Consider the following 72,089-nt stretch of genomic DNA (forward strand, 5'->3'; position numbering starts at 1 on the left):
CTGACAGTTTTTTTGTCTTGAAATCTTTCAAATGAAGTTCATCCAAATAACTATTCATTTGCCTTACTTTTAATTCTTAGCCTCTATTTATTAATAAAATGTTGTCAATACCGACATAGAAAATAAAGGCCCATAATAGGAGCAAATTTTATCTTTTATTGAAATGAAGAAAAAGCAGATTCAGCATGGATAATTAATAGCTCATTCTCTCGCTCTCTCTCGCGCAGAATGCAAAATTATAGAAATCCTTGGCATTTACACTAAGAATCCATTACCAGGTTAGGCCTGGTACAGGGAGTTAAGGCAAGATTTAGTATATTTGGATTTTTTTCCTATGTACTGTATCATATATTTGAAACAGTTTGTTTCTCAATTATTTCTTATTTTTTATGTATTTTTTTCATTATTTTAAACTTAGAGTCTGATTGATTAGTCATAGTTTTGGAATGTCTTTAGAGTTTCTAAACGTAATTAATAGTATTGACCTCTAGCTAAGCCTATCAGACAAAACTAGTCTTTCACATCTGACTAGACCTTCATGCATTCCACTAGAGGAGGTCTAGGACAATGATAAAAATGACAGCTCCTCTGACGAGCTCAGCCCCTGGACATGTCCTGATGAGACAATGATGAAGAACATAAAGAAATTGTCAGGGCTTCATGTGGTGACTCACACAAGCACATGTGAACAAGAGCAGAAGGTGGTGTCAGAGTCTGCAGAGGAGGACCAGAGACCACTGGATGCTCAACAATCTGACCTGCTGGGCCCAAGTACTGTATGTCACACAGCACCAGTGAACAGAAGCAGAAGCAGGGATAGGTAACGCAGCATGGTTAGCTCAAATACTTTATAAGTTTTTGTTTCAATACAAAAGTTGTATTCAAACCAGTTCCTAAACAACTGAAATATAAACCATTCTGGGCATTCATGTGCACCTTTCCTTAATAGTAATTATTGTAATCAATATTTCCAAAGAAGTGAAATGACCTCACAAGGGTTTAAACCATATACATTTGCAGGGTGGTTTGTTTACTTTCTTTCTGTCCCACCTATATTCATAATACAACATTAATATCTTATTTTTTGTTCTCCTGAAGAGTAATCTCACCACCTCCCGTAATGAGTTTGTACGTTCTCCCCGTGACTGTGTGTGTTTCCTCCGGGTGCTCTAGTTTCCTTCCACAGTCCAAAGACGTACGGCTTGGTAGGTTAATTGGTCATTGTAAACTGTCCCATGATTAGGCTAGGATTACGTCGGGGATTGCTGGGTGGCACAGTTCGAAGGGCCTATTCCATGCTGTATCTCAAGAAATAAACAGAAATAAATAATAATATTTTAATCAGAATTAAAGCCCGATCTGAATTCTGAATAAAATGAAATTAAACTTTGCATTTTCAGTCAATCTCATACTGCTTCAGTTTGTTTTTATGCTGTGTCCTGATTCTAGATGCATTTATGCTACAATTAAAGCATCAGTGTGAAGTGAAACCACTGAAGACTATGGCAACAGTGGTGTACAGCATTAATTTGGTTTTATTGTTACTACAGCTTAAACCCAGTAAACACAGTATCTTTTTCACACAATTCTTTTCTATTTAACATAAAATGTGCTTGTTTTATGTCCTATTTACAGATTACAATATAGAGCAAGCTACTGTTAAAGTTATAATAATGTCAGGTCAATATGTACAATATACACTCAGTGGCCATTGCATTAGGTACCTTGTGTACCTAATAAAATGGCTACTGAGTTTATGTTCATGGTCTGCTGCTGTAGCCCAAACACTTCAAGGTTTGATGTGCTGTGTGTTCAGAGATACTCACCACTGTTCTAACTCATTCAAGTTACTGTCAGCTTGAACTTGTCTGACCATTCTCTTCAGAAGGCTCTCATTAACAAGATATTTTTTCCCCCAAAGAACAGCCACTCACTGGATTATTTTTGCACTATTCTCTGTGAACTCTGGAGAATGTTATGCATGAAAATTCCAGAAAGTCAATAGTTTATGAGATACTGTAATCACCCCAGCTGGCACAAACAATCATCCCACGGTCAAAGTCACTTAGATCATATTTCTTCTCTATTCTACTGTTTGACCTGAACAACAAATGAACCTCTTAACCATGTCTGCATGCTTTTATGCACTAAGTTGCTGCCACATGATTGACTGATTACATATGTATTTGCATTGACAAGCAGATGTACGGGTGTACTTAATAAAGTAGACACTGAATGTTTCTTTAATGAGGGAACAGGTTGCAGGTCAAATGTTAATAATGACCTAAATCATACTCACTGTGGTTGATAGTTCCATAGAGAAATGCCAATGATACTTCAACACCTGACCTTCTATTGTGTCATTGGACTCACCAATGTGCAGAATTTAAGAGGCAGATGTAATCTTAGTGTCATGCCAGTCAGAGCTAACATCCAAACAGATCGGATAATTAAACTGAAAGTAGGTGCGAGTGGCATACTTCTATTCATTCGAACAGAACCACCAAGCTCGATTGAAAAGATAAATGTACGTAGGTGATCGTGTGGGCACAGGAGCAGTGGTCGGGGTGGGCAAGCATGGGAGTTATCCTGGATTGATGGTTTCAACTAATTAGATTTAACCACAGTTCAAAGCAAGAGATAATATGTGAATTGGCCTTATCTCATATGAGGTGGTCTACAGGGAAGAAGTCATTTCTTTGACACAGTGCTGTCAGGAAAACAACCTCTTCCTCAATATCGCAAAAACAAAGGAGTTGGTTGTGGATTACAGGAAGAATGGAGACAGGCTAACCCTTATTGACATCAATGGATCTGGTGTTGAGAGGGTAAACAGCTTCAAGTTCCTCAGCATCCACATCACTGAGGACCTCACGTGGTCTGTACACATCAGCTGTGTGGTGACAAAGGCGCAACAGGACCTCTTTGACCTCAGATGGTTGAGGAGGTTTGGTATGGGCCCCCAAATCCTAAAAAACTTCTACGGGGGCACAGTTGAGAGCATCCTGATTGGCTGCATCATTGCCTGATATGGGAACTGTGCCCTCCTTAATCGCAGGACTCTGCAGAGAGTGGTGTGGGCAGCCCAGCACATCTGAAATTGTGAACTTCCCATGATTCAGGATATTTAGGAGGACAGGTGTAGAAAAAGGGCCCGTAGGATCATTGGGGACCCAAGACGTCCCAACCACAGTCTATTCCAGCTGCTACCATCCGGGAAACAGTACCACAGCATAAAAGCCAGGACCAACAGGCTGTGGGACAGGTTCTTCCAACAAGCCATCAGACTGATGAACTCACGCTGATTTGAGTGTACTCTATATTGGGTTGAATGTTCTATTTATTATAAATTACTATGATTGCACATTGCCGATTTAGATGGAGACGTAACGTAAAGATTTTTACTCCTCATGTACGTGAACGATGTAAGAAATAAAGTTAATTCAATTCAAGAATGCTAGCTGGATTTGGATTGTCGTAGACAGTCCCCACTCACCTATCTGTCTGTACTCACTTAGGTATCCTATTCCGACTTCTGTCAGGGGAAGGGATTAACAGGTAGACCAAGGAAAATAATTAAAGCAGGCTTGAAATGCAACGTTCAACGGACTCCTAGGAATCAGTGGCCCATCACCATTCTATGTGGAGAATAAGCATTTTGCATAGTATTGAGACCCTCGAGTCCATGCGTTGGCAATATACAGAGACTTGAGTAAACAGAGGAAGAAGTACACCACCTCACAAACTGATGACCATCTGCCCCATCAAGTGTCTCACATCCCATCAGTGGATGAGTTTGCGGTTCCCTTGTTATCTTTATTAATTACCTAAGAGCCAACAAAATGGAGCAGAAGCAAGTCATCCTCCATCCTGAAGAGGAAAGAACAAATGCTGATGTCCAAGCAAACTGGTATCTTATTCCAACCTCACTAGACCCAGGAGGCATACTGCAATGTCTCTAATGGAATATACCATGGCACTACCTACTGGGATTCCTTGACAGTCTTTGACAGGAGACAATACTGGGGTCAGAGCATCACTTTTCAACAACACTTTGTTGCACTTTTCAAATCCAATTTTAACTGAGGTAGATTTACAACTAATGAATGTATTTAAAATTACTTTGAAAAGTCAGACATTTAAAAGGGAGTACAGTAACGTCAATACAATAAAACATTTAAACATATATGCACATTTTTCTATATAAAAAGAAACCTAGTATTACAGAGCAGATTTTTTTCTCTCCTGCAGCACAACTTTTGGCATCAGGTATATGTCCTGTGAACTCAGAGAGCAAAACAGTGGTTCTTTATGGGTTACACAGAATTGTTAACTTGTGCTCCTGGCATATAATATTGTTCCATGAAGCAAATAAGATGGTAAAATCTACCTTACATACTTGAATTAAGTAACAGTACTTCTACTAATAACATAAACTAAAATATCTAAAATTAGGCATTTTTACAATTCATTACTAGAGGCAATGTGCTACATTCCAACCTATTTTGGTCTGATATCCAGAGAGCACAATGTAGTCAGATGTTTTAGTTTTATTTCTTACTTGCTTCAAAAGATTCCTCAAGTCTACTATTTCATCCACACAAGCAGGATTTCCCAATTGTTAAGCATTTCAATTCCAATCCCCATCTCCACCCCTATCCAGACATGTCAGTCCATGGCCTCCCCTACTGTCATGATGAGGCCACTTTCAGGTTGGAGAAGCAACACCTCATATTCCATCTGGGTAGCCTCCAACTGGATGGCATGAAAATCCATTTCTATAATTTTCAGTAATTTCTCCCCTCTCCCCCTTCTCTCTTTTTCCATTTCTCATTCTGGCTCCCCTTTAACCCCTTCTCTTCTCTGCCTGTTACCTGCCTATCACCACCCCCTGCTGCAGCTTCTCCTTCCCTTTCTTCCATGGTCTATTCTTCTCTCCTCTCAGATTCCTTCCTCTTCAGTGCCTATCATCTCCCAACTTCTCACTTCATCCTCACTCCCCCACCCACCTACCCACCCCCTCACCTGGCTTCACTTATCATCTTCAAGCATGTTCTTCTTCACTTCCCTCACCTTCTTATTTTGGCTTCTTCCCCTTCCTTTCCAGTCTCAATAAAGGGTCTTGAACAAAAACATCGACTCTATTTCTTTCCATAGGTGGTGCCTGATATGCGAAGTTCCTCCAACATTTTGTATGTGTTACTCTGGATTGCTGGCTTGTGCAGAATCTCTTGTGTTTATCAGTTTTACTACTTACAAGGTTGTCTTCATCAGTTGAATTTGCTTCGATATTCTTTTACTTCTCTTGAATTTAATTCATAAGGAACAAGCAATGGTTTAGTAAATATTAATGTAGCAAGAGTAACTACAGGTACATATCGTACACAGAATGCTGAAAGCAATCCATAAATCTAAACTCTCAGTCCTCTCAGTTCAGGTTTCTCTTTTCTGGGAGCAACAGCTTAGAATATTCAAAGGCAGATGAAGGTGGTTGATAGATTTTATGTGGTTTCCTGTCATTGGTGACACTCCAGTTCTATTTGTAAGCATCTGCAGGGTTTTGATTGAGTATACCATGTGACAGATTGTGCAAAGCAATGTGTAGAAATAGCTACAGTAGGAGGTTATGTCATCTGTTCCATGGTTTACAGATTTTTGCATTTCAATAGCAGTTTCCAGAGACCATGAGACCAATTTTTTGACCTTCTTTCATCAAAATGGCATTATGTAATAGTAAAATTTAATTTTAGTAATGACTCATTTAGTAATGAACAACTAAAGAATTTCAACTGAATGTTATACAAAACATATAGGATTGGTTATATACATTCATATGGCAAACTGATCAATATAGGATTGACACATTTAGTTTTTAACCCCATCCTTTTAGAGCTCAGATTACTCAAATATTTGCATGCACACAATTCTGCAATTCAAGAAAATTGTTACAATGTATAATATATTTTCTGCAAATATCAAATATTCCTTTGAGATTTTCTTTTTGTTTCTACCACCCTGTGGAAATTGTGAAAACTGAAGACTGTCTAAACTTTAATGAGAGCTGACTTCCAGCAATAATTCTCTCCTGGAGGTTATTTTAACAGTGTAGCATGTTAAACAGTTATTGAAAATAAGTCCCAACTTGTGTTAAGAAGACTTTAAAAATCTGCAAACCCATAATTTTGCCAAAGTTACTCCCTGAGGAGAGTCATGCTCTTTAAATATTTTAAAAATTATCATCTTTAATTTCAGGTTTTTCCCCAATATTTTATCGCCAATTTATCTTATTATAAGAAATAATATGATACAACGTGGGGAAAAAAAGAACTGTCTTGCTTTGGGTGTAACTTCAAAGCTAATAATTTTTTGGATATATTGGATCTTCTGTTCATTTTTTATAAAGAACTATCAGCTTGGAAACTGCTGTATGTATACATCACAGTGAGCATATAATACAAATAAATATTAAAATCCAATTAGGAACAATTTTTCAAAAATCAAAGCATTCATTAAAATTTTCTGTTAAACAGTAACTTTGCAAGGACACTAATTCAGTTGCTAGGGAATAATTAAACCTATTATTTCTTCAATTACTAGGAAAAAAAGTAATTTGTTGAATAATTTTCTTATCATTTTCAATCCCTCAGGTTGCCATACAAGTTGATGGGGTTGTTAAGAAGTCATATGATGTGCTGGCTTTCATTAGTCGGGGGGTTAAGTTCAAAAGAGCTGTGAAGTTATGTTAAAGCTCTATAAAAATCTAGTTAGGCCACACTTTCAGTACTGTATTTAGTTCTGGTCACTTCATTATAAGGAAGGATGTGAAAGCTTTAGGGAGGGTTCAGAGGGAATTTACTAGGATGCTGCCAAGATTAAAAGGCATGTCTTATGAGGGAAATTTGAGCAAGCTAGGGCTTTTGTCTTTTATGAGAGACAACTTGATGGAAGTGTACAAGATTGAGTGGTATAGACAGAGTGGACAACCAGAGCAAACTCCCCTCAATAATAAGTGTACTGTTTTAGATACTGTTGGGGGGAAGGACAACCTACCAGGGAGAAGCCACAGCAGCTGGGTTTCTCGTAGTGAGACTGGTTCTGTGGCTCAAAACAGAAGGGGAGGGGGGAAGGAAGAGTACAGTAGAGATAGGGGATTCTGTAGTTAGAGCAGCAGACAGGAGATTCTGTGGATATGAAAGACTTGCCTCCCAGGTACCAAGGTCAGGGATATCTCAGACTGGGTCCACAGCATTCCAAAGGGGGAGGGGGAGCAGCCAGAAGTTATGGTACCTACAATATTGGTACCAGTGACATAGGTAGAAAAAGGGAGGAGATCTTGAAGAGTGAATATAGGGAGTTCTGTAGAATTTTTAAAAGCAGGACCTTCAGGATAGTAATCTCTGGATTGCTGTCTGTGCCATGTGCCATTGAGGGTAGGAACTGGATGATCTGGCAGATTAATGTGTGGGTGAGGAACTGGTGCAGGAAGCAGGGTTTCAATTTCTGGATCATTGGGATCTCTTCTTGGGTAGGTTTGGTCTGTACAAAAAGGACGGGTTACACCTGAACCCAAGAAAGACCAATATCCTTGAGGGCAGTTTTGTTTGAGCAGTTGGGCAAGGTTTAAGCTAATCTGGCAGGAGGATGAGAACCCGAGTGATAGGGCTGAGGATGGGGTAGTTGGATGCAGTTTGTCATGAGACAGTGAGGAAAGAAAGGCAGATGATAGGGCAAAATTGCTATCAGTGAGATGAGTTGTTTTGAAACATAGGGGCAAAATCAAAAAGGCTAATGAATACAGGATTGAAGGTTTTATATTTGAATGTACACAGTATGCAGAATAAGGTAGATGACCTTGTAGCACAGTTAGGGATTGGTAGGTATGATGTTGTGGGCATCATGGAGTTGTGGCTGAAAGAAGATCATTGCTGGATCATTCAAGGATACACATTGTATCGACAGGACAGACAGGTTCGCAGAGGGGATAGGTGGGTCTGTTGGCAAAAATCAAATCCTTAGGAAGATGTGACATAGGATCAAAAGTGTAATGGGGACAAAGAAATGGCTAATGATCTTAGTAAGTATTTTGCGTCAATCTTCACTGTGGAAGACACAAGCAATATCCTAAATATCAAGCATCTCAGGGGACAGAAGTGAGTATAGTTGCTATTACAAGGGAGAAGGTGCTTAGGAAGTTGAGAGGTCTGAAGGTAGGTAATTCACCCTGAGCAATGCACTACACCCCAGGGTTCTGAAAGTAGTAGCTGAAGAGATGTGGAGGTTTTTGTAAATTTTTTTCAAGAATCACTAGATTATGGAATAGTCCTGTGGTACTGGGAAATTGCAGCTGTCATTCCACTCTTTAGGAAGGAAGGGAGGCAGAAGAAAGAAAATTATAACCCAATTAGCCAGTTAGTCTAACCTCAATGGTTGGGAAGATGTTGGAGTCCGTTATTGATGATGAGGTTTCAGGGTACTTAGAGGCACATAATAAAACAGGCTAAAGTCAGCATGGTTTCCTTAAGGGGAAATCTTGCTTGACAAATCAGTTGGAATTCTTTGTGAAAATAGCAGGAAGGATAAACCAAATAGCATCAGTGGATGTTGCTTTCTTGAATTTTCAGATGGCCTTTAACAAGGTGCCACACATGAGGCTGCTTAACAAGATAAGAGCCCATGGTATTACAGGAAAGATACTAGCATGGATAGAAGATTTGCTGACTAGCAGGAGATAAGAGAGGGAATAAAGCAGGCCATTTCTGGTTGACTGCCAGTGACTAGTGGTGTGATGAGACCACTTCTTTTTACTTTATAGGCCAATGATTTGGATGATGGAATTACAAAGTAGATCTGCAGATGCTGGAAATCCAAGCAACACACAAAAAATGCTGAAGGAACTCAGTAGGCCAGGCATTTTTTTCCATAGATGCTGCCTGGCCTGCTGAGTTCTTCCAGAATTTTATAAGTGTTGCTTGGATGATAGAATTGATGGTTTTGTGGCCAAGTTTGCCGATGCTTTGAAGATAGGGGGAGGAGCAGGTAGTATTGAAGAAAGAGTGAGTCTGCAGAAGGACATGGACAGTTTGAGGAAATGAGGAAAGAAGTGGCAGACGGAATACAGTGTAGGAAAGTGTCTGGTCATGTACTTTGGCAGAAGGAATAAAGGTGTGGACTATTTTCTAAATGGGGAGAAAATTCAAAAATTAGAGGTGCCATGGTATTTGGGAGGCCTTGGGCAGGATTCCCTAAAGTTAACTTGCAGGTTGAGACAATGGTAATGAAGGCAAATGCAATGTTAGCATTCATTTCGACAGGGCTAGAATACAAAAGCAAGGATGTAATGCTGAAGCTTTATAAAGGCATTGGTCAGACCGCACTTGGAGTATTGTGAGCAGTTTTATGCACCTAATCTAAGAAAAAGTGTACTGGCATTGGAGAGAATCCAGAAGTTGTTCATGGGAATAGTTCCAGGAGTGAAAGGGTTAATGAATAAGGAACATTTGATGGCTCTGGGCATGTTATCTGTGGAGGCTAGAATGAGGGGAAATCTCATTGAAATTTATCGAATATTGATAGATGAGATGTAGACTAGGATGTTTCCTATAGTGGGGAAGTTTAGGAGTAGAGAGCATAGCCTCAGAATAGAGGGATGTTCATTCAGAATAGAGATTAAGAGGAATTTATTTAGGCAGAGGATAGTGAATCTGGAAATAATTGCCACAGGTCACAGCAAAGGCCAAGTCATTGTGTATATGTAAAGCAGAGATTGATAAGTTCTTGGTTAGTCAGCATGGCAAAGGTTACTGGGAAAAGGCAAGAGAATGGGTTTGAGTCATAATGATGGAGCAGACCTGATAGGCTGATTTGCCTAATTCTCCATGTCTTTTGGTCCTATGGTCTTATAGGAAGAAAGCTTTGTGGAGTCGTCAGATGAAGGTTTTTTTCAGAGTGATGGATGTCTGGATTTGAATGTTCAGGATGTTAGTAGAGGTTGATACAATGGAGATGTCTAATGGACATTTAGCTAGGAAAATGGACCGTTATGGGCTGTCCAGGAGGAAAGGTTAAACTGATTCTGGGGTGCATTTCCAGAGGTCTGCAATATTATGGGCCAAAGGTCCTGTACTGTGCTGTAATATTCTATGAAATAGTAAAGAAAAAAGATACTGATGATGCTGAGCCAAGGTAAGGTAGAAGTACACATTTAAAAAATATCTTTAATATTCAGAATGGAAAATTCACGTATTTCTTTTTCCTTGGCACCAAAAATGAACATCCGTGAGCAAGTTTCGAAAATAGATGTGTATAATGATGCAGAATACATACGTATAAATGGATGCAAGTGTGTGTCTGGGCATAGTTTGCTTTGACCAAGGTAATGTCAAGCCAGAGCACTAGCAAGCCCAAACAAGGATAAGGTACCAGACCGGTCAATGATTTGAAGTTACCACCCATCAATCTATCATTGGCACAGTTTAGAATTCACTGATGTGTCAGTTAGTCTTCTTCCCCCATTTCTGAGGCAAACAAGAAACCCAACACTGTAATTCAGAAAACACTTTAACTCATAGGAACTGCTGAGTGATGCTTTTACTGTATTTGTAGAATGGTGGCAGCATTTTACAACAACCTGCTAAACTGTTACGGATCCCTAGATGTTCACAACACTGTTTTGTTAAATTACTTACATTTTGTTTTGAATGGTAAAGAATACGGAAACTAATGATATTGAGACAAGATAAGACAGACATTTGAATTTATTAAATGCTTGCAATAGTCAAAATGAAAAATTCAGGTATTCATATCTGGACCTTAAAGTGAAATCCTAAATGGCCAAGAGCAGCAGAAGAGGGTCACCAGTAGGCTAATCAAGAAGATTAACGCACATTCTATCCACTGATTCAAATTTGCCTTTGCTGGAATTGTGTTGGAGAACTGTTAGTCAGACTGGAGGTTTGTGGCTAGTAAGGAGAATGTATATAGTAAATGACAGGGTTCTTAGGAGCATCGATGTATAGAGGGATCTGGGGAAGCAAGACTCCCGCTCTCAGAAAGCGGCAATACAATTAGGTATAATGGTAAAGAGGGACAAAGAAACAATACAGCACAGGAACAGATCTCAGCTCACCAGGATTGTCTGTGACAACTATAATTTCAATGAAAACTGATCCCATTTGCCTGTATGTGGTGTATATCCTTCCATTCTCTGCCTGTTCTCAAATCTGCTTCTAGCATTTCCTATGGCAACAGATTCCAGGCACTTACCACTCTCTGTGTATAAACATAAAAGCCTTGTCAATCTCCTGAAATGTTCTTCATTAACCACAGTTGAAAGGTCAGAACACCAGAACAGAGCTAATGTTGTTTCTTTGTTTAAGAAGGACAGAAGGGATAAGCCAGGTAACTATAGGCTGGTGAGCTTTACTTCAAAGGTAAGGAAGTTACTGGAGAAAATTTGGATTTATATAGAATTTATCTATATTTGTAAAGCCAGTGACTGATCAAGGGTAGTGAGAATAGCTTATTACGGGGGAAATCCTGTTTCACCTGAGATTTTTGAGGAGGTATCCAATAAAGTCAGGGTGGTTGGCAATGTCCATATTGGCTTTAGTAAGGCATCGGACAAAGTTCTGCATGGCAGGCTGATTCGTGGGTGGTTTAACCTACTCTCTCAAACAGGCTGAATCCCACCACTGCAACAGCCTAACAAGGAATGCCAGATGGATGCTCGGTGCAGTTGATATTATGATTGTTATTATTATATATCAACAATCTAAAATTATGTTCCAATGTTCCTTTTTTGGGAAAAGTTAAATTTATGTAAGAGATATTCTCAGAAAATCCACAAGAATGATTCAGGGAATGAAAGGGTTGCTGGATGAGGAGTGTCTGGCAGCTCTTGGGCTATATTCCCTGGAGTTCAGAAGAATGAGGGGGGATCTCATAGAAACATTCCAAATGTTAAAAGGCCTGAACAGATTATATATGGCAAAGTTATTTCCTATGGCAGGGGAATCTAGGACAAGAGGACACGACTTCAGGATTGAAGGACGTCTATTTAGAAGAGAGATGTGGAGAAATTACTTTAGTCAGAGCGTGGTAAATCTTTGGAATTTGTTGCCATGTGTTGCCAGAGAGGCCAAATCATTGAGTGCATTTAAAGCAGAGATAGATATGTTCTTGATTAGCCAGGGCATCAAAAGGTATGGGGAGAAGGCAGGGGAGTGGGTATGACTGGAAGAATTGGATCAGCCCATGATTGAATGGTGGAGGAGACTCGATATGCCAAATGGCCTACTTCGGCTCCTGTATCTTATGGTCTAATGGTCTTATAAAATTTGAGGATTTGTCGGAGCCTGAGATATGAAAGAGATTTGAGCATAGAAGTGGACAATAACAAAGGGCATTCTTTCAAACATAGACTATATTTTCCATTCTTAGTTATAGGAGCAATGACTGTCCACTTCCACTGCCTGGTATGGCGGTGGGGGGTGGGGAGGGAACAGCTACTGCACAGGATCAAATTAAGCTGCAGAGAGTTGTAAAATTAGTCAGCTCCATCATGGGTGCTAGCCTCTGTAATATCCAAGACATCTTCAAGGAGCAGTGCCTCAGAAAACTGGCTTCCATCAAGGACCCCTGCCCACCACCCAGGACGTGCTCTGTCCTCATTGCTACCATCAGGTAGAAAGTACAGAAGCCTAAAGGCACACACTCAGCGACTCAGGAACATCTTCTTCCTCTCTGCCATCCAATTTCCAAATGGACATCAGAATCAGAATCAGGTTTATTATCACCGGCATGTGATGTGAAATTTGTGAACTTAGCAGCAGCAGTTCAATGCAATACATAATCCAGCAGAGAAAATAAATAAATAACAACACTAATAAATAAATAAATAAATTGATTATGCCATATTGAATAGATTAAAAACATGCAAAAACAGAAACACTGTATATTTAAAAAAGTGAGGTAGTGTCCAAGGGTCCATTTAGGAATCAGATGGCAGAGGGGAAGAAGCTGTTCCTGAATCGCTGAGTGTGTGCCTTCAGGCTTTTGTACCCCCTGCCTGATGGTAACAGTGAGAATGGGCATGCCCTGGGAGCTGGAGGTCCTTAATAATGGACGCTGCCTTTCTGAGCCACTATTTCCTGAAGATGTTCTGGGTACTTTGTAGGCTAGTACCCAAGATGGAGCTGACTAGAATTACAACCCTCCGCAACTCCTTTCGGTCCTGTGCAGTAGCCACCGCCCACCCTGCCACCCATACCAAACAGTGATGCAGCCTCAGAATGCTCTCCATGGTACATCTATAGAAGTTATTGAGTGTATTTGTTGACATGATATATCCCTTCTAACTCCTAATAAAGTATAGCTGCTGTCTTGCCTTCTTTATAACTACATTGATACATTAGGACCAGGTTAAATCCTTAGAGATTTTGACACCCAGGAACTTGAAGCTGCTCACTCTCTCTACTTCTGATCCCTCTATAAGGATTGGTATGTGTTCCTTCGTCTTACCCTTCCTGAAGTCCACAGTCAGCTCTTTCGTCTTACTGACATTGAGTGCCAGGTTGTTATTTCACTCCTGTACGCCTTCTTGTCACCATCTGAGATTCTACCAACAATGGTTGTATCATCGGCAAATTTATAGATGGAACTTGAGCTATGCCTAGCCACACAGTCATGTGTATATAGAGAGTAGAGCAGTGGGCGAAGCACACACCCCTGAAGTGCACCAGTGTTGATCATCAGCGAGGAGGAGATATTATTGCCAATCCACACAGATTGTGGTCTTCCGGTTATGAAGTCGAGGTTCCAATTGCAGAGGGAGGTACAGAGGCCCAGGTTCTGATCTTCTCAATCAGGATTGTGGGAATGATGATATTAAATGCTGAGCTATAGTCCATGAGCAGCATCCTGACATAGGTGTTTGTGTTGTCCAGGTGGTCTAATGCTGTGTGGAGAACCATTGAGATTGCGTCTGCCATTGACCTATTGTGGTGGGTCCAGGTCATGACCAACCTCTCAAAGCATTTCATCACTATAGATATGAGTGCTACCGGATGATAGTCATTAATGCAATTCACATTATTCTTCTTAGGCAATGGTATAGTTGTTGCCTTTTTGAAGCAAGTGGGAATTTCCGCCCGTAGCAGTGAGAGGTTGAAAATGTCCTTGAATACTCCCACTAGTTGGTTGGCACAGGTTTTTAGAGCCTTACCAGGTACTCCATCTGGATCTTCCACCTTGTGAGGGTTCACTCTCTTCAAAGACAGCCTAACATCAGCCTCTGAGACAGAGATCACAGGGTCATCAGGTGCAGCAGGGATTTTCACAGCTGTAGTTGTGTTTTCCCTTTCAAAGCGTGCATAGAAGGAGTTGAGTTCATCTGGTAGTGAAGCATCGCTGCCATTCGTGCTATTGGGTTTCGCTTTGTAAGAAGAAATGACTTGCAGACCCTGCTGGAGTTGCCGTGCATCCGATTTTGTCTCCAACCTCATTCAAAATTGTCTCTTCACCCTTGAAATAGCCCCCTGCAGATCATACCAGATTTCTGATACAGGCCTGGGTTGTCAGACTTGAATGCCACAGATCTAGCCTTCAGCAGACGACGTACCTTCTGGTTCATCTGTGGCTTTTGGTTTGGGAATGTACAGTGAGTCTTTGTAGGCACACACTCATCCACACAGGTTTTAATGAAGTCAGTAACAACTGCAGCAAAATCACCCAGCTTCAAAGACGAATCCCTGAATACAGTCCAGTCTACCGATTCAAAGCAATCCTGCAGGCACTCCTGTGCTTCCCTTGTCCATACCTTCTTGGTCCTCACTACTGGTGCTGCAGTCTTCAGTCTCTGCCTATATTTAGGGTGTAGAGGTACAGTCCAGTGATCAGACTTCCCAAAGTGAGGGTGTGGAGTAGCACGGTAAGTGCCTTGATGGTGATGTAACAGTGGTCCAGTGTGTTCTTTCCTCTGGTATTGCAAGTGATCTGTTGATGGTAATTGCTTAGTGATCTTAAACTCTCCCAAAACAATGGTGAAGGCATTAGGATGTGCTGTCTCGTGCATGTTGATCCCTTTGCTCAGATCATCTAAAGCCTGATTAACATTGGCCTGAAGTGGAATGTACACTGCTACCAAAATGACCCCGGAGAACTCCCGTGGTAGGTAAAAAGGACAACAATTAACTGCTGGGACAAAATTGAACTCATGAGCAGTACTTCCCTACTTTTAAAAAAAATTCTGTTTTTGCACTACTTTTCTTAATTTAACTAGTTTATATATATTTTTTTTACTGTGGTTCTTTTTTTCTATATTTATCATGTATTGCATGGTACTGCTGCCGCAAAGTTGACAAATTTCATGACATATGCTGGTGTTATTAAACCTGGTTCTGATTCATTCTCTGCTTGTCAATTGCCATCACCTCACAGGAATTGTATTTATAAATCCCATGGCAAGGCATATAGACTACTCCAGCAATACCACGAAACAGCAACCAACTACCAAAGAAACAAGGATTATAGGAGGACGTACTTAGGTGCACCTAAAAACTGATAAAGTAGAAAAGCTATGAACCCGAAGAATATTAATGGAAAATGTCAGAAGGAGTAGTAATAAGCAATACCTGTGGTGAGATGGTTAGCACCCAGGTGCTGGAGAATCTGAGACTAGAATCAAGACTGAAATGAAGACAGGATTCTAAACTAGTTGCTAGACAAGAAACCAAAGTTGAGCTGACAGCTGAGCACCAAACCTCATTTCAGGTGCTCTTTAAATATTGAAAGCCTCTCACCAAAACATTGGTGCCAATTAGCGAGGGGGGGAGGGTGGGGCCTGAATCTTTAAAGCGGCTGCAGCAGCCATCCATATTCCAGAGAGTTAGAGCATCTAAACCCCAGAAGCTGGTGTGGTTGTGGTCTCATAACAAGAGATATGTCTCTGAATAATTCCATTCCCAGGAGACGTTAACATCCAAACCTCTATAATATTTGTGCCTAAAAGGAGCTTCAACATTTGCAATCAGCATGTCAGAGAAAAAAAATAAAACCCAATAATCATCTCACCGACTTCTGAAGTCCTCTCACAGAAGCAATCTTTATGTAACTACTCAGCGCACATTATGAAGTGAAGCATCAAATTCCACAAATGTTGTTGGACACCAATATTTGTATTCCAGAACAAGACATTCCCCTAACCAAGCTGCTAAAATACAGCTACAACACTGGCAATTACTTGACAAAACAAAAATTATCCAAGCAAACCCTGAACACAAAAAATCCAATCTGACTCATTACAATGCCAATTTTTGTGTTAGCTACCAGTCAGAAGTCATCAACAGCACAATCAAATGACAGTTACCAGAAATCTGTTAACAGATACCAAATTACACTCCTTGGCTCCAAACCCTTATTACAATTTTGGACAAAATATGAGCATAGGAGGTACGTTTCAGTGTTCCTTGTTTCTGTTGTTTTAGATGTGATAGAGCAGGAGGAATTAAAGGAGGAGAGGGTGTCATTACTAGACAGGAAAAATGACATGGCTGTGTTCAGTCAGGACAGACTAGAGCTTGTCTAATGAGGCTTTATGGGTGGAACTGAGGAATAAGAAAGGTATGGCCATGTTAATAGTATTACATTATAGTCCATCCTATAGTCCATGCATTTTAGAGGAGCAAACTTGTAGAGAGTTTGCAGACTGTTGTAAGAAACTCAAGGTTGTGAGAGTTGGTGACTTTAACTTCTGACATATTGACTCGGACACCCATCCAGTAAAAGGCTGGATGGGAGAGAGTTTGTCAGATGTTTTCAGGAAAGTACATAGAAATCCCAACTAGAGAGAGTGTGATACTAGAGCTCCTTTTAGGGAATGAGAGATAGCAGGTGCCAGAAGTTTGTGCAGGAGAACACTTTGCATCTAATGATCATAATGATGTTGGTTTCAAGGTAATTATGAAAAAGAATAGGTCTGATCCTCAGGTTGAGATTCTAAATTGGAGAAAGGCCAATTTTGATGGTGTCAAAGGATCTGGCAAGTGTGGATTGGATCAGGTTGTTTTGTGACAAAGTTAAGTGGGAAGTCTTCAAAAGTGAAACTTTGATAATACAGAGTGTATCAGAGTAAAAGGCAAAGATAACAGGTTTAGGAACCCTGGTTTTTGAGAGATATTGAGGCCCTGGTTAAGAAAAAGGAGGTACATAGCAGGTCTAGGCAGGAAGGAACAGATGAGGTACTTGAGGAGTATAAGAAATGCAAGAGAACACTTAAGAAAGAAAACAGGAGGGCTTCAAGAAGACATGAGGTTACTCTAGCAGACAAGATGAAGGAGAATCCTAAGGGCTTCTACTCAGAGCAAAAGGATAGCAAGGGACAAAATTGATCCTCTGGAAGATCAGACTGGTAATCTATGCATGGAGCAGGGAGAGATGAGGGAGATCTTAAATGGATTTTTTACATTTGTATTTACTCTGGAGATGGAGACAGAGCCTCTAGACGTGGGGCGATGCAGCAGCAAGATCATCAACCCTATACAGATTACACAGGAAGATTTCTTTACTGTCTTGAGGCAAATTAGGATGGATAAATCCCCAGGGTCTTAAAATGTGTTCCCTTGGGCAGTGCAGAATGCTAGTGCAGAAAATGAAGGGACCCTAGCAGAGATATTTTATATATCCTTAGCTATGGGTGAGGTGGCAGGAAATTATAGGTAGGTGAGCCTGAAATTAGTAGTGGGAAAGTTATTGGAAGGGACTCTAAGGGACTGGATATATAAGCATTTGGATAGACAGGGACTGATTAGGGATAGTCAGCATGGCATTGTGCATAATAGGTCATGTCTAACGAATTTTGCCTATTTTTTTCGAAGAAGTTACCAGGAAAGATGATGACGTCAAGGTAATGGATATTGTCTACATGGACTCCAGCAAGGCCTGTGATAAGGTCCCACATGGGAGGTTGGTCAAGTAGGTTCAGTCACATGGCATTCAAGAGGAGATAGTAAATTGGATTACATATTGATTTTGTGGGAGAAGCCAGAGAGTGGTAGTAAAGTATTGCCTCTCTGACAGGAGGCCTGTCACTAGCAGTGTGCTGCAGGGATCTGTGCTGAGCCCATTGATATTTGTCAGCTATATCAATGATCTGGATGATAATGTGATAAACTGGATCAGCAAATTTGCGTATGACACCTAGACTGGGGACATAGTGGACAGCGAAGAGGACTATCAAAGCCTGCAATGGGATCCAGACCAGCTGGAATGATGGCAAATGGAATTTAATGCAGACAAGTGTGAGGCATTGAACACTGGGAGGACCAACCAGGGTAGATCTTACACGGTGAGCAGTAGCACACTGAGGAGTGCGGTAGAACAGAGGGATCTGGGAATACAAATCTATAATTCCTTGAAAGTGGAGTCACAGGTAGATAGGGTTATAAAAAAAGCTTTTGGCACATAGGCCTTTCTTAATTCAATGCATTGAATTCAGGAGTTAGGAGTTAGTTACAAGTGCTACAGCTGCCCCTACCCTTCCTCCCTCACTACCACTCAGGGCCCCAAACAGTCCTTCCAGGTGAGGCGGCACTCACCTGTGAGTCTTGTTGGGGTCATATACTGTATGCGGTGATCCCGGTGTGGCCTACTGTATATCAGTGAGATCCAACGTAGATTTGGAGACCGCTTCGCCGAGCATCTACGCTCCATCCGCCAGAACAAGTGGGATCTCCCAGTGGCTGCCCATTTTGATTTCACTTCCCATTCCCATTCCGGTATGTCCATCCATGGCCTCTTCCACTGTCGTGATAAAGCCACACTTAGGTTGGAGGAACAACACCTTGTATTCTGTTTGGGCAGTCTCCAACCTGATGGCATGAACATTGATTTCTCAAACTTCCAGTAATGCCTCCCCCCCACTTGCTTCACCTCACCACCAACCCCCCCCAAGTTTCTCCTATTGCTGGTGATTCTCTGTCCCCTCCCCCCACCTTTGAAATCTACTCCTCAGCTTTTTTTCTCCAGTCCTGCTGAAGGGTTTTGGCCCAAAATGTCAAAGGTGCTTTTCACAATAAATGCAGCCTGGCCTGCTGAGCTCCTCCAGCATTTAGTGTGGGTTGCTCGGATTTCCAGCAACTGCAGGTTTTCTCTTGTTTGTGAGTGGGACAGGAATGATGTAACTAAGATTGAAAGAGTGTATGGATATTGCTGGAACTTGAAGACCTGAGTTCTAGGGAAAGTTTTAAAAGGTTAAGATTTTATTCCCCCTAGAACATAGAAGATTGAGGGAAGATTTGATAGACCTATGCAAAATGTATGAGGAATATAGACAGGGTAAATGCAAGCAGGTTTTTACCACTGAGATTGAGCGAAGCTACAACCAGAGATCATCGGTTAAGGGTGAAAGGACATGAGAGGAAACTTCACTGAGAGTGTGGAATGAGCTGTTAGTGTAAATGGTGGATAGGAGGTTGATTTTAGCATTTAAGAGAAATTTAGATAGGTACACGGATGGGAGAGGAATGGAAGACTATGGTCTGAGTGCAGTTGTTGGCATGAGGCATTTAATAGCTCAGCTTAGGCTGAAGGGCCTGTGTCTGTGCTGTAGTGTTCTATGATTATGACTCTATTTAGGAAGAAGTGACTGCTTGAGAGGATTTAACTGCATCAAAAATTCTTGTAAAGCTGGGATCAGTTGAAAATCAGCTGGGGACTCTCTCCAATGGTGATTGAGGTTTTTGGAGGTCCTGGGATACCTAAACCCCTTCCCTCCCTTCTCCCTTCAAGCAACTTTTCTGCCTTTCATTTCATGACTGTTTACTTGGGCATGTTTAGTTGCTTCATGAATAATTTTTCCCATTATGCTTGGTAAGTAGGTTTGCAGATTACACAGTTTTATCTAGAAGTCATCAAAACATTAACTATGACTATGGTCCGGGTACAGTTAGATGGGACTGGATAGAAGACCAGGCTGGCATGGACTAGATGTGCCAAGGGGCTGTTTCTGTGCTGTAGTACTCTATAATTCAGTATAGTGATATTGTATCTGACAGGGTCTTCACCCAGTGTAACTCTAGAGAATTGCAGTATGATCATGCTCCGCAGTCTGCTTAATTGAGTACATTGAGACTCAGTATTTTAAATAAACTTGATGTTATTATTAAGGTGGACGGGTCTGAACCTGTTCACCATAAAACATTTCCAATTAAATTTTAATGTAATACCTAAGATTTGATAGATTAATGATATTCAGGTTCATTATTTTAAAGCATCTGATATTGCTAATGAGAGGCGTTTTGCATATTTCATTCCCTGAATAATTTTCTCCCTCAGTTCCCCCCAAAATAAAGTTTGCTCTGTCATACAATCTGTTTCATTACAGTCAAACAATAATGTGTTTTCATAATAGATTTATGAGTTTTAAAATCCAGTTTTTAAAGAGGCATTATAGAGTCTAGATAGAAATGAGGATTGCAATTGGCAGAGGAAATTTAATGTATACTTGAAAATAGTTAGAAATAATTATAAACTGAAAATAATATCTTAAATTAGATTGCAGAAGAAAATAGATAGTATTTGAAGAGATATTATCTCATTAAAAATGCAATGCATGTCTTTGAAACAGAAAATTTTAAAAGCATTTGGGAAAGAGAAGAGAAGTGAAAATATCCTTGGTAGCACTACTTGAAATTCTGTGATCAATACAAGCATGATATTCTCACTGTCCCTCTTTCCTGTAATACAGAATACAGAATAGATTTATAGGTACTTAAATTAATGTATAAATTGTTGAGTCCATATTTTATTAAAATACATCTCACTTTTTTCTGATATTGTTTTAGTGAGATCCTGTTATACCCTAAGGTGCATTTAATAGTTGGTTTACGCTAATGAGTGCGCTTAGCCTATTAAGAAGGTTCAAAGGATATGGTTCTGGTTTCCTAGGCAACAGAAGTGACATTAAACTTTTGTAGTTATATTCAGATTACCACAGCCCTTGATAAAATGCCTCAATGCATGTGGCAGTAACATTTTTTGTTATTTTCCTGACATTCTGGAATATTTCAATGAAGGATGACAAAATGAGACAAGAGAAGCTAAACAAGTATAATTGCTACAATGTTCTTGCTGCTATCGGAAGGCCAGCTAATGCCCAGTTAAGAACATGAATTAATAATAGCCATATCAGTCATACTGCTTTCTCCCTCAAATTACAGAAGTGAGGCTGGCTACAAGAATTCAGAAGAAGTGTCCTAATTAGATAGAATATAGAACAGTACAACACAGGAACAGGTCCTTTGGCCACAACGTTGTGTTGAACTGATTAAATTAGTAATCAATGGCCAACTAAACTAATGCCTACACAATGGAACATGGAGATGGCATTACATGTATGAAATGTATCAAGTTTCCTGAGAAGTGTTAATGTGATGCACTATACAACTACAACAACCCACACAATTCATGACATATGTCAGTGATAATGAATCTGATTCTAATTCTGATTCTGTTAAGGGCCTTACAATGAAGCTGAAAGGGATTGGAGGAAAATTGTTGAACTGGTACAGAAACTGGTCAGCTGCCGGGTGAAGGCATTGAATAGTTACTCACTTTGGCAAAATGGGACTGGTAGCGTCCTGTAAGAATCTATTTAAGGCAGAACTATGTTGTCAGTGTTTATATATGGCAAAATTATTGGAGCAGAGTGCCAAACATCTAAATTGCAAAAAGACAAAAGGAACACAGCCTCAAGATTTGGGGGAATGGGTTTAGGATAGAGATGAGGCAAAAAAACTGCTTTTTCCCAAGAGCAGTGGATCATGTTTCCAGGGAAACATTAGCAGCTACTTCATTAAATATATTCAAGACATTTTATGGATAGAATTTTGCAATGTAGGGGAATTAAGCATTATAGGGAAAAAATAGATAGATGGACCAGATCAGCCTTGATCATATCGAATGACAGAGTAGGTTCAACGTGCCAGATGGCCTACTCTGGCCCCTATGTCCTATGCTCTTATGATAGATTGAATGAACAGAAAAAAAGAGGCAGATTGTTTTCCATGTAGGTTAATATAGAGTCATCCATTTGGACTTGAAAAGAGAATAGCAAAATACTTTTAATATAGTGAAAATTTAGAAATAGTAAAGATCTGAAGAGATTTTGGAATTTGTTGACATGTGTACATAATTAAACATAAGAAACAATCACAGAAAATAATCCAATTGCAATGGTGATTGTGCAGGATTAGGATACAGGGTATAGGCGTTAAGCTACAGCTGTACAAAGATCTGGTTGAACCACAATGAGACTAGTGTGCCTAATTCTGGCATATTGTGGCTTGCTGAAGTGCTAACTGTTGGATTCCAAGTGTTAAAAGGATTAATTAAGAAAACAAAAACTGGAGTATTTCTGAGTGATAACATTGAACATGAAAAAAAGAGATGGAAAAATGACGGGACAAACAGGGTTATGGAGTCCTGAAATAGTTCAGTTGTGAATCATGTTGTAGCAGGTGTCTGGAACTTCCTATCACTAGCAGTAACTAACACTTGGCCAATTTTAAATCAGGGGCTAATAAATTTTAATTTACTGGTAGTTTTTTTGGGCAAAACAGGAATATAGATATGGCCATAGAATTTAGTTTATAGTGCAATAGACGTTCAGGCTAAAGAGCCTAATTATTCTCTAAATTCTATGATTAATAGAGTCTTCCATGAGTACATTATAAATCTCTAGGTGTGAGCTATTTAATTAATACTTGTCCAGTTTAACTTCATTGAGAAGGAATGTTTATCTTCGTTGCAGATATCAATTTTTTTAGATTAGGATTAGCTTTATTTGTCATATGTACATCAAAACATACAGTGAAATTCACCATTTGTGTCAAATCAAACGGCAAGGATTATGCTGGTGGCAGCCTGTAAGTGTTGTCATGTTTGTGGCCCCAACAGAGCATGCCCATAACTTACTAACTCTAACCCCACCTGTACATCTCTGAAACGTGGGAGAAAACTGGCACACCTGGCAGAAAACCACGTGGTCTGGGGGAGATTGTGAAAACTCCTTACAGACGGAAGTGGGAATCAAACTCTGATCGGTGATCACTGTCGCTGTAATGTGATTGGGTTAACCACTATGCCATCATACCGTCCCACTTATTTTCATTGAACATTTATTTTTCCAGAATAATGGCAGCTTTTGTTTGTGAAAATTTTCCAATATATTCCTTCAATATATTTTCAATTACATAATAATTATCACAGTTAATATCCAACTCAAATTAACAGTTTACATTTACTATGCAAACCAGGCTCTAAATTTTGTTTTAGTCTTTTATGATGAGAATGTACAGGAGAAACATCTTCATTGCATTTTGTTGTAACCCTCAGTTGCCTTTTTAGTGAACACAAGATTTGGCTTCTGTTGATTTCTCACAATACAGTGATATAGCTCGGGGTGTATTTTTCTTCTACTTGTGTTTAATCTAATACTTACTAGCTTTCAGCAATGCTTATTTAAATGGTCTGAATCCAAGTAGATCTGATACTCAACCACTTTAAAAACTTAATTCCAGAGGATGATTATTTTTGATACTTTCCAGATAAATGAAGAAAACTTAACAAGAGACTAGTGCATGACTACCATTTTTTTTCTAATGCATGTACAAATTAATGAAGTGGTTATGAAAGGGTTACCGTATGAGGAACGTCTGGCAGCTGTCAGGAGAATGAGGAGGGGATCTCATAGAAACATTCCGAATGTTAAAATTAGATTAGATTAGACTATGAGGACATGCAGTCCTCTTTTATTGTCATTTAGTAAGGCATGCATTAAGAAATGATACAATGTTTTTCCAGAATGATATCACAGAAACACATGACAGACCGACTTAAAAACTGACAAAAACCACATAATTGTAACATATAGTTACAACAATGCAAAGCAATACCATAATTTGATAAGAACAAACTACGGAAACGGTAAAAGTCTCAAAGTCTCTCGAAAGTCCCATCATCTCACGCAGACGGTGAACCTCCAGCGCCGCGAACTTGCCGATGCAGCACCCTGAAAGCATCCGACCATAGTCTGACTCCGAGTCCGTCCGAAAACTCCGAGCCTTTGACCAGCTCTCCAACACTGAGTACCAAGCACCATCTCTGCCGAGCGCTTCGACCCTGGCCCCGGCAACAGGCAATAGGCAAAGCCGAGGATTTCGGGCCTTGTCCTCCGGAGATTCTCAATCGCACAGCAGCAGCGGCAGTGAAGCAGGCATTTCAGAAGTTTCTCCAGGTGTTCCTCCTCGGTTCTCATGGCTGTCTCCATCAAATCAGGATTGTGCATGGCCCCCTAGTTAACACATATTGATATCAATTCAGAATGGCCGCGCGTGCTGCGTCGCGCGGCCATCTTCTCCTCCCTCCTGAACAGATTAGATTAACAAAGTTATTTCCCATGATAGGGGAGGGAATCGAGGACTAGCGGGCATGACTTCAGGGTTGAAGGAGGTGCAGAGAAATTACTTTAATCAGAGGATGGTAGATCTGTGGAATTTATAGCCACGAGTGGCTGTGGAGGTGCAGTCCTTGGGTACATTTAAGGCAGAGATTGATAGGTTCTTGATTAGCCACGGCACCAAAGGGTATGGGGAGAAGGCGGGGGAGTGGGGATGACTGGAAGAATTGGATCAGCCCATGACTTAATGGCAGAGCAGACTCGATGGGCTGAATGGCCTACTTCTGCTCCTATATCTTATGGTCTCATGATCTTATAAATCAGAATGTTGTGAAGAATACTGAAATGAAGGAGAACTCTTTGTTTACTGTTTGATCAAAGCAGTTAGATCAAAGTCAATGGGTTCTCTTGTGATAATAAAAATATAAAACTATAGGTGATTAATAAATGATTCATAAACCACTTGGAATTCAAAACCCTTTCAGTGAAACCTTTAATTTAAATATTAATGATAACAAACAGTTGGAGTTAGGATTGCTACAATCAGGTAAATTAAGCATTTGATTCAAATATGTTAAATTGTACAGTAAAGCTCTGATAAGCTGGCACCCTTGGGATAGTGGTAGTGCTGGATTCTCCAAGTGATTGCATGTTATTGCTATTAATAGTAAAACATCATTTTATTTCACTTTTTTATGTGTTAAGAATGTGGCAGGGTGAAGATAGGAATGTACCAAATGGGGTGTTAGGTGCTCCTTCCCTCCACTAGCCTTCAGATCACCCCTGGGCAAGATTTTAACCCCCTGATTAGAGTCACATGAAACTAAGGGAGCAGGTGCTGGATGGTCATATGTGCAGCTGCTGCATATCACATGTCCTGGTTATGCAGCCTCTGGTGCCAGGCAGACAGTTTCTAAAGAGTATTGATAATGGCTGGGGTAAACTATCTTGTAATGACACCACCCAGAAGAAGGCAATGGCAAACCACTTCGGTAAAAAAATCTGCCAGGATCAATCATGGTCTTGGAAAGACCACAATCACCTATGTCATACCACATGGCACATAATGAGTGAACAATGGGTTAAAAAGTAGTGTTATTAATTTTCCATAATCCCAGTGTGTCTAAAGGGACGCACTGTGGACACCAGGTCTGGCCACCAACCTGCTACGTTCCTAACCCCTGGTGCTTCTGACCACAACTCTGACTCTAGACACCCACATTCTGGACGCAGGCCCTGTCTGCACTCAGCTACACACCTCAATTGCAGTCTGGACATCAGACAATGGGAGAGGCAGATGCTGGATCATCAGTATTTCTGAAACTGGATATCAGGTTAATGCAGTTTTACTGTAAGTCCTCTTATTTTTCTATATTTTAACTAACTCAACTCAATTTACGGTAAACCTCTTCAAATATTTGCAATACATGTTTGATCTGTGGCATAATTTTAGCTCTTCTGTCCCTGTCTGTGTACTTGATATAGGTTAGACAGCTTTTCATCCTGCTTTTATTAGACTATTGAACAATCCCCCCTGCCCCCCCCCGTACAATAAGACATACTGTTGAACTCAATATACCTCATCATGGCTTTGTAGCTTATTGTATGCCTACACTGCACTTTCTCTATAAACTTCTGCGTCCTGTTATTGTTTCCCTTGTACTGCCTCAGCACACTATGTGATGGATGATCAGGATAGAAGGCAAAACAAAGTTTTTCACTCTACCTTGGTACCCATGACAATTAAAAAAAACATTTACTGATTTTATGGAGGGGAATAAATGGTTTACATCTTAGGCTGAGTCCCTTCATGAGGACTCCAGTCCTGATAAAGGACCTCAACCCAAAATGTCAACTGCTTATTCCTCTCCATAGAAACTGCCTGACTTGCTGAGTTCCTCCAGCATTTTATATGTGTTGCTTAAGATTTCAGACATCTCTTTTGTTTACGAATTTTATATTCACTCAGCCTGTTGGAACTGGCAGAACTGGAATAGAACTAAGTTATATGCAACCACAAAGGACCATTGAAGGAAAAGGATTCAGTACAGCTCTGAAAAACACAGGGTGTCATATAACTTAGATGCAAAACCAAGTCCCAGACTCCATTTTCAGATGGACTTAAAAAAATCAGATGACACTATTTAAAAAAAAAGAAGAATTGTCAATCATTGACCTGGCTATCATTTATTTTTCAGCCAATATCTCTAATCAGATTATTGACTGTGAGAACATTGCTGTTTTTCCAACAACTTAATAAACATTAAAAGTTGTTTGATTACTTCTGAAATATGTTCTTTTCTCATTGGTACATTTACAGTAATGTAATAAAAGAAAAAAATCCATATAATAGATTTAAAACAGTCAATCATTTTAGAGTTTGTCAGTTTTTCTTCATATTTTATTAATGTTTCCATTAACCTCAGTGAATAAAAAGAAATACTCCAAACTCTGGAGGCTGAGGAATGCATAATTTTAATTCTACTCACCCAGAAGAGACTGACTGGAGGGCTGATTTCATAACAGCACAATTTCAAGATAAAGTGATGCTTTAATGACATTCAAGCTGAATCTGATTAGAAGGGAATCAACATGCTAAATGCAGAAGCTATATTTTTAACATTCCTTTCCATGGTTAGAAGAGGACGAAACATTTTTCACAGAGAGAGTGTTCATGTCTCTTTCTTTCTCATCTAGACTTTCCCACACTTTAACTCCAACTCCAATTTTCAACATCTACCCTGCACTTTAGTGGATGTCTAGAGACCACTTGACATTGTCAGTTACTTTCAACAGGGAAGAGCAGGAAAGTTTAAAACATGTAAAATGATACCTTGTAACTTCACTATATTGGAAGTAAGTTTCTGCAAGTTCCATAAATCCATAAAGCTGGAGATCCCTGTTCTAAAGATGCTTTGAGACTGTCAAAAATAGATTTGTCTTTGTAATTATCCAAAACTTGGTCCTTCAAGTCTGAATAAAACACAAAACTTTGAAAAGACATTGCACTTATTTACTGGCAAGAAGAATCAATTTCAATGACATGTGTAGAGTTCCACACTTTTTACTGTCAGTCGAAGAATAAATGCCAAGCATGCAGTTGTTAAATAGATAGATACTTTGATTTCTATACCTGTTGTGGATTTGTGAGCCTAATGAAAAATGATCAGGTCTGATATCATGTAATTTAAATATTTCCTGAATTTGGTGTTAGGGACTGGTGCAGGCACATTGGTTCAAAGTAATGAGTAATAAAGCAACAAATTTCAACAAGAACATTTATGAAACTTAGATCATTAACTAGTATTAACTCATGGCAACCTACATGTATTATCATTTATTATCATTTATGGATTTTCAGAAGGCCTTTGACAAGGTGCTGCACATGAGACTGTTTAGCAAGATAAGAGTCCATGCAATTACAGGGGAGTTACTTGCACGGAACTACGGCAGAAAACATAGAATAGGAATAAAATGATCCCTTTCTGGCTGGCTGCTGGTTATCAGTGGAGTTCCACAGGGGTTGGTGTTGGGACCGCTGCCTTTTATGATGTATGTCAATGATTTGGACTATGGGATTAATAGATTTGTGGCTAAATTTGCCGATGATTCAAAGATAGGTGGAGGAGCGGATAGTGTTGAGGAAACAGAGAGCCTTAGATAGTTTAGGGGAATGAGCAAAGAAGTGGCAAATGAAATACAATGTTGGAAAGTGTATGGTCATGCATTTTGGTGGAAGAAATAAACGGGCAGACTATTATTTAGATGGGGAGAGAATTCAAAATGCAGAGATGCAAAGGGACTTGGGAGTCCTCGTGCAGGATACCCTAAAGGTCAACCTCCAGGTTGAGTCAGTGGTGCAGAAGGAAAATGCAATTTTGGCATTCTTTTCTAGAGGTATAGAATATAAGAGCAGGGATGTGATGTTGAGGCTCTATAAGGCACCAGTGGTGATTGCGTCGGCGATGGCGATTGTGCTGGCTCCGGCCTGACTTGAGGTGCCAGCACGTTAGGCATTGGTAATCTCTCGCGCGTGTGCGTCGCGCCCGGTATGGGAGTGTCGTGTGGTGTCTGTGTAGGGCTTGGAGTGTGCGGTGTCTCGTGGGTACGTATATTGGTGGGCACGGAGTCAATAGTCACCACGGAGTGTTCAGGGTAGGGGCCCGGTGCCCCTGCGGGCGCCAGGTCGCGGATGGAGACAACGTTTTCCTGCCCATCAGGTAAAACCACATAGGCATACTGGGGGTTCGCATGAAGTAAGTGAACCCTCTCGACCATCGGGGAGTATTTATTGCTCCTCGCATGTTTCCGGAGCAGCACTGGCCCCGGGGACGCCAGCCAAGATGGTAGGGTGGTTCCAGTGGTCGATTTTCTGGAAAAAGAAAAGAGCCGCTCATGAGGGGTGGCATTGGTGGCCGTGCATAACAGGGAGCGGATGGAGTGGAGTGCCTCGGGAAGGACCTCCTGCCAGCGGGAGACCGGCAGTCCCTTTGACCTGAGGGCTAAAAGTGTGGCCTTCCACACCGTGGCATTCTCCTTCTCTACCTGTCCATTCGTCCATTCCCCCGAGGATTATAGCTCGTGGTCCTACTAGTTGCAATTCCCCTAGCCAGTAGGAATTGGCACAGCAGTTCACTCATAAACAAGGACCCTCTGTCACTGTGGATATAGCATGGGTATCCGAACAGAGTGAAGAGCTTGCGCAGGGCTTTTATAACTGACGTGGTAGTGGTGTCGGGGCAGGGGATGGCAAAAGGGAACCGTGAGTACTCGTCGATAACGTTAAGAAAGTACACATTGCAGTCGGTGGAGGGAAGGGTGCCCTGAAAGTCAACACTCAGTCGCTCAAAGGGGCGGGTGGCCTTGATTAGTTGTGCCTTTTTGGGTTGGTAGAAGTGCTGTTTGCACTCTGCGCGGTGGGGTGCCCCATGAGCACCCGTTGGTCGTAGGCGGTGGGAGGGGGCGCTGACCAAGGTGGCCGCCCCATGTCTCGCACGTGGTGGCAGCGTGCAGGGAAGATGGCGACCCCCATGTTTCGCACGTGGCGCTTCTCGATCCCACTCACGTTTTGTACTTATAGACCTTTACGAAATGGCCCTTCTTTCCGCAGCTGGAGCTGGTAGCTTCTCAAGCCGGGCAGCGTTTTCGGGGGTGCTTCTTGAGTCCGCAGAAGTAGCACTTCACAGACTTGCAGCTGGCAGCAACCGAGGTCGATTCGCCAGTGGGTTGCAGGGTCTGCAGCGCCCACGAGGCTGTCGGGGGATCACGTGCCTGGAGAGCCTCAGAGTCGTGCAGAGCGGCCTCCAGCGTGTCGGCCAGCTCGATCGCTGAACTTAAGGTAAGATCAGCTTTTTCCAACAGCCACTGGCGCTCATACACTGACCTGGTCCCCGTGACAAAGACGTCTCTCACTAGGAGCTCTGCATGCTGCGCTGCCATCAGCTCCTGGCAATTGCAGGCTCGCACGAGTGTCCGTATGGCCTGGACGAACTCAGCACTTGATTCCCCGGGCCATTGTTGCCGTGTCGCTAAGCGATGTTGCGTGTAGACGCTGTTTATCAACCACAGGTAATGTCCTTTGAGGGCACTCATAGCGCCGTCGTAGCTCAGCTGGTCGCTGATCAGCGAGTAGACCCGTGGACTGACCCTGGACAGTAGAACTCAGCGATTCGCTACGGGGTCGGTCGCTTTAATCTCCTCTAGGTACGCTTCGAAGCAGGCCAGCCAGAGTTCGAAAGCGTTTCCAGCTTCAGGCATTTGCGGATTGAGGTCTAACTTGTCGGGTCTCAGTGCATGTGCCATGCTTTAAAAAGTACAGCGAATAAAATTGAAGCACCTTCAATAACTCCAAAAGACTGAGGTTGGGTAAAATACTGAAAGGCTTTTATTCGCTGTATAACAATACGACCTCAATGCTGCGCGAGGGGGAGGGGCAAGACGAAATCACCTTTATTCAGGAATCTGTAGGAGGAGCCACAGGGGCAGTCAGCAGAGGGGCATGTCCAGACAGTTAACCCAGTTACAACATATATATAGTTTACCACATTCAGCAATCTACAGGCCTTGCCACTTGGGGACATGGACTATATTATTTTTCTGGATGTTTTTCTGCATTTGTAACCATATTTGCTATATCTGCTATGTGCTGTGTGTTCTGTCCTGTTTCCTTGCACCTTGGCCCCAGAGCAGTGTTGTTTCTTTTGGCTATATTCATGAATGGTTGAGTGATAATTAAACTTTATCTTGAACTTGAATTACTTTCTCTCAGAATTCTTATCTCTGTTATATTAAACTATGACAGGATTGTTATCACTGGTGATTTCAATATTTGTATTAATGATTCATGAGCTTACTAGACAGCCTAGATCTTACTAAGCATATCACAGAGCCCACCCATTGACTTGGAAATAAACTTGGTGTAGTAATGACCAAAGGGTTAAATATTATTAATGTCTCTCTGTCTGATCATTTTTGTGTACTTTTTGATGCCCTCCTGCCTGTAACCAAGACCACCAATTTGCAGTTAAAAAGCTGTTTCTTGATGCTGTAACACAACTTAAGTTTTCTAGGATTGCTAATTTATCTAATCCACGAGATCTAAACTGCTCAGTAAATGAAATGGTTGATTCTTTCTGCATTAACTTGGCAAATATTTTAAACACAGTGGCACTAACGGAGGGTTAAAAATAAATCACTTAGTAAAACGTCACCATGGTTAAACAGTTCTCTCTGTGATCTCAAGAGATCATGCAGTGAAGCTGAGAGAAAATGGAGGAAAACAGGGCCAGAAATCCTTTCTTTCTTTCTTTTTAAATCTTTTTATTAATTTTTCAAAATTATAAACTCAATAACAAAGTTGGTACAAAGAGATTGGAAGAATGTTCATCAGCATATATAAAATGAATTTTAAGTAACATAGATATAAAAGACTTCCAAACTCATAATAAGATTAAATATTAAAAAAAATAAAAAGAATAAAATATATATAAACAAAAAAAAACCCCAAAAGAAAAAGAGAGGAAAAAACCCCAAGAAAAAAAAAACAAAACAGGGCTAGACAAACAGCTTGTATCGGACACATTCAATAATGTCGTTGACTCTGCTCCTCTCATCATATAATTTAAGCTTAGAAAAGAGATGCGGAAAGGTCAGATTACATCATATGAAAATGTGGCATAAAAGGTTTCCAAGTTTCTTCAAATTTAACCGAAGGGTCAAAAATATTATTTCTAATTTTTTCTAAATTTAAACTTAATATGGTTTGAGAAAACCATTGGAATGTAGTTGGAGGATTAGTTTCCTTCCAGTTCAACAGAATAGATCTTCTCGCCACTAAAGTAACAAAAGCTATCATTCGACAGGCTGAAGAAGACAAAGATCTATGTTCTACCATTGGCAATCCAAAGATTGCCATAATAGGATGGGGTTTTAAATCGAAGCATAGAACTGTTGAAATAATATCAAAGATGTCTTTCTAATATTTTTCCAAAAGAGGACAGGACCAAAACATATGAGTTAAAGAAGCCACTTCAGAATGGCATCTATCACAGGTAGGGTTTATATGGGAATAAAAACGAACTAGTTTATCTTTGGACATATGAGCTTTGTGTACTACTTTAAATTGTATTAAAGTATGCTTAGCACATATAGAAGAAGTACTAACTAAATGAAAAATTTTATCCCATTTCTCTGTAGGTAGGGAAAGTTGAAGTTCCCTTTCCCATTCATTTTTAATTTTATCAGATATATCTGGCTGTAATTTCATAATTATATCATAAATTATTGCTATTAATTCCTTCTGCAAAGGATTAAAATCTAAAATTTTACCAAGAGTGCCAGAAGGATCGGAAATCGGAAAGGTAGGCAATGTAATATTTTAAAAAATTCTTATTTGTAAGTATCTAAAAAAATGGGATCTAGGCAAATCAAATTTCTCAGATAACTGCTCAAAAGACATAAAGCAGTTATCCAAAAATAAATCACGAAAACATATTATGCCTTTCGTTTTCCATATCAAAAAGGCTTGGTCCATTACCGAAGGTTGGAAAAAAAAATTAGATGTAATAGGACTTGATAACATAAATTCATTCAGGCCAAAACTTTACGAAATTGAAACCATATTCGCAATGTATGTTTAACTATAGGGTTGAAAATTTGTTTATTCAATTTAGATAGTGCAAAAGGCAATGAAGTTCCTAAAATGGAGGCTAAAGAAAACTCTTGTACAGAATGGCCTTCAAGGTTTACCCAATTTGGGCTTGGAGTTATATTCCAATCTTGTGTCCAAAATATTAAGTATCCCATATTAATTGCCCAGTAGTAAAATCTTAGGACAGGCAATGCCAAACCACCCTCTTTCTTAGATTTCTGTAAGTATTTTTTACTTAATCTGGGATTTCTATTTTGCCACAAGAAGAAATTTTAGAGTCAATAATATCAAAAAAAGATTTAGGGATAAAAATCGGTGTCGCTTGAAATAAATATAAAAATTTGGGTAAAATAATCATTTTAAAAGCACTAATACAGCCAATCAATGATAGAGACAAAGGGGACCATTTAGTAACCAGTTGTTTAAACTGATTAATTAATGGTAAAAGGTTGAAATTGAATAGATCCTTATGTCTCTTAGTAATTTTAACTCCCAAATAAGTAAAATAATCAGTAATCAGTCTAAATGGAGAATTTCTATAAATAGGAACTTGCATATTTAATGGAAAGAGTTCACTCTTACTTAGGTTCAGTTTATAACCAGAAAAGCTACTAAACTGAGCAAGCAAAGTTAATACTGCCGGAATAGATTTTCCTGGGTTAGAAATATATAATAGTAGATCATCTGCATATAGTGAACTATCATCTAATGAACGTTCAAAACTAGATGTACCTATTACTGTAGAGGAAATAAAGAATGCTATTTTTTCAATGAATTCAGGTAAAGCACCTGGTCCAGATGGATTTACAGTAGAATTTTTAAAATTTTTCTCAACTACACTAACTCCTTGGCTATGTAGCGTTTTTAGGGATGCAGATTCAATAGGTAAATTACCACAATCTTTCTATCGAGTTTCTATTTCCCTAATTCTTAAAAAAGATAAGGATCCTACTGAATGTGCATCTTATAGGCCTATATCGCTGCTGAATGTAGATTCTAAGACTTTTTCTAAAATATTGGCAACGAGATTGGAGAATATATTACCCCAAATTATTTCTGCTGATCAAACTGGATTTATTAAAAATCGTTACTCTTTTTTAATATTAGGAGATTAATGAATATCGTTTATACACCTTCACCCAAAATTCCAGAATGTGTCATTTCATTGGATGCTGAAAAAGCTTTTGATAGAGTTGAATGGGTATATTTATTCAATACCCTTGAGAAATTTAATTTTAGTCCGATATTCATTTCCTGGATTAAACTGATATATTTTACCCCTTTGGCCTCGGTATTTACTAACAACCAAAGATCCCCTTTCTTTCATTTATTCCGTAGTACTAGGCAGGGTTGCCTTCTTAGTCCATTACTATTTGATATCGCTTTGGAACCGCTAGCTATTGCCATTTGTGACTCCCCTAATATATTTGGTATTACCCGTGGAAATGAGACTCATAAATTATCACTATATGCCAGAAATCCACTGTAACATCTTCAAGGAAAAATTAGCCTCCTTTAATCCTCTGCAGAAGAGTCCATTTTTCCAAGATTATTACAGAGACTAGTGTCAATTCAAGAATATTTTTCTCAACTATAAACCGACTGTTAAACCCTGCTCCTACCTATAATGTCCTCAGTAAAGCATCTGGTACAAAATGTGAGGAATTTGCAATATTCTTTTATCAACAAAATCACTTCCATTTGGGAAAGTATGGCTGCAGATACTGGTAAATTCTATAGCCAACCTGATAAAAAGGTGGCAACCATGTCAAAATTTCTAAGTGCGGTATTTCCAATTCAGAACTCTAAAAGACTGTGTAATGCCCTGGTCATGATGCAGCTAATACTGTACGGTATTTCATTTAGTAGCTTTCTGTAAAAGTAGTGTGTCCTGCTGATTGCATATTTGGGTTTCTGGCTAAAGATAAGTGGCTATAACGTTTAACTTAGGAATGTTGTGTCTGCCAGTCAGGATGGTGGAACTGGGAGAAGGTTCTAGAGAAAGCTGGGTGGAGAGAGATTTGTGATGGACACTGTGGTACTGTGGGTGGGTGGGGGGAAGGGTTCGTGGTCTTTTTGGTAGGAGCCGCGGAGAGGACAGGAGGAAGATGGCTGAGGATGCCATGGGAAGGAGAGCCCCTATTGCACAAAGTGCTTTGTACAGATGAATGACTCCAAGGAGGAAGGGCCAATGATCCTGAGCGAGAAAACCCATTTGTTCAAGATGAATGTCGAGCGCAGTTTGGAACGTGGTGTGTGCTGTCATGAAGGCTGTGGGTCCAACACGTGAGTGAAAGGACAACTTCAAGATGAGCTCCAACAGTGTGCACATTTGGACTGGTTTATTGTAATGGGCCCTTTATATTTTTTCCCTTTTATTTTTCCTACTGACTGATGAAGCTGAAGCTTGTAAGTATACTTCCTTTATGATTTTTTTTCAGTGTATAATTTGCTGTTTCTTGTTGACCAACAACTGTGTATGAGCAGTATCACACAGCATCCACTCAAGTCAAGGTTTCTTTAAGCGGAACACCATGATGTCCCTGTTTGGTTGAACCCCAAATCCTACCAACACTAGACGCCTATTGTGTATGAAAGGTGGCCTTCCCACTGCTGTGTCCTGGGGCTGTCAGCAGGACTGGCTTACGAGCCAAGTCTTGATATAAGCCCAGTGAGGGGAATGCAACTGTAACAAAGGGTAAACTATCTACTTGCTGTCTTGATCCTGACCTTACCACATTTTTAAAGGACTCTTTTAATACTGTTTTCAATTTTGTTAGAAAAATTATTAACACGTCTCTTGAAACTGGAGGTTTCTCAGATACCTTCAAAATTGTGCTGACAAGCCTCTGCTTAAAAAGTCAGAACTTAATAGTGAAGCCTATGTCAATTTTTTCCTTTCTGGGAAAGGTTCTTGAGAATGAACTCAACAAACGTTCTGAATGAGCACAATATTCTAGAAAATTTTCAGTCAGGTTTTAGAGCAAACCACAGCATGGAGATGGCCTTTACCAAAACTGTCAGCGACCTCAGGCTCAGCATGGACACAACTGACTACAACATTCTCCCAGAATACCTTGAGAAATGGGTTCACCTATCTGGTAGTGTCCTTAACTGGTTTCATTCAAATAACTTGGAGAGAAATTTTTTTTTGTCTCTCTTGGGGACCAATATTCTAAGGGATATGATGTACCTTTTGCTGTTGCTCAGGGAAGCTGTCTTGGTCCCATACTCCTCTCCTTATATATGCCCCATTAGGAGAGCATAGACTTGATGTCCACCGTTGTGCAGATGACACACATTGTATATCACAGTCAAAACTGACAATGGTAACACCATATCTTCTCTGATTTCTGGTTTGGCTGCAATAAGCATTTGGATGAGCAATAATTTCCTAAAACTGAATGAAGATAAAACTGAAATACTTTTGGTTAGTCCTGAAGCCAAAAGAGACGAGCTTCTGAAAACTTGGAAACGTAGCTCCTCTTGTAAAAGTAACAAACCTGGGTGTTATCGTTGATTCAGATTTTAATTTTAAATTGCTCGTAAAGAAAGTGACCAGAGCAGCATTTCTACACAAGAAATATTGCAAAGGTACGTCCGTTTCTGTCGCATAATGATGCTGAAAAACTAATTAATAACTTTCTTTCAAATAGACAAAACTACTGCAATACATGTTTTACTGGCCTTCCAAAGCAAACTATTGGCAAACTTCAATTTGTTCAGAATGCTGCTCATAGGCGTAGTTATAGTCATACTTTATTGATCCCGGGGAAAATTGGTTAAATTGCTGCCAGACTTTTAACTAAAACCAGGATGAGGGAGCATAGCACTCTGTCCTAGCTACTTCTTGTATCTTTTAGAATTGATTTTAAATTTTTCTTACTAGTTTATAAAGCTCTTCGTAGTTAGGGACTGGTGTACATCACAGAATTGTTTTCATTTTATAATCCTACTCGAGTTCTCAGGTCTTCTTCTACCAGTATCTTAATGTTAAACAGTCTCTCCCAAAAGATAATAGGCAGGTTAGCTTTTTTTGAAATACACTCCTAAACTGTGGAATTCAATACCTAAAACTATAAGAGATGCAGACTCAGTTGACCCTTTATAAGCGCCAGCACGAAATCTATTTATTTACCCTGACTTTTAACGAACAACTTATTGTCTTTTATTTTCATGTTTATATTTATTTTTATTTTTATATTTTATTTTCATGTTTGCACTTTTTCCTGCTGTAAAGCACCTTGAACTACGTTGTCTGTATGAAAAGGGTTTTATAAATAAGTTATTCCTTTTATTATTATTATTTCACTACTTAAAAGGCTTTAAGTTCTAGATAGAAACATAGAAAAATTACAGCACAATACGGGCCCTTCAGCCCACAATGCTGTGCCGAACATGTACTTACTTTAGAAATTACCTAGGATTACCCATAGCCCTCTATTTTTCTAACCTCTATGTACCTATCCAGGAGTCTCTTAAAAGACCCTATAATATCCACCTTCACCACCATTGCCGGCAGCCCATTCAATGCACTCAACACTCCCTGCGTTAAAAAAAACTTACCCCTGACATCTCCTCTGTACCTACTTCCAAGCACATTAAAAACTGTGCCCTCTCATGATAGCCATTTCAGCCTTGGGAAAAAGCCTCTGACTATCCACGTGAAAGTCAGAGTAGATATTCAACATTCACCAAAATGAGATGAATATTTGTTCCATTTTAAAGATTTACTCCTTAAGATGAACCAAAACTTAAAATAGATTAGGAAATATCGTTTTTTAAATCGTGATGGGAGTGCATTTGTAAAGAACATTAACTCTGTTTCTTTCTCCACAGATGCTGTCTGAGATGCTAAGAATTTCCAGTGTTTATACTCTGGCCACTTTGTTAGGTACCTCCTGTACCTAATAAAGTGGCCACTCAGTGTATGTTCATGGTCTTCTGCTTATAAAAACTTGACATATTATCCATTCAGAGATGCCCTTCTGTATACCAGAGTTGTGATGCAGGGTTGTTTGAGTTATTGCCACCTTTCCGTCAGCTTGAACAAGTTGGGTCTTTCTTCTTTGGAGTGTAGAAGGTTGAGGGGGGACTTGATAGAGGTATTTAAAGTTATGAGGGGGATAGATAGAGTTGACGTGGATAGGCGTTTTCCATTGAGAGTAGGGGAGATTCAAACAAGAGGACATGAGTTGAGAGTTAGGGAGCAAAAGTTTAGGGATAACACGAGGGGGAACTTCTTTACTCAGAGAATGGTAGCTGTGTGGAAGGAGTTTCCAGTAGAAGTGGTAGAGGCAGGCTCGATATTGTCATTTAAAGAAAAATTGGATAGCTATATGGACAGGAAAGGAATGGAGGGTTATGGGCTAAGTGCAGGTCAGTGGGACTAGGTGAGAGTAAGCATTCGGCATGGACTAGAAGGGCCGAGATGGCCTGTTTCCGTGCTGTAATTGTTATATGGTTATATGGTTATATGAACAAGTCTTGCCTTTCTTCTCTGACCTTTCTCATTAACAAGGCATTTTTGCCCACATAACCACTGCTCTGTAAACTCTAGAGACTACTGTGCATGAAAATCCCAAGAGATAACCAGCTTCTGAGATATTCAAACCACCCCATCTGGCACCAACAGTTATTCCACGGTCAAAGTGACTTAGATCATATTTATTCACCATTCTGAAGTTTTGTCTGAACAACAATTGAACCACTCAACCGTGTCAGAAAACTTTTATGCATTGAGTTGCCTCCACATGATTGGCTGATGAAACAAGCAGGTGTCCAGGTGTACCTAAAAATTGGCTGCTGAATGCATTTCAAATCTCCAGCATCTGCAGGTTTTTAAATCCAACAGAGAAAAACAATTGTGTATATATTGTTCAGTGTTGAAGGGCTGAAGAAATGATATGGTAATGTGTGAAAATCTAGTGAAATCAATTCAGTTGGATTGTAACAAAATAATCTTTCAGTTCTCAGCCTTTTGACCTCGCTCCAGTCTTTAACACAATTGGCCATATTATTTTATCCATATTATTTTTCCATGGTCTTGTCATCTAGTCAGAGAAGGACTTGAAATATCTTAGCTTCCTGCATCTTCTCTTCCTATGCAGAAGTAGCTTCTTCTTATCCCAACAGTCTCAACAGTTCTACAACATCATCTGAAATGTTTCTGATGTATGATATTTGCTTGTGAAATGTATAATAAGAACATTCAGTTCTTCTCCCATCTGCTCTAACCTATCTCTAAATCATAAGCCTGTTTAAGTTTGATATTTCAGTTCAACTCCCACCATGACAGCTGATATCTTTCACTGAGGGAATCGCTGCACTTATTTGGCAATCAGTGATTCCAGACCTCAGTAGTAACATATTTGACTCTTACCTGTTTTAAAAAAAATAGCTTAGTGTACTTTCGCATCATAGGCAAATACTAGCCAATAAGTTGTAGCTTTTCCAACAATACCGACAAGAATAAGTAAAAGAAAAAATGAAATAATTTTATACTGAGAACTTTTCTGGGAAATTATTTTATTATTTTGAGTTGTCAAATACTTCACTTAAGTCAAAGGATTAAACTTTGAAAAGCAAAATATTGTATCTATACATGCTCTACAAATAATTAATTAACTAACTTTACAGTAATCAGAAAACAATGCCGTCTTTGTCTGCATGTCTTTTATGTTCATGTTTCATTTTAACATTTCTTGAATATCTTCTTCTTTCGTTAGTTAACTTCCGACACCTTCACTAAAAACCTCCTCCTTAACAATGGCAGCTTCAATTTTTCCCTGCACTCACTCACCCTCATCTACTATATCTCCCTCCGTATTTGGTGCAATTTACTCTGGATAACTTTATCAAGACATCTGACAAACTCCAGGACACCAGGGGGCAGAGTTCTCTTGTTCACCTTCAAATAGTGACACAGATTTTTCACAATCACCAAGCAGAATAAATCTGGTTTCTCTTTATGGTGTTAAGTGCCATGGAGTAGTCGTCAACTCATGGCAACCCTATGGATAGTTGCCCTAAATGAGTTTCGATCCTCGCAAAGACGTATCGTTATTGATAACATTGCACTCATAGCTGTCTTTATTGGTCCATCCATCTGATTGACGGCTTTCCTCTCTTTAGTTGTGTCTTTCCACCTTGCCAAGCATGATATCCCTTTCCAGGGAGCTGTTTCTTCACATGATGAACCCAAAATATGACAGGTGGCATCCTGTCATTTGTGCCTTCAGAGAAAGACTTGGTTTGATCTCGTTGAGGACCGATTTGTTTGTTCTGTGAGAGATCCATGAGATGCATTTTTTCCAGCTCCACAGTTCAGAGGCATTAATATGCTTCCTATCCTTCTTCTTTACCATCCAACTTTCACATCCATATAATGTAGTTGAGAAAACCATCACCTGCACATCTTTGTATGCAGAGACAGATTCCTTTTTCTGAGGATCTTCTCTAAATTGCTACTCTACCAAGGGTGATTCTTTGTTAGATTTCTTGACTGCTTACTGTTTTGGTGATAGTCATTGATCCAAGTAAGTCGAAACTGTCAACCACTTCAATTTCATCTCCATTGAGATTGAAATTGGTTGTGCTGCCAGTAGTCATGATCTTAGTCTTCTTCAGGTTAAGTTTTAGACCCATCTTGATGTTCTCTGATCTTGGTTAGCAGTTACCTGTGGTCTTCTTTGTTTTCAGCCAGAATTGTCATGTCATCAGCATAACGAAGGTTATTGATGACTGTGCCACCAATTCTCACCTCTCGATTCTCTTTGTATACTCCTGCTTCTCTGAATATTTGTTTGGCGTACAAATTTAACAGGCAGGGGAAGAGAATACATCCTTGTTGTAGCCCTTCACAGATGCTGAACAATTCTGCTTCTCCTTGTTCTGTTCAAACTGCTGCTTCTTGATTGATGCAAAGATAGATGCACAAGAACAATCAAATGTTCCAGTACAGCCATGTGTTTTAATGTGATCCATAGTTTGTCATGATTGATGCTGTTGAAGGCCTTGCTGTAGTCAATAAAACACATATAGGTGTCCTTCTGGTATTCTTTTGTCTTCTTGAGAATCCATCTCACATCTGCAATGATGTCTCTTGCTCCTCTTCCTTTCCTGAAACCTGCTTGCCCTTCAGAAAGCTCCTGCTCTAAATAAGTTTGAAGACTTTTCTGAATGGTCTTTAGTAAAATCTTGCTGGCATGAGGAATGAGGGCAATAGTACAACACTTTTCAGACTCTGTTGGAACATGCAAGCAAGATATACTGAAGGTTATGGGAGAGTAGAACACAAAAGTTGGGAGTGGAAGGATGGTGAAGAAGTCGGGAAATATTGTCTGGGTACCAGAAATGATGCTCGACAACATTTAGTCGACGTTTGCAAAAACAACTTTTTCATCTCAAACACGTTTTTCCAATTACACAAGGGCAGACTGTACACTTGGACCTCTCCCAACAGATTACACAGAAGCCAAATGGAATATATCTGCATAGGCCAGCGATGAAAAAGTTCTCTGATGTCAACAGGACCAAAACCTAGAGCGGATTGTGGCTCAGACCATCAACTACTAATATGAGGAAGCACAAGCCTTTCACCAGAGAACCAAAATATGATCTTCAAAATATTCCACCAGAATTCAAAGATGGCCTGAAGTGTTGGTTCGCTGCTCTAAACACAACCAATAGGACACCAGAGCGATTGTGGGAAAGTTCTGTTTATACTCATCCTAATGTTGAAGTCAGCTAACAATCTGAGAAAAAAAATCTCCTTTTCAAAAAAAGCATTATTTGCCATAAGTACTTCTATAGTTACTTGAATAATGATGGACCATTATGACTAAAATAATAACTAGTCTGTTCTCCACAAATGTGGTTGGACTTGCTGGCTACTTCAAGCAATTACTGCACTCAACACTGATGAGTTGATCTTTTAATATTAAAGCTGGTAATATTTTGCAGCATGTAAATTGACCGCAGTATTTGTTCATATACAATTACCACATTTTAAAAGAAGTGATTTAAAGGACGCACTTTGAAACATGATAAAGCATAATAAGAATAGAAAGCTTAACTCCCAGAAAATGGCTAGTTGCTCTCTGCGGCCAGTGAAATTAAGTCAGAAGTTATGCAACAATTAAGACCCAGAAGTTGTAGCAAGTCTAAGAACCATTAACATGGAAAGGGGTGAGGGGAATGGCTTTGCTCTGGCAATTTGGATGAGGTTGTCAGGCTTCAATATCTACGGCTTCAATGCATAATTTCCCATGTCTGGTAGAGAAGGTGGATGAAATGATTTTTGGACTAGAACAGAGAAGGGACCACAGAAGTGTTAAACCTGTGGAATATGGAGGGAGAGAGGAGCACTTGTTCAGAGTAAGAGGTTGGATGGAGATCTGGCAATGGGAACTATATGGCTGGTGAATTGAAGAGATGGTTAATAGGACATGTGGAGTGGTTTAACAATGAAGTTTATTGGAGAAGAATCTGATTAGAAGGGCAGATGAAACTAATCCAGTAGTCCAGAGGGTTATTTGAAAAGATGATCAAAGATGGAGAATTTTCCAGCCAGAGATTTGTTTTAGAGGAAGATTTGGGAGAAAATTGGATGGCAGATCAGCAACAATTCACAGTGGATTTGATTAAGGGGAAAATCAGGTGGACAATGGTAATGAGGAGGAGGACGAGAGAATTTAGTCACAATGAACACCAATGGAAGGTGCTTGTCAAGAAAAAAAGGATGGAATAAAAATATGCTTATAGTTGACATCTGAAATAATAGTAATAACTTATCATTATTAATAATATAATGTTATTAATACTATAATGGGCTGAAAAATGGCAGATTAAATTTAATGCAGACAAGTGTAAGGTGTTGTATTTTGGGAGGACAAACCAGAGTGTGGTAGAACACAGGGACCTGGGAATACAGATCCATAAATCCTTGAAAGTGATGTCACAGGTAAATAGGGTCATAAATAGAGCCTTTGGCACATTGGCCTTCAAAAATCAAAATACTGAGTACCGGAGTTGGGATGTTATGCTGAAGTTGTATAAGATGCTGCTGAAGGCCATTTTGTCCAGTTTTCGTCACCTACTAACAGGAAAGATATCAATCAGATTGAAAGAGTGGAGAGAAAATTTAAAAGAATGTTTCCTGGACTTGAAGATCTGAATTATAGGGAATTGTTGAAGAGGTTAGAACTTTATTCTCTCGAGCATATGAGAATGAGGGGAGACTTGACAGAAGTATACAAAATGTTGAGGAATATAGATAGAATAAATGCAACAAGGCTTCTTCCACTGAGATTGTGTGAGACTAAAATGAGGTCATTGGATAAGGTGAAAGGTAAAGGATTTAATGGGAGTTTCTTCACTCAGAGGATGATGAGGGTGTGGATGCGGGTTTGATCTTAATATTTAAGAGTAATTTGGATAAATAAATGGATGGGAGGAGTACAGAGAGCTATGGTCCTGTTGCAGGTTGACGGGACTACTCAGAATAATAGTTCCGCATGGCCAATGGGCTTGTTTTTGTGCTGCAGTGTTCGATGGCTCTATGCCTTTAAATTCTACAGTCACTTCTGCAGTTTCTACCTGACCTGCTTAAGAAGTAAGAGAGTTAATTTTTAAGGTTGAAGACCACTTGTCAAAACTGGGAAAGAGAGTAAGTAAGTTAAGCTTTAAGATGCAGAGTCAGTGGGTGACTTTCTGATATACTGTTAATAAGGGTATCTGGCTGATATACTAATGAGATGGTGTAAGAGAAAAAGAGGGGGAGAGGAAGAGGAAGGGAGGGAGGAAGGTAGGGAGAGAGAGGAGAGAGAGTGTGAAGGGGTGGGAGGGAAGGAGAGAGGGAGGGAGGGAGAGAGGGGAAGGGAGGGACTGGGAGAAAGAGAGGGAGATGGAGGGACACTGAAAGAGAGAGGGGAAGAGAGAGAGGAAGAGGAGAGAGGGAGAGAGAAAACTGACCAATGCTGAAAAAAAGGAAAAAGCTAATTATTATAGAATTTGCCAACTTCACAAAGCCTCTAAAGACTTGGACAAAAGGTGAAATGCTGTTTCTCCTCAAGCTTATGCTGGCATTTATTAGCAATGTGCAGGAGGATACAGACAGAAAACTCAGGTTGGAAGTGGATGGATAATTAAACTGACAGGCAGCCTGAAAGCTCAGTGCTGCCACTGTGGACTAAATACAAGTGATCTGCAAAGGAATTGGCCTGCGGGTAATTGATTTCTCTGATATAGAGGAGATCACATAATCAGCACTGAATGCAGTGCACTTGATTACTTGATTGGAAGAAGGGTAAGTAAATCACTGCTTCACCAGAAAGTACTTTTGTACCCTCTAGATGTGTGTGCATATATGGGGAGGGGGCTTGAGGGAGGGCTGAAAGCTCAGGAGTTGCATCTCTTGTCATTACATGGAAAACTGTCATGAGAACAGTTGTGAAATAGTGGTTGATGGAGTCAGAAGTGCAAACCTGAGGGATGCAAGAAGAAAACTGAAAAGAAAGGTGAAGGGATGATGCATCTGCTGGTATGGTCTCACTGAAGGTAGTGGAAATTGCAAAGGAAGATCTATTAAAAATGAACAATGTTGGGGAGGAAAGTGGAGTGATGGGTGAGTTCAGCGGTGTGAAACATGGATGAGATATGGTCAAGGCCTTTGTCAATTATGCCAGAGGGTGAGCCATGGTTCTGGAAGATTAGATTAGCTTTATTTGTCAGATGTACATCAAAATATACAGTGAAATGCATCATTTTCATCAAATCAAGTTGGTGAAGATTATCCTAGGTAGCACACAAGTGCCACCATGCTTTTGACGCCAACATGGCATGCCACAACTCACTAACTCTAACCGTACATCTATAGGAGGAAATTGGAACCCCTGGAGTAACCCCGCGCAGTCACAGGGAGAACGTATAAACTCGTTATGAGTAGTGATGAGAAACCTCAATTTTACAGGTGTTGCTGTAATAGCATCATGCTAACTGCTATGGTACCAAGCTGCCCATAGGTAAGACATCACCTCAGAGCCACTTGCCTCAAAATCGTTTTCATTAGAAAAGATACAACAAGGACAGTGAATGTTTAGTGTCCTTACAGGAGGCAGGAAAGTTGAGATTGTGGTGGCATTGTATTTGCTGACCATGAAGTTCTAAACTCAAATGAAAACCTTAAGCACTGTGTGATATAAATAGCCACGAGTATACTCACCAAAGGGAAATTATACTGTAACTGCCCAATCTTCAAAGACTAGTTCACTTCCCTGTTTATTCTCCATGTTGAGTTTGCCTGCTAATACCCACTATTCCGCCATTGGGTCCCCTCTCCCTACCAAGAAGATACTTCCAGCTAAAAAAGTAGTTTAAAAGGCAGTTCATTTATTTTCAGTGACATGTGTTTAAATCCACACAACATTCTTAAAACTCATAGAGTTCTATCTTAAATATTTCCAAATTACAACTCATTCCTAAAACACAAAGCATTTCATAAACATAACTGATAAAGCACAAAGGATTAAGGATTTCCAAAACACAGGCACAATTCCTATAAACCAAAAAGACATACTATAGATGCAGAAAACAAAATGTCTGCCACAGAAACCGAAACCTGAGGAATAGATTCCATGTTTCTTTATGTCCCTTACTCCTTCCTATTAATCCTGAACTGCTCACTACATTTATAATCTTTTCGTTCATGGGTGACATCACACTTATGTGCTATTTCCTCAGATACCCTTTTTACACAAATGGTCTAAAAGCATCTTGAAGACTGAGACCTCAGCTATTTCCTATTAATGTTTTGAAGCTAACTTCTCTGAGTACATGAAACTCCCAATAATAAACACATCAGTTATTAATATACAAAATTATATTATCCATCTGGTCTGCTAGTTTTATTGAATTTAAGCAGCTTAGTGTCAGCTTTTCTGTTTGAAACAATCCAAATTAAACAACCCATTAAACATCTCAAGCAGCAATAAAGCAGATGTACTGAGCTATCATCTTACTTCTATTGGACAGAGCATCTGTGTGATAAACAGAGCTTGTTTGCAAAGCTGCGTTTTTAACATCAAGCTGATTAGTGCCTTCCATTTACAATTTAAGAACTGAAGATTGACTTCAATTTATGACCAGAAGTTAAACAAAGCAATATAGTTGTAAGTTCATTTACAATTGTTTGTGACCTATCAAATGACAGCTGCTGAGTTTAGAAAACAAGCTTAGCTAACAACCAAGGAGCCAGTACCTATAGCGAGATAACTGCTAGACTCTAGACTTGAAATGGAAGTAGATGACTTAGACATTGAGGCAATCATGAATGAGCTTTTTAAGCATTCCCAAAGCAGTTTTCAACTGTTGCTAGTAACAATGAAATATATATCCAATTTGAAGTCTCTGCTGTGTCATGTAAATGGAGGAACTGAAAGCAATCTGAGGAAGAGCACTAACATTTAATTTCCTAAACATAATTTAGTTTGTTTCAAATCTTCTGTCACAAAGCACACACCAAATCTATGATACATGATAGAATTTCTAGGCCGTTGTGCAACTAGGTACCTGTTAGTCAGCTGAATCAATTCTGTGATTTAATTACTTACGAAGAGTTTATCAGAGCTTGGGTATTTCAGATTTAGCAATGAATAGTGAACACAAATATGAACAATTCAATACCTGTAATTTTTATTTTAAACTCAATAAATATATGGGATTTATGTGAAACCAGCAAGTGTCACCTAATGTTCTGGTTGAAATGTACTAAAGATTGTCTTTCTTATGCAAAAAAACTATAAATAATCTGTCAGACCATGCCATTAACAGATTTATAAATTAAAAAAAAATAAATGCATAGTCTTGAGATTTGATAGAGTGTTCCATAAATGTAAATTCTTGTTTAATTAATAAAATTAAGTTTAATAAAATTCAATCTAATTTTGTTATCAGCCTCATAGCAATGACTTGTGTTGAATTTGTTTTCACCATTCTTTCAGACAAAGCACTGCAGGTCATACTAATTCATGAAAAAAAATCTCTTCATTTAGGCTCTATTATTTTGTCGCTCAAGGCTTTCAGAATTGTAACTATTTTGTCTAAAATTATCTTTCACATATTTTGATTAACTGCACATTTAAATTTCAGTTAGTTTTTACTGAAGCTAGAAGATAAAGTCAAAGCAAATTTATTACCAATGTATGTGTATGTCATCACATATTCCCCTGAGATTCATTTTCTTGTAGAAATTCACAGTAGAACAAAGAAATACAATGGAATCACAAATAAGAGAAAATCTGCAGATGCTGGAAATTCAGGTAAAGTGCTGGAGGAACTCAGCAGGCCAGGCAGCATCTATGGAAAAGAGTTCAGTCGATGCTTTGGGCCAAGATCCTTCATCAAGGGAAGATTTAAACTTCTTCAGGGTAGGCATCCCTGGAAATGACTTTGCAGTGTTGTCATCTAATCACAAACAAGGGAAAATCTGCAGATGCTGGAAATCCAAGCAACGCGCACAAAATGCTGAAGGAACTCAGCAGGCCAGGCAGCACCTATGAAAAAGAGTACAGTTGATTGTACTCTTTTCCATAGATGCTGCTTGGCCTGCTGAGTTCCTCCAGTATTTTGTGAATATAGAGAACATGCTTTGCAGAGTCCATAGGCTGTGTTCGATGATGGGTTCAGTGTTGAGCTGAATGACAATGACACTTTCCTTACCCAAGCTCCACTAGAAGGAAGACTACTTGACAGGAGTATTACTTGTTGTAAAAGTAGCAAGGAATGTTACACATTTGTAATATTATGTAGCTTATATTTATATTAATCATATAATTTTGCAGCTATCTGAGAAACACATGTAGAAAAGTTACCTTCAAATGTGCACCATGCTACCAGAGACGTACCTTGGGTTTTCAGTTCAAATTACACTGTGTCCATCTTCACATCAACATTAAACATTTCCTTGACTTTGTATATCAGTTCATGCTTTTGGGTAGAATTTTGCATGGTATAAAGTCTTCATTGCTTGTACAATGTGAATTTCAACCTGAAAATGCCAGCAAGTATTTTCACCACCATCTCACTGCGTGTATTTAGCTTTAAAATTAGCAAGAGTTAAAAATACAGATTTATGAGTCTGATGTACTTCTATCTGTAAACATACTCTATCAGATTAGATAACAGCAACAGACGGTAGCTCATTTCTTTAATGGTCAATGCTGTATTTGATTGATTGACTGTTGTGTAATGTACCTGCAATATAATTAGATAAGTATAGTCAGAGCAGTCTCTTCCGTGAAATAAAAAACTCCATATGTTTTACACAGTTTAACCATTTGGCCTTTGTTAATGACCTACCACTTCTTCATGTTTTGATATGTTTTTGGTTCCTGCTAAAAGACATTGTACATAGAACAAAATATGTCAGGTCCTTGCTGAATACACTTCAGCTTCCAATCTAAAAAGGTGAAGTTGCCACCTCATCCTTTTTTGATCTTGTCCTCATTGAAACTGAAGGTGTTGACAATATAGATGAAGTTATGCCACCATTCTGGTGGCTGCTTACAATCTCAGATGTCCTGAAACACACTTATCATCATTTCCAATGGTATTTCATGGTGGTAAAATTGTTGGAATGTTATCTTGGTACCAACATACCTTAAGTTGTAATTAGTCACATCTTAGTTGCCCTGCTCTCTTCTTTGCCTCTAACTTACACCCTGCCCTTAAATTCACTTGGTCTACCTCTGACACCTCCTTCCCCTTTCTTGATCTCTGTCTCCATCTTTGGAGACAAACTGTCAATTGACATCTTTTATAAACCTACTGATTCTCATGGTTATCTTGACTATGCCTCTTCCCACCCTGTCTCCTGTAAAAATCCTATTCGATTTTCTCAGTTTCTTCATCTCTGCCACATCTGTTCCCACGACGTGGCTTTCCACTCTAGAACATCAGAGATAGAGTCACTCTTATCCTTACTTACCACCCCATCTGCCTCAGAATTTAACACATTATCCTCTGCAACTTCTGCCATCTCCAAAGTGATCCTACCACTAAACTTATCTTTACCTCCCCTCCCCGCTTTCCACAGGAAGCAGTCTGTCCGCAATTGCCTTACCCATTCATCCCGCCTCACTAATCTCCCTCCAGGCAACACTTCACCTGTGAATCTGATAGGCCCAACTGTTGTATCCTCCTCTACATTGGTGAGACCCATCGTAAATTGGGAGACTGCTTCGTCAAGCACCTCAGCCCCATCTGCCACAAGTAGGACTACCGGTGGCCAAAGATTTTACTTCCTATTCCCATTCTTGTTCCCATTGCAACATGTGCCAAGATGAGGCCACCCTCAGGGTGGAAATAGCCAAATAGCACAATGTCCTCAGTATTTTATCACCACGACTACTCTGTTCTGGTATTATGCTATGTAGGACTATTCAACCACAAGAATATATATCTGGAAATGTCTGTTAATATTGTTAAAGCTATTGAAGTTCCAAACTCTCAATACCCTCCTATCTTAATTATTTTACATTTTTTTTAACAGGTAAATAAATATTTGCAAGATTTTCTTTGATCTACATGGAATTGCATCCCTCAAACTTAGAGTCCCCCTGCCAATTTGTGTTAATGTCAAATAATAAAACAAAATTGTGGTAGCTTATTCACAAAGGCTGAGGTCACAAACTATGTATGTATGTACAAACAAGACAAAATCTGCAGATGCTGGAAATCCAAGCAACACACCCAAAATGCTGGAGGAGCTCAGCAGGCCAGGCAGCATCCATGGAAAGGAGTCCGGTTGACATTTTGAGCCGAGACCCTTCAGCAGGACTGGAGAAAAAAGACTGGGGAGTAGATTTAAAAGGTGGGGGCGGGGGAGACAGAAACACGAGGTGATAGGTGAAACCTGAAGGGGATGGATGAAGTAAAGAGTTTGGAATTTGATTAGTGAAGGAGATACAGGTCTGGAGAAGGGGGAGTCTGATAGAAGAGGATAGAAGGCCATGGAAGAAAGATAAGTGGATGATGTATGTCAGTATGTTGTTTTCCAGCTGGATATAATGCAGAGAATGTCAATATACTAAGCAAAGCACAGCAGCATAGTGGTCAGTGTAACACTATTACAGCACCAGCAATCCAGGTTTAAGTCCCATTGCTGCCTGTAAGGAGTTTGTACATTCTCCCTGTGACTACGTGGGTTTCCTCTGGGTGTTCCGAACACATTCCAAGGTTAATTGGTCACATGGGTGTAATTAGGCAGCACAGGCTCATTGGGCCGGAAGAGCCTGTAACTCTAAAAAAAAGGCAATTCACAAGAGGAAGAAATTCTTCAAGTCTCTCAGTTCAAGATACCTTAACCAATTATATCGTGAAAAGCAACAGATATGTCCTTTGCGAGGTAGGAAAGAAATTAAGGGGATGTCTTTATTTTGTACTTGTAAAGGTAACAAAATTCAATAAACGGTGACACAAGAGACTGCAGACACTGGAACGTGGAGAGACAAACAATTTGATGGAGGAACTCCACGGGTCAGGTAGTATTTGTGGAGGGAACGGAAAGGAAAAACAGTAAGTTTGGAACACAATTCAAAAACATATGATCCATACTATGGCATTGAAGAATTTCTTGTTACATTGAACATGCGAACGTTTCTTAGCAGAACTCTAGGAGAAGGGCTGCTTTGTGGATGGATTGATGATGAGATTCAATCTGAATTACACAGTATGTCTGAGTTACTTTTTAGAAAGCCTGTAGGTTGGGAACATCAGTGGACAGGGCAATATTAAATCCAAATAAAAGCTTCACATGGTTATAGGGTTATTATTGAGATCAGTATAGCCTTGAGTCAGATAGTCGTAGTGGAAGAAATATCCTGCACAATTTACCTTGTGGGAGACATGATCACATTAACCCAGAATATAAATGCATATTCAAAACAGTCAAAGACAAAAGGCCAACTAAGGTGTCATATTGCAGCGGTCCCCAATCACCGGGCCGCGAGGAAGCGATATGATTTGGCGATATGAGTCAGCTGCACCTTTCCTTATTCCCTGTCACGGCCACTGATGAGCCATTATGCATGCGAGGTCGTGACCCACGCATCATCTGTGTCAGGGTGGGAAGGAGATCAACTCCTCGAGCTTGTAAATTACGACGGGCTGAAAAGTATGTTTGACATAATATCTCTGTCGGCATTTTGGATCAAAGTCAAGGCTAAATATCCTGAGATAGCTACGAAAGCACTGAAAACGTTGCTTTCATTTCCAACATTTTTCTGCGAAGCGGAGTTTTCTGCAATGAATGCAACGAAAACTAAATTGTAGAATAGACTGGACATAAGGAACCTCCTTCGAGTATCGCTGTCTCCCATCACCCCTCGATGGGACCGTATTGTTGCAGGAAAACAAGCCCAGGGCTCCCACTGATTCAGCAATATTGGTGTGTTGCAATGATTTTATATATTTATACGGGGAAAATATGTGCTGTGTGTTTAATATCTAAATGTTACTTAAAATGTTATGATGCTATTGACTTATAAGTGACCCTATAACAATTACAGCACGGAAACAGGCTATCTCGGCCATTCTAGTCCGTGCCGAACGCTACTCTCACCCAGTCCCGCCAACCTGCACACAGCCCATAACCCTCCATTCCTTTCCTGTCCATATACCTATCCAATTTTTCTTTAAATGATAATATTGAACCTGCCTCTACCACTTCTACTGGAAGTTCGTTCAACACTTACTTCAAGTTCCCCTGTCCTCCCCTGATAATTGACTTATCACTGTATTCATGCGAGGAAAATATGCGCTGTGTGTTTAATATTAAGTTCATTAGATAAACCCTTTTAGAAATAAAATTGAGTGTGTTACCCACTTATCGCCTATATTTCAGTAGTGATTAACATCCACCCCCGCGAACAGAATCGCCAAAAAGGATTTGCTTACGGGGGGGGGGGGGCGGGAATCGGCAGGTCACGACGTGCATGCGCACTGGTGCCCGCGCAAGGCTTCATGGCCATTGTAGTCTTTCTGGGTAAACAACGCATTTGACTGCTGCTCTTGTCCGTTGGCAACCCTACCCCTAGCCCCCCGGTCGGCCGGGCCGCAAGAATATTGTCAATATTAAACCGGTCTGCAATGCAAAAAAGTTTGGGGACCCCTGTCATATTGCAACACTTGGTATGTCAAAGAACAAACTAAAATGGAAGTTAGACACAAGAGAGATCACAAACAAGAGAAAATCTACAGATGCTAGAAATCTGAGCAACACACACAAAATGCTGGAGGAACTCAGCAGGCCAAGCAGCATCTACAGAAAAAAGTATAGTCGACATTTCAGGTGGAAGGGTTTTTGGCCCGAAACGTTGACAGTACTTTTTTCTGTAGATGCTGCCTGGCCTGCTGAGTTCCTCCAGCATTTTGTGTGTGTTGTTAGACACAAGTGGTTCGGAAGTTGCCGGAAAACTTGAATAATATGTACAAAATGTTGGAGGACCTCTGCAGGTCAGGCAACATTTATGGAGGCAAATTAGAAGTCAATGTTTCAAGTGGTGACTCTTCATCAGGACTGCAAGGGACAGGGGCAGAAGCCAGAATAAGAAGGTTGTGGGAGGAGAAGCAGTACAAGCTGGCAGGTGATGGGGGAGACCAGGTAGTGGAGGAGGTTGCTGTGTGTTTGAGGGGAGGGATGACGTAAGAAAATGGGAGGTGATAGGTGAATGAAGTAATGAGCTGAGGAAGGAAACTAATAAGAAAGGACAGTGAAGCATGGAATAAAGGAAGAATATGAGGAACGAGGGGGAGGTGATGGACATGTCACGAAGTCAGAGGAGGAGAAGAGAAGGGGTGAGAGGGTGATCACAGGAAGAGCCTTCCCTATTGCAGCAGACAGGGTAAAGGTGAATGATAAACATAATCCCCCAATCTGCATCAGGTCTCCTCGATGTAGAGGAGGCCACACCAGGAGCACCGGATATAATAGATTGCCCCAATAGACTTGCAGGTGTAGTGTTGCTTCACCTGGAGGGACTGTTTGGGACTCTGGATGGTGATGAGGGAGGAGATGTAGAACTGGTTGTAGTACTTTTCAGAATTGCAGATGTTTGTGGAAAAGAAATCTTCTTTTGAAAAAAAGACGACATCTCAAAGGTCAGAAATAAAATCTTGGAAATGGATGTTAGATGCTGTGGTTACATTTGATTCCATGGAAATTGATATGAGTGATGAAGAAGCCTCATACAGCATGTTGTCGATATGCAAAATGAAAACCAAGTGAATCAGGATTTAATTCACAAGTTTTAATCAAATCAAACACATAAAGCTGTAGATTGACAGTAAATAATTCCATTATAACCTAAGTTATTAATGAAACTATTTTAGCAAAACACATATTGGCCCAACTTGATACTGTGTTCACTGTATCTTTAGATAAATGCAATGAATGGTGAATGCTAATGTGTGATGTTACCCATTGTAGCTACCATGTGGGAAAAGATTAGATACATCAATTAAGTGAATGAAGATGTGTGTTCTGCTCAGAAATGCCAGTTTGCATCCAAATGCCCTACTAAACTTATAGAGATCTACTCAAAGATTCATAAAGCACAAATTTCCATCAAACTAGATGTAAAACCTATCTATCACAAGTCAAAAGTAGTTCCATATCTTTGAAAAGCTTAAGTTGAACAGGAATTAAATAAATTGGAAAAATGGGCTTTGGTGAAAGTAGTGATACCAATTACAATGATTATAATGTCAGCTAACGTGTGAATGGTGAGTACTGCCCATTTCCAGCATAAAAGTCAAAGCTGAGTTTATTGTCATATACTGCACAAGTACATGTAAATGCAGGTGCAATGAAAAGGATATTTGTAGCAGCATCACAGGTGCATTGCACCAGATACACAATATTTGAAAACACACAGAACATAAAAGAAAACTGTTTATTGTAGTGCAAAGTGATCAAAGTGGGCATAGTACTCTATACAGAGGCAGTGATTATGGTGTTCCAGATTGGTTTAAGAACCATCTGGTTGAACAGAAGTAGCTGTTCTTGAACTTGATGGGTTAGGACTTCAGGATTTTGTACCTGATGCCAATTGGTAGCAGTGAAAAGACTGCATGGCCTAAATGGTGGGGATTGTTAATGATAGTTGTTGCCTTCTTGAGGCAACACCTCCTGTAGATATTACCAACGAGCTAAGTGCCACGCGCATGATGTATTGGCCTGAGTCCACAACTCTTTACAATGTCACAATGGTCATAAAAATACACAACAATACTTAACAATCAAGACACACAAGGTAACATATGCTTCAACCAAGATCATATGTGATGTTAAGTCATGTTCTAAACATTTCCAATTCACCATGAATAAAATTTAACAAGAAATTTTGAATACACCTACCACAAACAAGAATGAATTGGCAGATGCTGGAAATCCAATCAGCACACACAAAATGCTTGAGGAACTCAGCAGGCCAGGCAGCATCTATGGAAAACAGTTCAGATGACATTTTGGGCAGGACTTGCAGAAGGATCTTGGCCCAAAACGTCGGTGGTACTCTTTTCCATAGATGGGGCCTGGCCTAGTGAGTTCCTCAAGCATTTTTTTGTGTGTTGCTTGAATACACGTAAATAATTTTGTGTACTGAAAATTCTAGCAAAGATATTGGTATAGTTACACAGAACCAATATAAAATAAAAATGGAACAAGAGTGTCTTAGGACCAAGTCAAGTGATTTATCTGGGATTAGAGTTGAAGCACATAGTTTGTAACATGTAAATGGGAAAGTAAAAGCCATTATAAGTGCTTACATGAAGTAGAGAACTCAAAACCTTTGATAAAGATTCTTTAACTTCCAAGGTAAGAACAAGTAGCCAAATTATCTAAACATTTCTGAAAGGATGTCATTTACATGAAAGATACAAAATACAATCATTCTTGCCAGATTTGGCATAGATGCCTTGTACCCTAATGACATTTAAGAAGAATGTATTCTGTACATGATTAAAGAGCTTGGTCCACTATGGCACTTACTGTCAATTGAAGTCACTGTGTAAGATGATGCATTGAATGGCACGGAAGAAAAAAACCATCACACTTGACTCCTCTGTTCTTATGACTGCATAGTCTATATATCATGTAAAGCAAGTGGCAAGTGATGGTTTTCTGATAACATTGCAGAAGAAGTAAGAAAAAAAAATCTTGTTCAGAATCAGGATTACAAAGGCATTCTTAGTTATTGGTCAAAGCATAACAATTATGCAGCTGAAAAGTTCAAACACATTTACTCTCAATTGAATGAGTTATTTGATTAATGAAAATTAAAATTCGGCATGCATGAAGGAACAGTTACAGGTTTAACACAGATATTAACAAAATTATATACGGAATTGCAGGAATGAAGACATGGATACATTTTTCTATATTAATCAGAGAAAAGATAGACAGCTGATGTACACTCTACCAGCAGTGAAAGCACCAGTGTGTGTAACATCAGAAAAGGTATATTTTTAATGGGTTTATATAGATTTCTGTGTAGAGAGAGTGGCAACTTTCTCGATTGTCATTCCAAATCCACCTCTTTGGTCAAGAAAGCACAGCACACTCTCCACTTCCTGAGGAGCTTAAGATGAGTGAGGCTCCTCCCCACTCTATTCTAACCAATTTTTCCAGGAGCACCATCAGGAGGGTCCTGAGCAGCTGCGGCTCTGCCTGGTATGGGAATTTCAAAGCATGTGACTACAACTCCCTACAAAGGAATGCGAGAACTGCTGAGAGGAACATTCGAGTCTCTCTTCCGCCCATCAGAGATATTTATCGGAAGCACTGCATACACAGGGCCCTTAGCATTGTCAATGATTTCTCACATCTCCTTTGACCCCCTATTATCAGACAGGAAGTACTGTAGCATTAAGACAAGAAATGTTAGAATGTGAAACAGATTCTTCCTCCAGGCTGTAAGACTAGTAAGCTCCCTACCTCCACCCAGGACTCATTATGTATCAAGCGGCAGTAGCATTTTACGGTTTACTTTTTAACTTGTGTTTTAAATGCATCTTATTATTCATTTATTTGTTTGTGGTAATATTGCATTATGTGATTTATGTGTGTGAGTTATATGTACTGTGCTGAGCGCCTTGCTGTTTCATTTGATGGTATACATGTGTGATAATAAACTGAATTTGAACTTGAGCTTGAATTTGAACAAGTGGCAAATGTCAAGCATACAAGAACCTCTATTACATGTAGCAAATGTTAGATATACACTTTGTACCTAAAAAAATGGCCATTGAATGTATCATACGCAAGAAGAAGTATGCTCTGGCAATGCATCACAATTTTGCTCATGTCAATATAGGATTTTGTATATAGGAATTGTATCAAACATATCTTGGTATTTCTTTACTACCTGAGTCCCAATGAAGCATCTGAATCTTCAATCATGGTTGTCAAAGATGTCTTAAAGAAGCACATCATCCAATGGTTTTCCTGTGCTTGTATGGATGTGCAAATTTCCTGGCAAATTATAATGCTACTCAGATAACACCACAAAGTGTACACCAGAAGAGCTTTTACTGAAAAACATGGCAAAGTATGAATCTGAATTTAGTACAACTGCAGAACGAAACAGAAACAAAGAGTTTCAAAAATGCTATTTCAGAGCAAATTCACAAGAGAAAAAATTTTGGGCTCTTGCTTTGAAAGCTCCTAATAAAATGAACCGAGATCAATGGAAAATTGGGATTGATTGTAAATAGTTGTGGTTTCACATTTATCTTACCCACATAATTGATAATGTCAGGAGAGCATATTTGTTTCAAAGCAAAGACATACATCACCTGGTCAAAACAGAATTGTACTTAAATGATGCATCAAATTGTGTCTCATTACCTAAAACAGACTCCATGACAACACTTCATTTATCAGAATTCTCAGAAAGATCAAAATCTTTAGCAACACCATCTCAGACCACAAATGAGTCAAGAAAATGAGTCTCCTGAACCAAGTTGTTTGGAAATAAGATTGTTCTATGGCAGAGAAGAAATGGAGAAGCATTTAGAATCTTTATTTCTTTAGTGGTTAATTTGAAAATTTTAATTATAATTATATGTATGTATGTATATATATCTATATATTAATAAAGGAATATTTGATGGATGTCACAGCCACTGATTCTGCTGCAAGGTCTATGTGTCCTTGCAGGTGGGTTGCACACAGATACGGGAATAGCGTTCGTGAATACGTACATGTCAGATAATTATCTTATTATGGTGTAGTGTTTGCCGAGACTTTAGCTAAAGCACAGCAACTTTACGCTGCCTGATTGCATTCAGCCTTACCTGAGAAAGTGGACTATCAAGTTGACTGATGCTGAAGGCTAGCGGTATTCATTTTATATTTAGATATTTAGAGGTTTGAGATGTTGGCCATGACTAGACTGAGCTCCTGCCTCAGCAAGGACCTGGACCCACTGCAGTTTTCCTATTGCCACAATAGGTCAACGGCAGACGCAATCTCAATGGCTCTCCACACGGCTTTAGATCACCTGGACAACACAAACACACCTTTGTCAGGATGCTGTTCATCGACTATAGCTGAGCATTTAATATCATCATTCCCTCAATCCTGATTGAGAAGCTGCAGAGCCTGGGCCTCTGTATCTCCCTCTGCAAATGGTTCCTTGATTTCCTAACTGAAGATCACAATCTGTGCAGATTTGTGATAACATATCCTCCTTGCTGACGATCAACACTGGCACACCTCAGGGGTGTGTGCTTAGCCCACTGCTCTACTCTCTATATACACATGACTGTGTGGCTGGGCATAGCTCAAATACCATCTATAAATTTACTGACGATACAACCATTGTTGGTAGAATCTCAGGTGGTGACGAGAAGACGTACAGGAGTGAGATATGCCAACTAGTGGAGTAGTGCCACAGCAACAACCTGGCACTCAATGTCTGTAAGACGAAAGAGCTGATTGTGGACTTCAGGAAGGGTAAGACGAAGGAACACATACCAATCCTCATAGAGGGATCGGAAGTGGAGAGAGTGAGCAGCTTCAAGTTCCTGGGTGTCAAAATCTCTGGGGATCTAACCTGGTCCAAATATGTCAATGTAGTTATAAAGAAGGCAAGACAGTAGCTGTACTTTATTAGGAGTTTGAAGAGATTTGGCATGTCAACAAATACACTCAAAAACCTCTATAGATGTACTGTGGAGAACATTCTGACAGGCTGCATCACTGTCTGGTATGGAGGGGCTACTGCACAGGACCGAAAGAAGCTGCAGAATGTTGTAAATCTAGTCAACTCCATCTTGGGCACTAGCCTATAAAGTACCCAGGACATCTTCAGGGAGCAGTGTCTCAGAAAGGCAGTGTCCATTATTAAGGACCTCCAGCACCCAGGGCATGCTCTTTTTTCACTGTTACCATCAGGTAGGAGGCACAGAAGCCTGAAGGCACAGGAACTGCTTCTTCCCCTCTGCCATCTGATTCCCAAATGGACATAGAATCTTTGAACACTACCTCACTTTTTTTTAATATACAGTATTTCTGTTTCTGCACTTCTTTAAGTCTATTCAATTTACCTATACAGTAATTGCTTTACTTATTTTTTTTCACTCTGCTAGATTATTGACATTTAGGACTGAGATGAGGAAAAACTTCTTCACACAGAGAGTGGTGAATCTGTGGAATTCTCTGCCACAGGAAACAGTTGAGGCCAGTTCATTGGCTATATTTAAGAGGGAGTTAGATATGGCCCTTGTGGCTAAAGGGATCAGGGGGTATGGAGAGAAGGCAGGTACAGGGTTTTGAGTTGGATGATCAGCCATGATCATACTGAATGGCGGTGCAGGCTTGAAGGGCCGAATGGCCTACTCCTGCACCTACTTTCTATGTTTCTATTTTGTATTGCATTGAACTGCTGCTGCTCAGTTAAATTTCACATCACATGCTGGTGATAATAAACCTGTTTCCGATTCTGCTATTCCTTTCAACAGTGGTATTGACATCTAGTTTTCTGTTTGAGAGTTTTAGTCAATGATCCTGTTTGGTCTAGCATTTATTGTTTTCTTTTCCTTTAAGATACTGATTGCATTAAAGTCTGTGAATGATCGATCCGCTTCAGTGTCTCCCTCCCTCTGCACTTGCACCATATCCCAATGTCCTAACAACGGGTGCAGTGTATTCAATTGAACAAACGCAAACCTACATGAAATTTGATTGAACGCTAGTACATGATACCTGAAAACAAAATGTAGATGCTGGAAACTTTATACAAAAGCAGAGAAAAATGTAAGCGTTTATGGGAAGAGAGAAAAAGTTGATCTTTCAGGTTAGTGACCAATATGTATAAAATCATATTGGTTTCTTCTAGAATTGGAGAACTCCATATTGTTTGAGTGTTCATCCTTTGTAAGTAAGCTACTAACCCACTCACTACCTTCCCCATCATGAGCCGTTTCCATTTACTAGTGATGTCCTCTGAGGACCCTTGAATGTCTCCCCACCATAGATGCCCAATCATCTTGGAAATGGAATTGGTTTATTTTTGTCACATGTACTGAGTTACAGTGAAAAGCTGTCTCACTTGTCTCCCTAATTTTCTACATGTTCCTTTGCTCTCTGCTCCCATACTACCTTCCACATCACTACTAATCTATGCACCTCCACTGCAATGTTTCCAGTCACCTGTTCAATCAGCATCCAGCATCTATCCCTTCCATAGACTGCTCAATCAGTTCCCCAGAAATGTCCCTTGACATCTCCTAATCTTCTCAATTTTACCCTCTAATCATTACATTCACACACTTCCAGACTTCCAGTTCACAATATCTTCCCACCGACCCTATCAGCACTTGTCTCTAAACACTCCTTGTAATTCTCTCCTAATCTCTGGGTATTTCCCTAATTTCTCCTCAATCCACAGTCCTCTACCACTCACCCAGAGCCTTCTCCACCAATCCTCTCTTTACTACTAACAAAATGCAGCACACTATCTTTTCTGCATTCTTCACTGTTTTGCCTGATGGAAGATTACAGAGGTAAGGATACTCTGCAAGTGTTAGTTCAAGTCAACATTCTGCCACATACACAACACCATAAATCATACATAGTAACGTATTTTGAGCATTAAGGTTTCACACCAAACAATGATTTCAAAGATTGACAATGGATTAAAGATTTTCTTGCCAATGGAACACATTTAATTTGAATTCCCAGCACAGCTGTGAAACTCTAAAACATGACACAAAGTTCAAAGATCATCAATAAAATTTGAAGTATGAAATGTCAATAACAATCATAGAGCAAGGAGTATTTTTTAAAAATAGTCAGAGCATGAACATATAAAGTACTAACTGGAGTTCAAAGCAAACATGGGAATTAGGTCCAAAATGTAAAGTACCATTTTGAAACTTTAATACCATGATTGAATGTAATCACAATTCTGTACAACAAGTATTTATTTGATATAAATCCCAAAATTTATTAGAACATAGAGAACATAGAATAGTACAGCACAGTACAGGCCCTTTGGCCCACAATGTTGTGCCGACCCTCAAACTCTGCCTCCCATATAAGCCCCCACTTTAAATTCCTCCATATACCTGTCTAGTAGTCTCTTAAACTTCACTAGTGTATCTGCCTCCACCACTGACTCAGGCAGTGCATTCCATGCACCAACCATTCTCTGAGTAAAAAACCTTCCTCTAATATCCCCCTTGAACTTCCCACCCCTTACCTTAAAGCTTTGTCCTCTTGTATTGAGCAGTGGTGCCCTGGGGAAGAGCCGCTGGCTTTCCACTCTGTCTATTCCTCTTATTATCTTGTACACCTCTATCATGTCTCCTCCATTCCTCCTTCTCTCCGATGAGTAAAGCCTTAGCTCCCTTAATCTCTGATCACAATGCATATTTTCTAAACCAGGCAGAATCCTGATAAATCTCCTCTGTACCCTTTCCAATGCTTCCACATCCTTCCTATAGTGAGGTGACCAGAACTGGACACAATACTCCAAGTGTGGCCTAACCGGAGTTTTATAAGGCTGCATCATTACATCGCAACTCAAACTCTATCCCTCGACTTATGAAAGCTAACACCCCATAAGCTTTCTTAACTACCCTGTCCACCTGTGAGGCAACTCTCAGGGATCTGTGGACCTGTACCCCCAGATCCCTCTGCTCCTCCACACTACCAAGTATCCTGCCATTTACTTTGTACTCTGCCTTGGAGTTTGTCCTTCCAAATTGTACCACCTCACACTTCTCCAGGTTGAACTCCATCTGCCACTTCTCAGCCCACTCCTGCATCCTATCAATGTCGCTCTGCAATCTTTGACAATCCTCTACACTATCCACAACACCACCAACCTTTGTGCCATCTACAAACTTGCCAACCCACCCTTCTACCCCGACATCCAGGTCGTTAATAAAAATCACGAAAAGTAGATGTCCCAGAACAGATCCTTGTGGGACACCACTAGTCACAATCCTCCAATCCGAATGTACTCCCTCCACCACGACCCTCTGCCTTCTGCAGGCAAGCCAATCCTGAATCCAATTCAATCATGGAATATTTTCTCCAGTAATGCGCAGGATGTACTAGTTGTGTTAGTTTCAAAAATAAAGAAGAGGCAATTGTAAATCGCAATTGATGAGGTAAGAATCATGAACCTAATTGATCTGGCAGACTCCACATTCAATCTTTAATATGTATGAGCTAATCCAATACCACGTCTTATGGTGGCTGAGTTCCTCTCAGTACTCTCATATTACAGAAGGCAAACATCAGCAGGAATTTTCCCACTGACGGTTACTGAGTTACACTCAATGGAACTACCCTTGTATGAATATGAAAGAACAAAAGTAATCAACAAGCTCCTAGATCTTGGACTCAATATCTCCTTGTGCAATTGGATTCTTGATATCTTCACTTGGAGACCCCAGTTTGGATTAGCAACAATATCCTCTCCGCTATCTCTATCAGCACGGGTGCACCACAAAGCCGTGTGCTTAGTCCCTTGCTCTGCTCACTTTACATTTATGACTGTGTGGCTAAGCAAAACTCCAATGCCATACCCAAGTTTGCTGATGACATCACTGTCATAGGTTGAATCAAGTTTGGTGATGAATCAGCATATAGAAGGGAGATTGAAAATCTGGCACTTACTTAATGTCAGCAAGGCCAAGGAACTGATTATTGACTTCAGGAGAAGGAAACCAAATGTCCATGAGCCAGTCCTCATCGGAGGATCTACTCATCAGTGCTATTATTTCCAAAGAACTCTCCTGGGCCCAGCACGTAAGTGCAATTGAAAAGAAAGCACAGCGATGCTTCTACTTCCTCAGGGGTTTGTGAAGATTCAGCACAATATCTAAAACCTTGACAAGCATCTGTAGATGTGTAGTGGAGAGTATATTGACTTGGAAATAATTTGGATGATATATCTTGGGTGGTTGATGGTTGGGTCGAGTTGTTCTCCAATCTTGGCAATTTACTTGCAAATGTTTCATCACCAAGTGAGGAGACATCTCCAATGTGTTATTGATTGTGGTGTGTCCTCTGAATGCTTGGCCTTTCTCAATCAGTTGATTTGAGGGGGGGTCACGTGATGTCGTGCCATTGATCGGGCACTTCCCTGAATAACTCCTACAAAAACTTCTTGACAACCTGTTTATAAGGCTCTCATATAACCTTAATAAAAGCAATGGTTAAAAAGAAAAATCGTGGAAATCCTACTGGCGCTATTGCTGCTGGACTTGCACAACCGGGAGCGTCTGGAGTTGAGGGACGCGGGAGCAATGATGATGAGACCTGCTCATCAGATAGTTATTCTCAGACTGCGGAGGGTCCGAGGACGGTGGCAGCGCGACACGGTGACGACTCGGGTAGTGACCTCGCAGCCACGATTCATGAGTTGGCTGATGCAGTTTGGACTTCAGCCGGTAGGATGGACAAATTCGAGAGCCATTTAGACCTTACCATGCCAGAATCTGAGGAAATGAACCAGACTTTGGAATCTTTAAATTTGCGAATCCAGGATTTAGAAAATAACATGAAGGATGTTGTGAATAGATTACAAAGCCTGGAAAAAGAAAAAGATCTCTGGAGGACTGAGAAGGTAAAAATAATGGATAAACTGGACTCCCTTGAAAACTATAGCAGAAGAAATAATATCGAAATAGTGGGTTTAAAAGAGGGATTGGAAGGAAGAGACGCAGTAACTTTCTTTCAAGAATGGATCCCCAAAGTTCTGGGGATAAAGCATTTTGACAAAGAATTAATTATAGAAGGAGCCCACAGGACTTTAATCCTCCGACCACCTCTAGCGCAAAGGCCGCGCTCTATACTTATACGCTTTTTTAAGTATCAAGATAAACAAAAAGTATTACGAGCTGCAGCAATAGAGGCCAGAGAGAGAAATGGCCTACTGGAGTTTGAAGGGGGAAAGATATTCTTCTTTCCAGATATTAGTGTGGCCTTGTGAAGAAAAAGGAAAGACTTTGACTTAACAAGGAGGTTATTAAAGAATAAAGGTCTTCAATATTCATTATTATATCCAGCAAAGCTGAGAATTACTCTGTTGGATGGAGGGAGGAAATTTTTTACTAACCCCCAGGAGGCGATAAACTTTATTCAAAAAATATTTGAGACATCGTGATTCAGAATATTCTTCTGGAACAAGAAGCCTAGAAAGATGTATCTTGGACAAAATATATGAAGAAAATGATTTGATTTTCTTTATTAATATAGATGAATTTTAACAACATTATAATCTTGAACTTCGAATCTATATGATAATGGATGAAGACTATTATGATCTAATATATTGATTATGGATGGTCTTTTTGAATTATACCACAGAAACTATATAGTTCATCTAATCTTGTTATTACTAGTATGAATAGCTTTGATTATATAGATGTCATCTGTTAATATGTTTAATTTTTGGTATGCTGGATGTGTATTAAGTTACAATATTTAGGGTTATATTTAGTTTCTTTTATATTAAGTTTCTTTGAATTCTCTTCTTTATTCGGATATATTGCTATATTAATGATATTTACTTTCAATATTATAGATTATGTTAGATGTTTAGTAATAGCAGGTGTGGAATATAATTTATTTTTACAGACATTTAATTAAGGAGTTATTGGGGGAGTGGATAATTTTTGTCTCTTTTTTAATAAAAAAGATTAGTTATGTTATATGTTAAAGAATGTCCATCTTTAGTGTGATGTTTATCGGACCCCACAGTAAGAGGGGTTAAGACGCCGTAGTCTTGGAGCGCCAGTTGGGAGGGTTTTTCTCCCTTTTTCTTTTTAAAATTTTTTTTCTTTTATTTTCTTTCCTCTTTCGTTTCCTTTCTATTTTCTATACTCTGTTGAGAATGGCACCAAATATCTCAGAGTCACTCACAGAAGTGCGATTAATTTATACTTTTTTTGTGGGCAGGATTTATCAACCAATAAAATCTGATAACTATGAACAGAACAATTACATTTTTAAGTCTTAATGTTAATGGGATAAATGGACTGATAAAAAGGAAAAAGGCCCTGGCATATCTTTAAAAAAATCATATTGATATTACCTTTCTTTAAGAAACTCATCTTACAGTGACAAGACAGAACATAACAAATTAAAGAGAGGATGGGTTGGTCAAGTAATAGCGTCCTCCTTTAATTCTAAAGCCAGAGGAGTGGCAGTATTGATAGGGAAGAATTTGCCAGTGAAGGTGGAGGGTACTATCATAGATCCGGCCAGGAGGTCTCTTATGGTCAATTGTCAAATATATTCAGAACCCTGGACACTTTTGAATTTATATGCCCCCAATTATTATAAATTGGAATAAAAGTGAAATTTTACCTTTAGGTAGAGGAGACCATGCCCAATATCAATATGGTATTCAGTTTAGATGGGTTAAATTCAACATGAAATATCTGGGGATTAAGTTTAATCGTAACTTGGATGACCTTTATAAACTAATTATCTCGCCTTGCTGCGGACTGTCGAGGAGGACCTACGTAGGTGGATAAACCTTCCCATCACACTGATGGGCAGGGTAAACTGTATAAAGATGAAGATAATGCCAAGACTTCAGTATTTTTTTTAGTCTTTACCTATCCCATTATCCAATAATTTTTTAAAGATTCTCAATGGGCATGCTCGTCTATTTTTATGGTCGGGTAAAATATCTGGAATCTCCATGGAAAAATTGACCTGGGACTATAAATTGGGAGGTTTAAAATTACCAGATTTTAAAAAATATTATTTAGCTGCACAAGCACGTTTTATTGCTTCTTTTTTTGATGAGACAACTATTCCTTCTTGGGTTACAATTGGCTTACATATGGTAGGAGAAGAGATGGCAGAAGAATTTATATATAAATGGGACTCCAAATTAATTAAAAAGAAGACAAACAATCCTCTACTGAGACACATAATTTATGACTGGGAAAAAAATTAAACAATTTATTGGTCTAAAAAAAGGAATATCCTCAAAGACGCCTCTATCTCAGAACAGATTAATACCCATGACTTTGGGTAATAAATTTCTAGTCACCGGGTATCAACACGGTATCAGGCGCATTGAAGATTGCTGTAATCAGCAGAAGGAATTTATGTCTTTTGAGGAACTTAAAAATAAATATAATTTATCTAATAACACATTTTTCTGCTATCTCCAATGACGATCTTTTTTGAGGGACTGTTTGGGTCCATCGCTGGTCCTACCAGGGTGCTCAGACATGGAGATTCTAATTCGATAGGGGAATACAACTAAGTTTATTTCTAACATGTATTCTTTATTCCAGGACCAATGCCCAAAGCTTGGTATATACAGATCGAGAGAGAGATGGGAGTTAGAATTGGGCATTGTAATTGATCATCAATGTTGGTCACATCTATGTTTGGATAGTGTTACCACTCTTATCAACTCTAGATACAGAATGATACATTTTAATTTTTTACATCAGTTGTATCTCACACCTGAAAAAATACATAAAAATAAACCAGAAATTTCTGACAAGTGTTTCAGGTGTGGCATAGATGTTGGTACCTTTTTGCATTCCACCTGGCTATGCACGAAACTGAGATCTTTTTGGATAGATCTGGGGAAGGTACTGGGAAAGATTCTGGGGATGGATTTCCCTCGAGACCCAGAAGTGTTTCTTCTGGAGAGCTTAGCAGTTTTGAAGGTTAACCTCCCCAGGAATAAATCCAAATTTATTAAAATTGCATTGTCAGTGGCCAGGAAATGCATAGTGGTAACATGGAAATCCGATTCCTTTGTACATATTGATCGTTGGAATAAAGAAATGTAAAGTTGTATACCCCTTGAAAAGTATACCTCTTTTCTCCTTTCTTTCCTCTGTCTTTTATGTTTTTTTTCTCCCTCCTTTTTTGTAAATGCGGGGAGATGGTGTTGGGATAGGTGTTCTTTTTTTTCTCTCGGACTTATTAATGTATTTGAATTATTTTTTTCATTCTGTATTAATTGCTGTATTAATTGAGTCCTTATATTTCTTCTTTAAAAAAAATTAAATAAAATATTTAAAAAATCAGTTGATTTGACATCATTTTGGAAACTCAATTGTGATGTGGGGAGGCAATCTCATCACTGGTCAAGATGGCGCCAACAAACAATGATCCCCTGGGCAATATCTTCCAGATAGCCAATCTCTTCAATTATCTCACTTTCTCTACATTTTCTGTTTGTTCTTATTGTTTTGATTGTGCTTCAGAAACTCTTAGAGCCTGTGACGTATGGTTTGGAATTCGATCGAATGATCTAGTGCTCTGCTATCCCTGGAGAGTACCGAGAGCACAAGCTGCCTCGTGGAGAAGAACAGAGATGGAACGTGACTCCATTTTGAAGCATCAAGGAAGATTGAAGTGGAGGAGATCAGTCGAGGCGACAGGGTCGACGGCGGTCAGTAGTCAGGTGGGCATCATTCAGACCCGACTTGGCGGTTGCTCTTCACGGAAAGATTGAGTTTGTGCTGCTGCTCTCCTCGATGCTGTTGGCAGAATGTTTTTGAAATTCTGAGATTTATGTTATTATTGCAATGTAGGTTATATTGGTCTCCTTCAGTTTTCTGTGTTTTCTTTCTGATTGATGGGAAGGCGATATGTCACTTTGTGTTTGAGGGAGGGGTTGGAGATTTGGGGTCTGATGTTCTTGCTGGTGTTTTTCCCATGTGGGTGATCTGTTACTTTTTGTGTGTGATAGGGAGGTTGGGGGTTTGATACTATTGTTGCTGTTCCCTTTTGTGAGGGAGGGGGTTGGGAGTTTGGGGTCTGATGTTCCTGCTGCTGTTTTCCATGTGGGCGATCTGTTAGCTTTTCGTAGAGGGAGTGTGGGTGAGGGGTTTGGGGTTTGCAAGTTTTGTTTCTTTTTCTTTTTCATGTGCGGGGGGTTTATATCTGTATTTCATGGCTATCTGCAGAATATGAATATGAATATACTTTGACAACAAAATGAACCTTTAAACCTTTGATTCGTTGTAACGCAGCATGGCTAACGCCTCCCAGTCTCTGCCTATGACGATCAAGAGGGGCACAAACTGGACAGGGCATCAGTGAACTTTATGGTGTAGCAAACATGTGGCATGTGAGAGAATTCCTAGAAGCATGGTTTTCCACAAAAAATTACGTGAACAAATATATAGATATCAATCCTATTTATGAGCCAATGCAGGCAAAATTCCAGACAACACACAGGGTTTGCCACACAATTATTCCGCGCTGAGATTTTATCCCTACATCACAACTGAGTTTCCGAAATGATGTTGAATCAGCTAATTGAATAGTATATAAAGGCCAAGCATTTGGAGGACACACCACAATCAACAGTGCACTGCCAATGTCTCCTCGCATTGTGAGAAATCGTTTGCAAGTAAATTATCAAGATTGGAGAACAACTCAAACCAACCAGTATATTATCTGGCTGCTTCACAGCCTAGTATGGAAACACCAATGCTCTTAAACAAAAAATTCTACAAAATGTAGTGGACACAGCCCAGTCCATCACGGGTAAAGCCCTCCCCACCATCTATACTGAACGCTGCTGTAGGAAAGCAGCGTCCATTATCAGGGACCCTGTCAACTACGCCAGGCTGTCTCTCACTGTTGCCATCAGGAAGAAGGTACAGGAGCCTTAGGACATACACCACTAGGTTCAGGAACAGTTATTACCCCCCCACCCATCAGGTTCTTGAACCAAAGCGAATAATATCACTCAACTTCACTTGCCGTATCATTGAAATGTTCCCACAACCTATGGACTCACTTTCAAGGACTCTTCATCTCATGTTGTTGATATGTATTGCTTGTTTATTTATTTACTTTTGCTTTCTTTTTGGATTTACACAGTTTGTTGTCCTTTTCAGCACTGGTAGAATGCCCAAGTTGGTGAGGTCTTTCAATGATTCTTGTTATGGTTATTATTCTATGGATTTATTGAGTATGCCCACAAGAAAATAACTCTCAGGATCGTATATAGTGATATTTATGTAACCGGGTGACCATCGCATCTTATTCAGTATCGTTGAAAGTGTACTTAGGTACCCATCCGGGTAATGCTAGAATAGTTGTCTGTGCCTTTAAGGGAGACGGTGATGTCATGTCGCACGCGCGGGATAGTGGGGAGATCATGTTGCTTTCTGCTGAAGACGTGGTAAGGTGTTGGAATTTGGGCTCCTCCTGAGGCTGGGCATGGTGAGGAAAGGTGAGCATTAATTGACAATATCCATGTGAATTCGTTCATGCTTGTTGGCGGATCGAGAATATCGGTAATTTGACATGTTTTACATGTGGATGTTTTAGTTTTCCATGAGTGAAGAAATCAATGCTGGGTAGCGTGGCTTATACCAAGTTCCTCACCATCTAAGTAGGTCAGTCTTCCTGTAATTTAACTACCAGGTAATACCTTGTAAAAGTTGTGCCAAAGTGTAGCTTCTGTCTAACTTTTTTGTATCGGGACTGATTGTGCATGTAACCGCGTAACGTGAATGTTTAGTCTCTGTTCGGAAGTTCAGCACGTGTGTACATCTTAGATGAGATGTATTCGCTTACATTTTTCGCTGTTATGTATAAGATGCAGGGTGGGTGGGATTCTAATGTTGTCTGTATTGTGTTCCTTCAGGATTGCCACTACCGTATTTGTACCGTATTAGTTCTGGTGTATTTTTATACTGCATACACAATTCTGTTCATACACAAGGGTGTGGATCGAAAGTTAAACTGAGATTGTAACGGCAAGAACTGGTTGTAAATTCGTTTGTTTTGTTTCGCAACCCTCTTCTGGCACATAAGCATCGAAAACCGATTAAGGAATTAAAACCCGAAAAAGTCTTTGTTGTCCTGAGCGTGTACTTTTCCCCAGGCTACATATATGTACTTTGACAATAAATTTACTTAGACATTTGAAAATCAAGTTCAGATCATTGATCTCATCAAAAATACTCAATGTAATTCTTCAATCTTCAATCTAGACAGACAAATATAGTACCTACACAATAATCTCAAAGCTGTTTAGAAATCTATCAATATTTTATTTCATACTTTCAATCACCAACTCAAACTTAACATCCTGCCTTTCAGTCTTCACATTCCCATCAAGCTGCAAGGCCAAAGGCCATCAAGATAATATTTGAGATGAGTTAACTTAAAAAGAACATTTATTTATTTATTTGAAAACCATTGGGATACCTTGAAGCTCTTCACATTGAAAGACTTCCAAATTTATGAATTATATGATGCAAAGGCGAGTTACTTGACAAAGTTTGTGAGTAATGTAAGGTAGTACAGATGGGAACAAGATATTGAGATTGATTGGAGATGGCATCAAAGGTTACAGGGAGAAGGTCAGGAACTGGGGGTTTAGGAGGAGAAAATAAAAGGATCAGTCATGCTTAAATGGCGGAGCAGACTCGATGGCCCAGATTGCCTAATTCTGCTCCTATGTCTTATGGTCTTATGGTCTAAGCTGCTATAAGGGAGCTGGACTGAATGATTGAGGAAAACTGTATAAAATTGAATTCAACTCTTATCAAAATAAAAACCAAAGTACATGCTGAATTGCAAAATCTCAGGAAGCTTAAAGACTTGCATAACACCTACATAAATCTCTATAAGCAGATGAGCATTTACAAGAGCAACTGCAAAGGATAATAGAATGTTGGCCATTTTCTTACTTGAGTTAAAATCCAAAATTACAGTTCGGTTCCAAAGAACCTTAGACAGCCACATCTCAGCAAGGATTGGTGTAGTGAGGATTCACTAGTAAGATGGTACTAGGTTAGTAGTTATCTTTAACCTCATAGAGTTGCAGTGAAATATGAGAATAGATTTTCCAAGTTTGGTTTGCTATCCATGAGTATAAAAGATTGAGAGGTAACTTAAACGAAGTGTATAAAAATGATGAAATTATTTGATAGCATAAATAGGGAAAAAAAGCAATTTCTCTGGGAGTTGAATCCAGAAAAAAAAGGAGGAAATTATTAAATAAGAGCCAGCTTGCTCAGGAAAAAATTAGCTACTTAGAGGGTAAGTCCCATCCTGAACTTAGACCAGAAAAGAATCTGGACTCTGTAAAACTGCTAAATTGAATATTTAGGTCAACTTTCTTTTTGCAAAGATATTTTAAAGGGTACTAACAATGGCTTGAATTTACGTAGCACAACATAAAAGCATTTTAAAACAAAAAATAGAATCAAAGCCATATATTAGGTCCAAGTATAAATGCTCAAAGTCCCCATCAAATAGATAAACTATACTAACTGTCTTTGAGGAGGATGGAAAACAGATATTTTGGGAGAAAACTAAGGGGATTGTGACCTTTGCAGCTGCAAGATAGCCACCAATATGGGATTAATCTATTCAGAAATCATCGATAGGCCAAATGTGGATAACTTGGAATGTTGGAGGAAATTACAAAAATAGTGATGGTCAATCCAGTCCATGAAGGACTTCAAAACAAGCATGAGAAGTAAACTGAGGTACAGGTAATTCTTAATCAAGAGACAATACATATATATGCCGGCTAACACAAATAATGGATGAATAGACTATTGTGTGAACGTGCATATTGAATGCAGAGATACAGTGGGTAGATTCTGGGAATCCAGACAGAACAGAAAACACAGTTGGGAAAATGGGGTTCACATACAGATCAACCATGATATAAATGAGAGAGACAGAACATATGGGACAGAACTAATTTTTTATTCCTATACCTGTGAATCAATGACATTGTTTGAATTGAAATCACAATGGAAGCAAATGCAGAAAATAATTTGTGTACCAAAATGACAGTGGGACAAATTAATATATATAATCTAATTTGGTGGCCTTGATTGTGAGATTAAAGCTGTTCAGGACAATAAAGCAACTCTATTTGTGTCATGGATACTCCTAAATTCATCACGCTAAACCAGGCCCCCTGGCATTGATATGCTTATCAGCTACATAGTTAGTTTGCTTAAGTAGTCTTTTGAAAGTCATCCAATCTCCCTTTCATAGATTTTAATTATTCATAAACTCTAATATCCTTCCTTTTATTTCATTGCAGTGCAGGAAGATGAAGGGTGATGTTATGGAGGTGTATAAAACCACGAGGGGATAGAGATAGAGTCAACATTTTACAGTCTTTTTCCCAGGGGCGGTGAATCAAAAACTCAAAGGATAGATTTAATAGGAAACCGAGGGACATTTTTTTTCACCTGGAGGATGTTACTTTATAGAATGAGTTGACAGAGGAAATTATAGAGGTAAGTACTTTAACGACATTTTAAAAATCTTGAACTGGTAAATGGATAGGATATGAGCCAAATCCAGGCAAATGGAACTAGCTTAGATGGGATTCTTGGTTAGCATAGACCAGTTGGGCTGAAGGACCTTTATCCATGCTATTTGACTCTAATAATCTATTTTGTACTGGGACCAGCATGCCACAAGACAGTGTCTTAAATGTTGAGTTGAGCCAGGTTTATTGTCATATGCACAAGTACATGTATGCAGAGACCATAAAACCATAAGACATAGGAGCAGAATTAGGCCATTCAGCCCATCGAGTCTGCTCCACCATTCTATCATGACTGGTCCACAATCTCACTCAACCCCATACACCTGCCTTCTCACCATATCCTTTGATGCCCTGACTAATCAGGAAACAATCAACTTCTGCCTTAAATATACCCATGGTCATGGCCTCCACCGCAGTGTGTGGCAGAGAAATCCACAGATATACTACTCTCTGGCTAAAAAAAATCCTCCTTAACTCTGTTCTAAAGGATCACCCCTCAAATTTGAAGCTGCACCCTGTAGTTCTGGAAACCCCTGCTATAAGAAACATCCTCTCTATATCCACCCTATCTAGTCCTTTCAAAATTTGATAGGTTTCAATGAGATCCCCCCACATTCTTCTAAATTCCAGTGCACACAGGCCCAAAGCTGCCAAATGCTCC

Source organism: Mobula birostris, chromosome 2 (genome assembly GCF_030028105.1).
Source record: "Mobula birostris isolate sMobBir1 chromosome 2, sMobBir1.hap1, whole genome shotgun sequence".
Lineage (NCBI taxonomy): Eukaryota > Metazoa > Chordata > Chondrichthyes > Myliobatiformes > Myliobatidae > Mobula > Mobula birostris.